Source organism: Sander lucioperca, chromosome 3 (genome assembly GCF_008315115.2).
Source record: "Sander lucioperca isolate FBNREF2018 chromosome 3, SLUC_FBN_1.2, whole genome shotgun sequence".
Taxonomy (NCBI): Eukaryota; Metazoa; Chordata; class Actinopteri; order Perciformes; family Percidae; genus Sander; species Sander lucioperca.
Window position 1 is genome coordinate 5,966,134 of NC_050175.1, and position 70,031 is coordinate 6,036,164.

Consider the following 70,031-nt stretch of genomic DNA (forward strand, 5'->3'; position numbering starts at 1 on the left):
GGACTATTGCCGTCCCTTTAGCGCTTTAAGTAAATGCGCTTGGTCGGGACTATTGCCGTCCCTTTAGCGCTTTAAGTAAATGCGCTTGGTCGGGACTATTGCCGTCCCTTTTGACGCAGTTATGTTAAGGAAAAGGTCGTGGTACGGTTCCGTGACACGCGGGAACTACGGGACGGTTGGGTTTAGGAAAGGGTCGTGGGTGGGCGTACGGTTCTGTGACACGTGGGAAGAACAGGTCGGAAAGAAAAAAACGACTAAAGCAAGTGTGACAAGCAGGACGCGAAACCCGGTCTCCTGGGTGAAAGCCCTGTGTTTGACCCATCCACCACCCCAACCAACCAACCTCCTTACGCAGAAATTCACCCTTACATACTACTCGCTAAATCCTATCTAACTCTCCCCGGTGCGTTACACAAACACGCTGAAAGACGCCTTTTTCATCGCATCAGACGCTGACAGCCACTGTCCAAACGTCCGTATTTTACGAGTTCGGAATGAGAACGGGTTGACATCAATGGCAATGTTTTTTCTTCGCAAACAGAAGCATTTCTGCTTTGTCACTGGATAAGTCTGTTTCTTCTTTCATCTGCCACATGTCCAGCCAGGCTAAACAAGCGCTCACTGTTTTAACGTCAACAGTAACATTACCTGAAAACAGCGTGTAGTTCCTTTTTATTATAGCAAATATGCTTTATTTGTCATTGTGGATAAATATGAACAATACCCTTGCTGTCAACGGGCTTATCTGTTAACGTTAGCTACCGACGGTTACCTCGGAACAATCCAGCGAATAGACGGTACCTATAGGGTGCCGTTACCCGAAACAGATGATTTAACGTCACCACTCATTTTACACACAGTTTAGCAACAAAACTAAACGCTGAGGGAAGATTACTACGTTTTTAATTTGGTTTTGAGCGGTATGCACCCCCACTAAGCTGGAAAACGGTTTTAAAACAGTAACGTTAATACAGCGTGTCGGGGGAATACAGCGTCTACTGCAGCGGGGCGTCAGAGGCAGAGGGACCGCAGCGTTCGCTAACGTTAGCTTCTTGTCTCATCTGGGGTCTGATAAACAGTAAATTTATCAAATTCAGTGTGCCCAACGCTATTTTCCGATAAACTGTAGCTGTCATATTTCACGGGACCCGCATGAGTGCGGTTTTCATGTTCCAGTTGTTCAGCCTCAGAGGGGAGAGAGAGCGGCTGACCGTTCGCCTGAGATCAGTAGAGTAGACAGCTCTGCAGAGCCGTGTATAATTACGACTTCATGACATTTCATGAACGGCTGAAGGAGCGGCGGTGCACCGCTGCTTCATGCATATAGCGGAATCCCTGCATGTGCACGTGTGATGCTGATGTTGCGCAATGTTAATCATGTGGCGCCCGAATGCATTTGACCGGCATAAAATCAGCATATGTCAGACTGACCGGCATAAAATTGGCATATGTCAGATTGACCGGCATAAAATCGGCATATGTCAGACTGACCGGCATAAAATCGGCATATGTCAGACTGACCGGCCGGTCGCCGGTCATGGCCGATAACGTGAAAATCGGCCAATTCCGGTCACCAGCCAGTCAATCGGTGCATCTCTACTTAAAAATTAACAATAATTTGGAGGCCCCCCTGCAATGACTCTGAGGACCCCCTAGGGGTCCCGGACCCGCTGTTTAAGACCCCTGACCTAGGTGATTACATTTCAGGAGAACATAAATGTCTGAATCAACTTTCATGGCAATCCATCTCATAGTTGTTGAGACCTTTCACTTAAAACCACAAATGTCAACCCTGCTGGTGGCACTGGAGGATAAAATTCATCACCAGTCAGCAGGTTCATCGTCCGGAGATCATGGATTTCTGAACCATATTTTTGATAGTAACGACATATTTCAGTCTGGACCAAAAAATCAGTGGGACCAACAGAGTGACATTGTCATCTGAAGAGCTCTGTTGCTAGGATAGCTGAAAACAATTACACAGCTAATCAATAACTAAGTGGGAGTAGGAGACAATAGTATAGTTCTAATGAATGTGTTTGACACATCTGATATAGCATTATCTTGTCACACATGCAACACAAAGCTGATTCACTGCTCTTTTTACTTGACAAGAACTGTCACTTTTGCACTAATTAGATTTTTTATTGTATTTTACATATTTTTAATATATTTTGTACTTATTGGACTTGTTTTTAATTATATATACAATGTGTCAAATGTAGCTGGAAATAATGAAGTACTCGGATCATTTACTTAAGTAAAAGTATAGCAACAGTGTAGAAATACTCTCAGCTGGTAAATGTGGGGCTTATTTCAACTACTCCATATACTGCTGGGTAGCTTAATCCATTATATCATAACTTATTAGTTGATTTGTATTTTGTTTAAATCTTATTCTGCAAAATAACTAATAATATAATGTGATGAAATAAATGAAGTGGAGTAAAAACTACAATGTTGGCTCCCAAATTGTAGTGGAGTAGAAATATAAAGTTCTAAAAATGGAAATAAGTAAGTACAAGTCCCTCAAAATTGTACTCGAGTAAATGTCATTAAGGCAGTCTCAGACAATGTTTGTCTTTTTAAATTACTTTTTTTTTTCAAATAGTCAATGTTCCTGTTTTTTGGAAGAACTTTGCAAGACTGTGTGTGAGGCAAACAAATGTTGCAACTGTGGCCACAATTTGGAGAAGTCATATAAACACAAAAAGGTTCTCACAACTCTGTACCTCTGATTCTAACCACACAGAGGGGTTGTGAAAACACCAATTAGAGAAAAGGTCTTCAACGTTTTAAGGGCCCACACATGCGCAGTAGCCTACAGCAGCGGGGGCAGGGAGTTGCTGAATCCCTACAAGGCTCATGGACCTTTTTCACAGCAGACATTTTGACTTATCATAGTAGGAAAAGCACAGCTGAAATTGATAACCTTGATGATAGCTCAATTCCATCAAGTGTCCCAGTAAGCTATTTCAGTGAGTCAACATGACAATACCAGGGCCTCTCCTAAGTGGAATGCAGCCATCATTAATGGTTTTGAATACACCTGTGTTTTTCCTATGACATGTCAACATGTCTGCCGTGAAAAAGGTCTGTTGATTGCGGTTCACTGGCTACAGGTGTCTTGCCAAAAACTGATCATCTGCCAAAAAGTAATTGCTATCTACCCTACATGCAAATGATGAAATAGGGGACATGCAGAATCTCTAGATGAGCCGCAGCCGAGCCACGACTGATTGAGCCGTGCTGCAACATGTGTTTGCAGGTTGGTGTTCTCGTAGTCTTGCTTTGCCAGTCCAGACCTTCTTCACACAGCGCTGCGGAGGAGGGTCTGGCTAGTCCACACAGCATACCGGGATGGGAGAAAAACGTGCTTTAGTTTACTGGCATTTCTTTAAAATGGCCTCAGGAAGGAACTTGTTTTGGTGGAATATGTGTACGTTCAAAAGTTATTTTAGTCGTGCAACAGAAAAGTCAGATTGGACAGATAGTCAAGCCCGACCCTACCCGAGCCCGTGCACGTTGTGTCCGGAGCCCGTCCCGGCCCGACACATTAACTGTAATTATGAGCCTGAGCCCGATTTAAACCCGACAATGTTTTAATAAGTGGGCTGTTATAACTGACGTTCTCAATTACAATTCCGGATTCAAAATGGAATGGATCGCAAATGGATCCGAATGAAGAAACGTAAAAAAAAAACTCAACGCATTTCTCTGTGAGGGCTTGCCTCGTCCTCAGGGGTATGCTTGGAGAAGTAACAAAAGAAGACATTGAAGGCTTACTATCATCTTATCTGCCATGGCGAGCCTGCTTCATGTGTCTGTTCATCGTCGAAGTCCCCGTTTTTTTGCTGTCATAGGCCAACTCTTAAGTCAAAGTTTATAGAAAGTTATAGAATGTTCATATACTACAGCAGCACTTAATGCACTCGACAAAGCCAACGCATATGTTGTCACTGCCCACGACTTGTTTAAAATGGTTCCATACCTCCGAGTTTCCTCCAAGCTCCATGTTGCACTTAAGCTACACAATACAGCACAGCAGGCCTGGTGTGATGCGTGCGAGTGGAGGACCCGCGGGTCGGGTTGAGTAAAGTTCGGGCTCGGGCTCGGGCAGAGAATCTAAACTCTCGAAGTGATGCTTTTAATATAACATGACATCATTGGGGCCTCCTTTCTGTCCAAGTACTTTAATTATCGAAATATGTGCTGATTTGGAAGGCATTGTGAGCTATTTATCAAGTTTGTTTTTTACTGAACTTGTACGGTCTTTTCAGTCCTGCCCGACCCGCCTAAATAAATGAAGTGGAGTAAAAAGTGCAATGTTGGCTCCCAAATTGTAGTGGAGTAGAAGTATAAAGTTCCAAAAATGGAAATAAGTAAGTACAAGTCCCTCAAAATTGTACAAATGTTTCTTCTTCAAATAGTCAATGTTCCTGTTTTTTGGAAGAACTTTGCAAGACTGTGTGAGGCAAACACATATTGCAACTGTGCCCACAATTTGGAGATGACACATAAACACAAAAAGGCTTTCACAACTCTGCACCTCTGATTCTAACCACACAGAGGGTTTGTGAAAACACCAATTAGAGAAGAGGTCTTTAATGTTTTAAGGACCCCTTAACTGAGAGAGACAGATCAGGGCCCCCCTACTACAGATTTCTATCTATAAATCAGGATATCTCTGTGTGTCCCCACACATGAGCAGTAGCCTACAGCAGCGGGGGCGGGGAGTTGCTGAATCCCTACAAGGCTCATTGATTGCGGTTCACTGGCTACAGGTGTCTTGCCAAAAACTGATCATCTGCCAAAAAGTCGAGCCACGACTGATTGAGCCGTGCTGCAACATGTGTTTGCAGGTTGGTGTTCCCATATTCTCACTTTGCTAGTCCAGACCTTCCTCCACAGCCCTGCGGAGGAGGGTCTGGCTAGTCCACACAGCATTCCGGGATGGGAGAAAAACCTGCTTTGGTTTATTGGCATTTCTTTAGGCCAATCACATTCGTCTTGGGTGGTGCTAAGCGCCGGACGGCGCAACGGTTCCGCTGCAAAATAGTCTCAGGAAGGAACTTGTTTAGGTGGAACGTGTACGTTCAAAAGTTTTTTTAGTCGTGCAACAGAAAACTCAGATTGGACAGATAGTCTAGCTAGCTGTCTGGATTTACCCAGGAACAGTTAACCGTAGTCCTCATAAATCCACCGGAGTTTAGAACGCCAACACAAAGAAAGAGTAAGGTGACGGACATCCGGCCGAAAAGAGTGAAATCCGGCGAAAATTTCGTTTTTTCTCACTACTTCCACAGTTCTGTTGCTTAGCTTTACAGGCCAGAACTGATCAATAACAACACCTTATTTATAAGTATCTAAAATAACCAAATGTGAAACAATAATACAGTGAATTGATGCATTTAATATAACATGACATCATTGGGGCCTCCTTTCTGTCCAAATACTTTTATTATCAAAATGTGTGTTGATTTGGAAGGCATTGTGAGCAATTTATCAAGTTTGTTTTTTATTGAACTTGTACGGTCATTTCAGTCCTGCCCGACCCGTCTATCACTGTTATACTTTCAAGAAGGGGTCTGTGATGCATGTGTAGCTTACTAGCGCTTCCTCAACAACACCTTAAACTTAACATTTTACTTAATAAAATCAACCAACCTAGTTCAAAGTCGAGACATCATGGCACAAGGAAAGATGGGAAGCCAGCGAGAAGGGGACTGCTTGTCACCATTAAAGAAAAAAACAATGATAAGCATGCCGAAGGAGGACCTGGACGACGCAATTGCCACAGCAGTGAATAAGGTGCTGAAAAAGAGTAAAACAGAGAAACAGAGTGCCCTCAACCTGATGATACAGACCGCTGTAAAGGAAGCCATTAATAGCATCTTAATCCCGCAATTAACAGAACTAAAAACTCAAATACAGCATGCGGAGGATACCATGGGTGTATTGGCCAAAGATGTTCTCAAAAGGCTATTCAAAATAACACTGCTAAAGTTGGCTCGCTACAGGCTGCATTGGGGGCTAGCAAGCACCAGGCTAACGGTCTCCACCAACAAGTTAGCGATCTCACCTCTAAACTGACCCAGATGGAAGACCACAGCCTATTGTCTAACCTCAGACTGGTGGGGCTGAAGAAGGGTGAGGAAGGATCCGATCCCGCCAGCTTTATGACTACAAATCTACCTAATGGCGCTTTTCCATTACATGGTACCTGCTCGACTCGCCTCGGCTCTACTCGCCTTTTTTGGTTTTCCATTACAAAAAAAAGTACCTGGTACCTGCTAACAGGTACTTTTTTTAGTACCTCCTCAGTCGAGGTTCCAAGCGAGCTGAGGCGAGCCGAAAAGGTGACGTGAAAGCGAAAAGACGGGGGTGCAGGGGCGGATCTACCGGGGTGGCATAGGGTGGCAAATGCCACCCTAAAAGAAAGCCTTGCCACCCCTGCTGCCACCCCAGTTGGAAGCAACGAATTAAAAGTTACGGCCAATTTGACAATTTACGAGCGCGAATCTCCAATGTCCAACTGCAATCAAAAACTGTTTGCTTCCCCTCTCACCCATCTTCCACTCATCACCTGTGTCTTACCTTAATGCCTTTCCTGTGATAAGACTTCTATCATATTTCTATCTCCTATTAAGTGAGATCTCATCGTATGGTCACTTATTCCTAATATGAGCTGTTTCACATGAAACCTCAAATGCCAGACATTGATTGCATGAGATGAAGTTTGTCTGTCTGAGTTTGTAAATGGCAGCCTGTGCCCTTTTGTAGTGTGTACAGACTATTTCTCATAACGGTGATAACTGATTTAATTCAGTCTGCCAAATGTTGCCACCCCTCAAAAATTCTTGCCCCTCTCTCGCCACCCCATAAATATTTTTCTAGATCCGCCCCTGCGGGGGTGTCCTGAACAAACCCGCTATTTTTAAACAGTTTAGCCAGCTGTGTTTTTTTTTGCTGCCTCCAGCTTCTTCTGAAACTAAATGTGTCTTCTGGCTGTGGCAACAACAACACACCTTCGACGTTCTGTGTGTGTGTCGCGTTAGGTCACGGCAGTTTACTGCGGCGCCGCTTGTTTTACAGTTCTGCGGAGGCTCCAGGCAGAGCTTTCGCCGTAGCCTACGTACACACACACATGCTGGCTCGACGCACCACCAAGTATGAACATCAGGCCACATATTACATAGGCTACGGCGAAAGCTCTGCGTGGAGCCTCCACAGAACTGTAAAACAAGCTCAAGTGGCCTGATGTTTATACTTGTGCGCTGGTGTGTGCGTCGAGCCGGCAAGACGACCAGCCACGCTGAGGCGGTACTAAAATCTGCAATGGAAAACGGACGCACAGTGTATCGAGTCGAGTCGAGGTGAGTAGAGGCGAGTTGAGCAGCTACCATGTAATGGAAAAATGCCATAAGTGGATACCAGCGTTGCAAGGCCGACCTGTCTGCATAGAGCGAGCCCATAGACTTTACAGCGCAGAGAAGGATGCTAACCGTCTTTCCCGACTACAGCAAAGACACCCAAGATTGTCCCAATCTACAAGAAAATGACCTCGCTTGGATTACAGCCGTTTCTGTTACCCATCCCATCTTAAGGTTACTTTCCAGGGGAAAAGCCTCAACTTTGATACCCCATCCGACGCAGAGAACTTTCTTCGCAACACTTTTCAGACGACCTCCAGTCTACAACTCCGTGGAGTTTCACAGCTACAGGAACCAGATGAGATGGAGGCAGCCTCTTCGCAATAGCCTCTAAGCTAGCCTAGTGTCATGTAAGCTTGTACTTATTGGTATATTTTTTTGTTCATTTTATTAATCAGTACTACTTGAGCTGTAAATAACATTCCTTCAGCTTCCTTCCGTTATCTAATGTTAATTTACAGACTGCTCCACGTCTACGAGGGACTCACCAGCTTATTTTTCAGTCTATCTTCTTTTATCGGTTGATTTATGATCTCCCCGACTGCAACGTTATGCGTTTATTTGTATTTCTATACGGGGAGTATCAGTAACGTTATTAAGGGTTGATGGGGACTGCTTTGCATGTCCGCCTAACCGGAATGGTTATGGCGTGTGTGTTATTGCAATCCTTGGGCTCTACGAGAGTCTTGCGGTTTGCGTGTGTGTACATAGTTGTGTTGTGTAATTCACGATTTGTTTCTGATACAGTGTGATGAGATGCTCTTACTGCGTGCATTCCCCTTAATTTGTTTTTATTTCTTTTGTCTTTTTTTCTCCTACTCTGTATTTCAAGTGTTATGCTAATTAGATGGCCAACTTGAATATTATCAGCTTGTTAGTTTAAACTCGCCCATTAAGCGCACTCGCTGCCTAGAATTTCTCCGACGTAAAAAAGGGAATACCGAAGTATATCCCTTGAAAAAGCAGAGTTTATATTGCATAGAACAAAACAAAGATACTACTAAGCAGGCTACTAGCCCTCAGACTTTAACAATGTGAATCAAAAGCACTAATCAATGCATTTCATACAACAGAGGGCCAAGTTGTAACACAACCTGATACTATTAATGACGTGTTTAAAGTTTTTTACTGTAACCTCTATGGGTGTGGGAAAGGGAATTGAAAACACTGGGCCCAGTTCCATTACGTGAAAATATATGGGAAAACCTGAGTGCTTCAAAAAATCATGCGCATCAACACATACACAAGCTGATACATTGGGAATATGCTACCCCATTGAAATACTTCAAAATAAATTAGTCCCAAATCCTATTTGCACTCACTGCCCAGATCAGGCACTTGGCCCAACAATGCACGTTTTGGGAGTGCTCCCCAATCAGACGCTTCTGGACTGATGTATTTTCTATAGTGTCATCACTACTGGATGTCTGCCTTCTTAACGATGATTCACAGCTATCCCTCACTCTCAACCAACGTAGACTACTCCTGGCAGGGCTTACGGCAGCAAAAAAGACCATCTTAAGGCTTTGGTTCCAGCCTAATCTACCCTTGACACAATACTGGCTAACTGCCTACCAGTATATTACTTCTCTTGAGTGAACAACTGCACACCTCAACAAGGCCAAACAACCATCCAGGCATGGTCGCAGATTACACTGTCCATCCAAGACCACCTCAGGAAACAGAAAATTGTTTCTTTTTGTTTCTTTTATATTTCTTTTATTATTATATTTTTTTTTCCTGGGGAATGCTTTATACTTACTAGCTAATATTGACATTGTAACTGCTATCTTTCATCTCCTTCACCATCTCACTCTTGTCTCTCATGAGCTATGTATTGAGTGTCGTACTGTAGTTTGTGCTGTGTATGTTCAAAGTAAATGTGACTGTAAATGTAACATTTCAATCTTTTCTAATAAAAAATTGTTGATCACAAAAGATACTTTCAAGAAGGGTTCAACCTAAACAAGTCTCTTTATCATTTATAATTTGTCTGGCTGAATTTTTGGATAACTGTGTATAAAATGATGCACAGGACATGTGGAATATTTCTATTTGGTCTAGTGCTGCAACCATAAAAAAAACATTACATCTCTTTTTTGTGAATGCCCATTTTTCAGCTTTAAATGAGATCTGAGATATAAAAAGAAGTAAAAAAATTAAAGAAGAAATAAAAACATGCCTTTCTGCTTATTTATACCTTGAGATTACTAAATTAGGCTGTTTTTTTAATGTTGCAATCTCAAACGAAATGCATGTTTTGTCAGTTGATTAATTAATCAACTGACAAAACATGCATTTCGTTTAACCTTTTTATTATATATCATTGACTGCTAAAATGTGTAATCTGCTCCTGCCTGAGGACAGACAGCCAGAAACAAAGCTCACATCTTACACAAACTACTGTCTCTTCTAAGTAATAACTACCACTTCCAGTTCATCAGAATTTTTCAACATGTCTTTGGTGAGAAGTATGCCATATTAGGATGAAAGTTAGTTGGCTTTTCCACCTATATAAGTTGGAACACTTGTGTTTCCCCGGGTTCTTTCTGAGTCTGCTGCTGCTGTCCTATAACCATGATGCTCCAGGCGGCTGTGCTCAGTGTCCTCGTCTTCTCTGTCTACAGTTTTACTATACAGGTAAACCTCATCAGACACTTTACATGCATATGGACAGACAGACACTTAGTTTCTCAATAATGAGATAAATACAACAATTTTATGACTCATTTTGAAATGAAATGTAATACATTCAGAAATTTTACAGTGCATAATTCATTTTTTCTTCAATAATAATGTATACAGTGTTTAGCAGTATATTCACTGACTACTCAACGTACAGTATATAGGATCTTTTTTTATTTAATTGTGGGGAAAATGATATGGAAACTGTTTGTAAATAAATACTGTATATAATTAGGAAATTGTACGGAAGCCTTGAAAGGCAAGGTGGAAAAAAATTGCGGGCAATGTTGGCCATGATCTCCTACATAGGAGATACAATTTAAGATAATATCTCCTACAGAGGAGGGAGCTAAACTTAGGTTTTGGCCAACATTGCCTGCTATTTTATTTCACCTTCAGGGCTTCTGTAAACTTGCAAAAAGCAAAATGTGATTTTGTCTTTCTTTTTATACTTTGTAGTGCATTACATTCTAATGCAGTGGAAATTATAAATATATAGAGAGAGAAAGAAATAATCACATTTTGCTTTTGCAATTTTACGGAAGCCCTGAAAGGCAAGGTGAAAATAAAAAAACATGGGAATGTTGGCCAAAACCTAATTTTATCTCTCCTACATGGGAACTATCTCAAACTTTGTAGATACTAGAAACTTTAAGATAATACATCATACGTATAAGATTACATCTCATACGTAAGAGATAACATCTCGAATGTAGGAGATTGTCCAACATTGCCTGCAATTTATTTTTCACCTTGCCTTTCAGGGCTTCTGTAAACTTGCAAAAAGCAAAATGTGATTATTTCTTTCTTTAGTAATGGCGTTCAACCAATCTGGAAGAATCTCGTTTAGACTGGCAAGACTTGGAAGGCCCTCAGAAATGCCAGAGCAGCCTATTCCTCATCATTAATAGAAGAAAATAAGAACAACCCAAGGTTTCTTTTCAGCACTGTAGCCAGGCTGACAGAGATGATAAAATTATAACAGAAATAAAATTCATCACCTCCTGCCCTCAACTTCTAACGGTTTATCATTAAATGCAGGAACGCCAGACACAGCTTTAAGACCTGACATATATTTAGACTGCTTTTCTTCTATTGACCTTCACCAATTAACACAAAAGATTTAATCAGCTAATCCATCTACCTGTCTCTTAGATCCTATCCCAACTAGGCTACTTAAAGAAGCTTTACCCTTGGTTAACACTTTGTTACTAGATATGATCAATAAGTCTCTATTAACAGGTTATGTACCACAGTCATTTAAAGTAGCTGTGGTAAAACCTCTTCTTAAAAAACCGACTCTCGATCCTGAGGTCCAACTATAGACCGATATCTTATCTCCCCTTTCTCTCCAAGATCCTTGACAAGGTAGACACTAATCAGTTATGTGACTTTCTACATACCAATAGTTTATTTGAGGATTTTCAGTCAGGATTTAGAGTGCACCATAGCACAGAGACGGCACTGGTGAAAATTACAAATGTCCTTCTAACTGCTTCAGACAAAGGACTTCCGTAATTGTCTTATTAGATCTTAGTGCTGCATTCGACACTATTGACCATAGCATCATGTTACAGAGACTGGAACATGTAATTGCCATTAAAGGAACCACACTAAGCTGGTTTGAGTCCTATCTATCAGATCGATCACAGTTGGTTCATGTTAATGATTAATCCTCCAGACACTCTAAAGTTATCCATGCTGTTCCTCAAGACTTGGTGCTTGGACCAATTCTATTCACCTTATATATGCTTCCTCTAGGCAATATTATTAGGAAACACTCACTTAATTTTCACTGTTATGCGGATGATACCCAAGTATACCTTTCAATCAATCCAGATGAAACTAGTCAGTTAGTTAAACTTCAAGCATGCATTAAGGACATAAAATCGTCATCCATCGAAATCGATGGATGACCTACAATTTCCTGTTGTTTAACTCAGAAAAAACTGAAGTTATTGTGCTAGTAGATAGATAAATAGATAGATACTTTATTCATCCTGAGGGAAATTTTTGTCTCTCTAGTCATAGTTCCATTATCTTTATTGTTACTATACCTGCCACTGTTCATCATTCCAACTGCTATAATTATTATGAATCATATTTCTCTATATCTTTATTAGTGTCTGTGTCCAAACTGGCAGTGACATATGCCGCCCACAAGTTTTCACGAGTTTTCTGTCTAAAAGGAAGTTTTTCCTCACCACTGTTGCACCAAATACTCGTGGGAAATTGTTGGGTCTTAGTTAATTAGAGAGTGTGGACTAGACCTACTCTATCTGTAAAGTGTCTTGAGATACAGTAACTCTTGTTATGATTTGATACTATAAATAAAATTGTATTGAAATTCTTTCTTTTTATACTTTGTAGTTCGTGAATTGAGTGCAGAATTGCAATAAATATGCTTTCTCTGCCTTAAAAGAAGTCCATATGATTAAAAAATGGATTTTAAAGTTTTCACCATGCTTTCTATTATCTCCCTACATGCTATCTCTACAGAACCAACCACAGTAGTCTCAAATCAAAGTCAATTCACTAATGGAACTAAGATCTATCTGAACTTAGAAGCCAAATTTCACATCTAGATCCATTTAATTGTATTTAACCAATGTTTACTTTGTATCTTATTACAGGCTCCTTTTGCAAAGTGTAAGAAGAACTCTGGTAAGACTTGGCTACTTTTCAGACATTAAAATTCTGTAAAAATATAGCCGTGCATCGTGTAACTAATACATGACCAAATTGTTTGTACTCCACAGGCAACACCACTGAAAATGACGATTTCAGTGTGTCCACACTGTTGGAGAAAGCCAATGTTAATCTTGGTATGTTCGTTTCCACTGCAACTGCTTTATTCGGTGACATTATCCCTCCAGCGGCAAATGTACAATAATAATAATCTTACCCTAAATATATAAATAATAAATAATGCTGGTGTTACAGTACATACCTGAAAGTATACAGCAGAGATACTGCATTGTGGAAGAAGAGCTTATATCAGAATCAGATTTGACCGTTTTTTAACACAGCAGTTAAATCAAGAAAATGAAATGCAGTACAAAAAAAGAGATGAAAACATTTACTTGATCTTGTCATGTCATTTTGCAGGAAAGAACGTTGATGACCCTCTGGTGTTATTTGGAGACATAGCAGTGCCAACAGATCTACAGAACGCTGATCCCTGCACAGCACGAGGCTGCCTGTGGCGTAAAGCCACCGACGGCAACGTCTACATACCCTACCGCATCTCCAACGAGTACTGTGAGTACTGAAGGCTTGGCTTTTACTATGCATCTATATTAATATTCAGCAGTAAATAATAGCCCAGCAGTAGCAGTATAGTAGAAGTAGTAGCAGTAAAGGTAATAGTAGTAGCAATAGCAGTTCAGTTATTCAGTCAGTCAAAATTCTCTGATTCCAGCTTCCTAAATGTGAATATTTTCTAGTTTCTTCACTCCTCTGTGACAGTAAACTGAATATATTTGAGTTGTGGACAAAATGAGACATTGGAGGACATCATCTTGGGCTTTGGGAAACACTGATTGACATTTTTTTTCTGACATTTTATAGACCAAACAACTAACCATACGACGATATGGGTCCTTTGTTCTGACCCTCTAATACTGTGGGTCCACAGGAGCGTTTTCCGTGAACATAGTACCTTAAACAGAAAATGTTGGTCACGGTTTTGAACACGTCTTTAACGTTCTGAAACGGTCACAGTTTGGTTAGGTTTAGGCCCAAAAAGTAATTATTAAAACATGGTGGCTTGGGTTAAAATCATACGTTCAAAGTCACTTCCGTAAAAGTTAAAGTAAAAAAAAACCCTCACCTTCTACTTTTCAACGGGGACTCAAACCCTGCTTTCCTGGTTGAAAGTCCTCGGGTTTCTTTGACCCTTCCACCACCCCAACATGCCTCAAACTACCTCCTTTTTTATTAATATTTTATTGACGCTTAAAGACACAAATACACAAAACATCATACACTGTCATGGTATGACAATACAGTTTTCCATACAAAAACAAGACACATACAAAAAACAGAACACATACAAAACAAAACAAAGAGGAAAACTGTTCAGGATTTCCAGACTGTGTAGAGGAGACACAGAAGCCGATTTTTTTTTCACTTTTGGTTATTTTTAATTATATGAAGTGATTTAAGGAGCAAATCTATTTCTAACTTAAATACCTGGCTGTCCATTTTGCCATTTCTGTTTATGAATACAAAACTTAACAAACAAAAAAGTTCACTACATATTTCAAAGTGTTATTATCGGGATTATCATAATAAAAAAGAAAATCTTTGACGCTAAGAGAGTAAGGTGGATCAAAAAGGTGACTATTGAAGTCACTGAGAAATGTTTTAGTTTTCTCACATTAAAAAAACAGGTGTGATAGTGTTTCATCCATATCACCACAGAAGGAACAAGCACTACTTATGTCTGCATATTTGGCTACAGTAACATTCACGGGGTATATTTTATGAAGAATTTTGAAAGTTCCAGTTCAAGTTCATTTCCAGTTAATATCAGAAATTCAAGATTAAAGATCCCCAGTAGAATTTCCCTCTTTTTCTAAATTGAAAGATCTGACGAATATGTTTATTATCACATTTTTTGTCTACCACATCAATCCCATTCAAAATTAACTTATGTTGTGTTACATTGTCCAAAACAAAAGACAGGTGACTTTTCATGAGATGGATTAAAACCCCTTAGGGATAGCTTTAACTCAACCTACCTCCTTGTGTAAAGCTTTGCTCACATCATAACTACTGCGGCCACTAGAGGGCTCATTGCTATAAACATAAATATAAGCCTTAATTGCTGCTTGAACAAACAACCTTTGGGAGCATTTTTAGGGGCAGGACAGTCTCAGCAGTAGTAGTTATAGTACCAGAATAGTAATAGGAGTTGTAATAAAAGTAGTAGTATAGTAGTCTACTTCTAAAAGTGGTAAAAGTCCCCTTTTAATGTTATGGCAGAGTGAATAAGAAGACGACATTATAAAAACTCACCAAACTGTTAATTAATGTGTTTTTTTTTTTTTTTTTACGTCAAGCCACTAGAGAGAGAGAAACCATCATCCAAGGCCTGCGGTCATTTGCTCAGTGCACTTGCATCCGCTTCACCCCCTTGGCTAATGGACAAGAGGACTTTGTAGACATCCAGTCTCTCGGAGGGTATGGACCACACAATGCACATATCACATATGCCTGCATGAATACACAGTCAGTTAAAAGTTTGGTTTACTTCTATCTTTCAGGTGTTTTTCATATGTTGGGCGTCGTGGTAATGGCCAGGTAGTGTCTTTAAAACGCCAGGGCTGTGTTTATGAGCATATCATCCAACACGAGCTGCTCCACGCCCTGGGCTTCAACCATGAACAGAGTCGGTCAGACAGGGACCAGCATGTTCGCATCCAGCTGCAGAACGTCGAGCCTGGTGGGTCGAGTTACAGACTTTCTTATCTATAGATGGAGCTTTAGTAATGCTTTTACAAAATATACAACAACCAACAATGGGGTCTTACAATTAATACAATTGGCCTTTATGATGTTTAAGCTCTGAACTTTTAAGTGAAAAATGTTACGTACAAATAAACAAATTAAAATATGACTTCATCATATCATCGTAGCTGGAATACAGTAGCTAGGAATCTGAATTATGCGACGCATTCTCACGAACAGATTCATATGCTATCGTACGAAAACATATGCAAATTAGCTAATGCTGACCTGTCACGGGTTGACCAGTCGCATGACAGTCAAGTTTAGCAGTCTTTAAAGTTAAATTTAGCTGAGAAAAGCTTACTGTGAGCTACCGTGAGGTGCCGGTCCTTTCAGGAGCTTTTGCAGTTAGGTTTAGCCGACAAAATTCATCATGCGGCGATTTAGATTTAGGCACCAATATGACTAGAAAAGATTGTGGTTTGGATACTGGTCGCCTTAAGTACAAGGCCCCTTTAAGTACATGAACACCCATTTCAAGGGTGAAAGTCTTGTGTTTTCCCCTTAACTTCTTCAAGGACCTAAACTCCGCTCCCCTTCTTAAAAGCCCTGCGCTTTGTAACCCACCCGTCCTCCAACGACCTCCTCCCTATGCGGACCACATCAATCTTACACAGCAGCCGTCAATGTGGTTCATACAGTAACAAATGCGTGGAATACATACAAATTACAGTGCTTTACGTTTCGTAGCTGTCTACAAATTGGTTTGTGAGAACAGCTTAAAATATATGCTTATGAAGACCTCTAGAACAAGCAACCATGTGTACAGAAATAATTACATGTAGTTTCCTGCAGATATACTGTAACTATTCACACATTTCACTTACTGCACTTTTCAGCCATTTTGACTGGCAAGCTGTAATAAAAACATTTATTGTGCTCGCCTGCAGGAATGGAGCACAATTTCGATAAGGTCGAAACAAGGAACCTTGGCACTCCCTATGACTACGGCTCTGTCATGCACTACACAAGGTAGCATTCGCTCACTGAACCTAATTATAATATACAACAACAATGTAATTATGCAACTATGAAATCATGTTATACTGTATTTACATATATTAGGCTACAAAGCTCAGTTTGTTCTGTAAAGTTAAAAAAACTCACAGTTTACTTTTATTTTCAAATTGGTCTCCTGGGTGGAAGTCCTGTTTGTTTGACCCACCACCCCAACTTACCTCCTTATTTTGAAGTTTGGAGCTGTTATACTGCGTCCTCTTAATTCCAGTTTTGCTCCCTTCATAACTACTACAACCACTAGAGAGCGATGCCACTATACACCTATAAATATGAGTAGTAATTGCTGCTTGAAAAAAAGCAAACTGGGCGGGGGAGGACAGCCTCAAACACTGTCCATGAAAACATAGGGGGGGGATTATGTACCAAAAGGACTATCACTATCACTTGATTTTTCGAGAACTCAGACTGTCATATTGCAATATTAGCTTTAGATTAAAGCTTTAATGCGTAACTTTTTGATATTAATGAATGTCTGTTACATTCAAGCCATTGCCAAATGAGTTGCTACAAAGCTAATTAAGACTATCAGCTCCACACAACTCTCTCTGTATGTCTCAGTATGGCTATGTTCAGAAGATTGTGGCGTCCTGTGACTTACCCATGCAGAAACTTGACTGAAGATAATTACCTAAAGTTTTTTTAATCCTCCGTGTCCTCCTTGGCTACTAGCAACTGCGTGGGGGTGGGGGGGGTGCGCGATCAGGTAGGCTTGTATGATGTGGATGTGCTAGTCAACAGTGTTGTTGTCATTACTTAAAATTCCTCATGGGGGCGGCAGAAACTACGCATTATAGCTTTACTTTTATTTTTAGAATGCCTTTTTCACAAAGGATAGGATTTTGTCCCTAAATCACTTACACTCTCTTCATGCCCAGTATGGATCCATACATCAGGTTTTCGTGGTTATTCAACAGTACAGGTGTACAGTTTAAACCTCTCATCACTACTGTGTATTTGCACCATAGGTATGCCTTCTCTCGCAATTGTCAGCCAACCATCGTTCCCATCCCCGACAACAATGTAGCCATTGGCAGAGCCACCCAGATGAGTCCTACTGACATCCTTCGGGTGAACCGCCTGTATAACTGCAGTACGTACCTTTTTACCCATATAGCCTACCATCTCCCTAACTAAATAACTTCCTACTTGTTTCTGTATCTGCAGTGTATTTTCTCTGAGTTACATACATTCTCACTGCATTCTCACCTGTCTTCTTCCTGGCTTTTCACCTACCAACTGTACTCTCTCATGCAGTCTTTCTACTGATAAAATTGACAGACTAGGTCAGACTGAACAGATACCTAGGAAGATCAAAACATACTTATGTTCATGTGCATTGTAGCAGTACTATATAGGAATCAAGCAGCTTTTACAGATTTTGCTTTCTTTCTGAATTCAGAACGTTACCTGAAACCTGTGCAAAAAAGCTACTTCCTCTAGAAATGAAGGTAAGTTGTGGGTTCTGAACATGCTACACGCTATCCTCAATGTGATCTAACTTAAGTATAATAATACAGATGGAAGTTTCCCTCTTTTTATGTGTTTAGTAGCTTTTATTTATTGATTCATCATACATTTTGTTGTTTTTCTGGCATTTTGCCATTATAGGTCAGATAAAGACAGGAAACATGAATGTAAGAACCTAAAGGAACCTAGGACCTAAAGGAAAGGAGAGGGGAAAAGAAACAGGGAGGGAGGGGCACAGAATATGAGATCGAATGACAAGAGAGGGTTAGGTGGGTATTCATAGAATACTGGAAGAGGCGTGTTTGAGGTGCAGCCCTGCTCCTGAAATTATGCTAGGTAGCTTCAATTATGTGCATCCATGTTTCCTGTTAGTCTGGATCGACGACAATTCATTTCCAGGATAATCGCCGGAACATCTGGTGGTGCCGGATGTTCTGGCGATGCATGTTGCCGCTGTCAAACTCCGTTCTCTCCAAGAAACAACAAAAAACTTGGAGCTAGCAAGCTACACGCTGAAAAAAAAAGAACATTTGGATTGTGCAATAAGGCAGGCCTGCTTGATTCTTTTGGGAAATTATTGTAGAGATTGACAAAGAATATGTTTACTGCATTTACTCAAGAGCAAATTACGTTTAACCATGTATCCAGCTAATTTATATAGCTCACGTCACTGTGTTGTGTAAACAGTTCATTCATTCATTCATTCAACACTAATATTGTACGTGGCGTTTTCTTTTGCGGGGGTGCAAATGTTTCAACAAAACGAGTTCCTTCCTGAGACTATTTTGCAGAGCTACTGTCTTTGCGACCGGAGCTTAGCGCCGCCCAAGACGATGGTGGATTGGTTTAAAGAAATACAAACAACCCAGAGCGTCTTTTTCTCTTAGCCAGAAATGCATGTGTGGAGGGGCCAGACCTTACTCTGCAGTGCTTTGGAGATTAGCGCATTATGAAATTGCTTCCTTAAGTTAGTAAGAGTTTGTTTGCAAAACCCTACAGTGGAAGGCATAGAAATTACTCAAAACAATTGTAGGAAAAGAAAAGAAAAAAGAAAAGGGCTTAAGATTGTCGTCTTAACCACAAGACCATCAAGACAGAATTCAGTTTTTTTAACTCACATAACTTCAAGTGTTTTACGGTATGTGCATGCCCATTAGTTTATGTGTTTGTGTGTTTGCACATGTACACATATTCATTCAATATTTTTGAACAAATTCCCTCTTTTTTTACAGGAAATCCAGAGCAAATGAGGCAAACTGATGCAATGTTGCACATGCAACACCAGAAATGCATCTTGTGCTTAACGAATGCGCTTTTATTCAGAATTTGTTCAAATTAGCTTGCATGCTGTCCTAATGAGAAATGAGGTGTCCAATGACATCATCACAAATTTACACTTACACAAATAACTGCTTGTGAGCTTGATTATATACTGATAAATAAACCATGCTTATTCACATCATAACCTCAGCCTGTGTCTGTTTCTTTTATTGTGACCTGAGAAGATACCAAAACAGCTAACAAGTTTTTATTTTTTAGAGTTTTTGTTTTAGTTTTTCACATTATTCACATATAATACACAAATACAGAACAATAAATTCCAACAAGAAAGTTCAGGTACAGCTATCACTCAGAGGAAAGATACAGTGGTTGAACCAAAATACAGACAGCTGAGTGTTCACACACTGAAACAAAGTGCACACTTCTCCACTGCATTCTGCTGCAGACAATTGAACTCACCTCGGATCCGCTGTGTGGACTTGTGCAGCTGAGGTTTCACTCCAGGTTTTCATACATGTTCAGCTGGGTCACTGAGCCCAAATATGGATTATCTGGGTACTGGAGAAAGCCCAAGAATCAGCTAAACTCACAGGCTTATCAGTCACATATGGTTCAGACACATACATGTGAATATGTTAACAACCAGGGTTGTTGGAATGTATTCTGAAAGTCGAATATAATTCGAATAGTAAAATAATCAATATTCAAATGCTGAAATTACTATTCAAATGTCTATTTCTTAATAAATGTGTTGGCTAACTTTAGCGAATCTCGCTCTTCTCGTGTAAAAACGAAATGCTTTTGTCGTGTCACGTCTGATGAACAATAAAGTTAGCAGGAGTGGGCAACACAAGGCATTGTGTGATCTCAGGGCACAGAGCTAACGTTACAGTAGAAACCGAGTAACATTAGCAAAGGGGGAATGAGTGAGAGGCTGGGGCTGGGAATAGAAAGAAGGATGGGAAATACTGTTTTAACATGAATTTAAAATTGACTTCCAAGGAAGAAGGGATGGGGGTAGTGTAAGAGATAAGGGTAGAGGGATAGGATGAATCAAAATATTTGTCTATGTTATCATTAAAGGAGCAATATGTAATATCTTTAATCAAATCAATTTCCAAGTACAGTCAACCGCAGCATAATCTGCAGTGACAAGCTCCACCTGGGACAGATGAGGAGAGACCAACCCCTGCTGAGTGACGTAAAAAGGGTCACTAACTGTGCCCTCCATTTAAATGTTTGGCGGGAATGTCGCCCCCGACAGTCAGATTGTATTACTTGACAAAGCAGCAAATACAAGCGATTTCATCAGTGGGTCATATGCTGAATCACCATTGTTTTAACTTACTCTTTGATAGATAGGAACTTAACAGACAATAAACTAGATATAAACGTTAAGGACTAGGTAGGTACTAAGTTACATTCCATCACTCGTTTTAATGTTATGGGCCTGATTGCAAGTCAAGTTTCCCACCTGAGACAATACCGTGACTGAACTGAACTGAATTGAATGATATTTGCACCCGAGCGTTAATAGGCACTTAAACTAATCACCCAATCCTGTTTCTGCATCCATCTAAATTTACTTAGGCTATTACATGGTAACACACTTTGATTTGGTAAGGTGAATACTTCATCAAGTTTCAGCTTTAATTGAGATCTGATATAAAACCTTTCCTTAAAAAGTAACAGAAACATGCCTTTCTGCCATTTATACCTTAATATTACTAAATTTAGACGTGTTTTTTAAAGTTGGATTCTCAAACAAGAAAAATGTTTTGGTCAGTCGACTGATGAATTTGACCTTTTTTTATATCATTGACTGCTAAAATGTGTTATCTGCTCCTGCCTGGGGACAGACAGCAGGAAACAGCCTGCATCTTACACAAACAACCGTCTCTTTTAAGTAATAACTGCCACTTCCAGTAGAGCAGTATTTGTCAACTTCTTTGGTGAGCAGTATGCCATATTAGGATGAAAGTTAGTTGGCTTTCACACCCATATAAGTGGGAACACTTGTGTTTCCCCGGGTTCTTTCTGAGTCTGCTGCTGCTGTCCTATAACCATGATGCTCCAGGCGGCTGTGCTCAGTGTCCTCTTCTTCTCTGTCTACAGTTTTACTATACAGGTAAACCTCATCAGACACTTTGCATGCATATGCACAGACAGACACTTACTTTCTCAAAAATTAGATAAATACATACACTTTTCTATGACAGAATTTCAAATGAAATGTAATACATTCTGAAAATTGCCTGTACAATATACAATGATCAGCAGTATATTCATTCAATGCTCAACGTAAAGTATCGGGGAACTTTTTAAATTTAATTGTGGGGAAATTGATATGGAAACTTTTCTAACTTTCCGTTTTTAAACAGAAATTGGTAAATTTTAAAATTGGAAGGTAAAAAAAGAAATTTTAGAAGTTTATCTCCTAGGAGATTGACATGTAATATACATTTTTTACCTTGCATTTCCATGAATTTGCAAATAGCAAAAATTTGATTATGTCTTTCTTTTAGTACTTTGTAGTTTGTGGATTGCATTATATTTGACTAGACTGAAAGAAAATGCAGGCAAAGTTGGCCAAAACCTAATTTGATCTCTCCTACAGTACGCAGGAAATATCTCCTACGTTGTAGATAAACTTTAAAATAATATCTCATACATACAAGATAAACTTATATAATTATATACTATAATTACAATTTTGTTCACCTTGCCTTTCAGGGCTTCCGTAAAATTGCAAAAAGCTAAATGTGATTTTGTCATTCTTTTTATTCCTTGTGGATTATATTACATTTTAAGACAGTACATATTTTCTTTTCAATAATATACAATGATCAATACAATGCTCAATGAACAGTATTGTGGTATTGTTTTTTCATTTAATTGTAAGGGAAACTGACATGGAAACTGTTTCTAATTTTGGTAAATTGAATGGAAGCCCTGAAACGCAAGGTAAAAAAAATGTATATAAACTTTAAGAGAACATCTCCTACGTAGGAGATAAACTTCGCCAACATTGCCTGCAATTTTGATTTCACCTTGCCTTTCAGGACTTTCGTAAACTTGCAAAAAGCAAAATGTGATTTGTCTTTCTTTTTATACTTTGAAGTTTTGTGGATTGCATTACATTCTATTACAGTTATGATTGCAAGAAATGTGCTTTCTCTGCCTTGAAAGATGTCAATACAATATTGAAATCGAAATAATAGTTTTCACCATGCTTTTTATTTTCCCATACATGCTACTGTATTTTCATAGGACCACCTACCACAGTAGCCTCAAATCAAAGTCAAATCTCTAACACTGATTAAACTCTATTTGGGGGTGGCAGTAGCTCAGTCAGTAGAGAATTGGGTTGGGAACTGGTCGCTGGTTCAAGTCTCCATACGGACCAAAGTATGGTGGCACCTCTCCAGCTACCAGTCCACCTCCTGGGCACTGCCAAGGTGCTCTTGAGCAAGGCACCAAACCCCCAACTGCTCGGGGCGCCTTTCCATGGGCAGCTCCCTCACTCTGACATCTCTCCATTAGTGCATGTATAGGTACTGAGCATGTGTGTGTAATTCAGACCTGTGTGTAATGTGTGTAATAACAACAGAGTGAAAACATTGTAATTTCGCCTTGCAGGATTAATAAAGTAGACATTGTCATTACATTATTATTATTATCTGAACTTAGAAGCCACTTTTCACATTTGAATTCAGTGGCTCCAGATCCATTCAACTGTATTTAACCAATGTTTACACTGTGTTTTTCTTTTTTTCTTACAGGCTTCCTTTGAAAAGCGTGACGAGACCTCTGGTAAAGACTTGGCTACATTTCAGACAATTCTGTAAAAATAGAGTTGTGCATTGTGTAACTAATACATGACCAAATTGTTTCTACTCCACAGGCAACACCATTGAAGATGACGATTTCAGTGTGTCCACGCTGTTGGAGAAGGCCAATGTTAATCTTGGTACGTTTGTCTCCACTGCAACTGCTTTATTCATTCCCTTTGGTGACATTATCCCTCCAGCGGCAAATGTACAATAATAATAATCTTACCCTAAATATATAAATAATAAATAATGCTGGTGTTACAGTACATACCTGAAAGTATACAGCAGAGATACTGCACTGTGGAAGAAGAGCTTATATCAGACCCAGATTTGACCAGTTTTTAACACAGCAGTTAAATCAAGAAAACGAAATGCAGTACAATAAAAAAAAAAAAAAAAGATGAAAGCATTTACTCGATCTTGTCATGTCATTTTGCAGGAAAGAACTTTGATGACCCTCTGGTGTTATTTGGAGACATAGCAGTGCCAACAGATCTACAGAACGCTGATCCCTGCACAGCACGAGGCTGCCTGTGGCCTAAAGCCACCGACGGCAATGTCAATGTACCCTACCGCATCTCCAACCAGTACTGTGAGTACTGAAGGCTTGGCTTTGCATCTATATCAGTATTCAGCAGTAAATAATAGCCTAGTAGTAGCAGCAGAATAATAGAAGTAGCAGCAGTTAAGGTAATAGTAGTAGCAATAGCAGTTTTAAATCTAGTGGTAGTAGTAGTAGCAGTATAGTCTCGCATTGCGATACCTTCCTACACAGCGCCGCAGAGGAGGGTCTGGCTAGTCCACACAGCATCCCCGGATGGGAGAAAAATGTGCTCTGGTTTATGGCATTTTTTTTAAACCAAACACAATCGTCTTGGGTGGTGCTAAGCGTCAGACGGAGCAACGACGCCTCTGCAAAATAGACTCGGGAAGGAACTTGTTTTGGTGGAACGTGCTCGTTCAAAAGTTGTTTTAGTCGTGCGAGAGAAAACTCAGATTGGACAGATAGTCTATCTAGCTGTCTGGATTTACCCTGCAGAGATCTGAGGAGCAGTTAACGATAGTCCTCATAAATCCACCGCAGTTTAGAACGCCAACACAAAAGAAGAGGAAGGTGACGGACATCCGATCTAAATGAGGGACATCTGGTGGATCTTCCGGCGGCACCGGCGCAATCCCCTAAATGAATCGTCATCGATATAGACTATAGCAGTATAGTATTAGTAGAATTGCAAAGATTAATCGATTAGTTGTCAACTATTAAATGAATCCCAAACTATTTTGATAATCAATTAATTGGTTTGAATCATTCAGCCAGTCTAAATTCTCTGTTTCCAACTTCCTAAATGTGAATATTTTCTAGTTTCTTCTCTCCTCTGTGACAGTAAACTGAATATCTTTGAGTTGTGGACAAAACGAGACATTGGAGGACGTCATCTTGGGCTTTGGGAAACACTGATGGACATGTTTCACCATTTTTTTGACATTTTATAGACCAAACAACTAACCATACGACGATATAGGTTGTTTGTTCCAACCCTCTAATATGACCCACAGCAGCGTTTTCCGTGCACAATACTAAAACAGAAAATGTCGGTCAAGGTTTAGACCATGAAGGTGTAGGTTTTCAACATGTTTTTTTTAACTTAGTGAAATGGTCAGTTTGGTAAGGTTCAGAAAGTATGTATTAAAACGTGGTTTGGGTTCAAATTGTTCAAAGCCAAATTCATAAAAGTAAAAAAACAACAACCTCACTTTCTCCTCAAACCCAGCTTTCCTGGGTGAAAGTCCTTGGGTTTGTTTGATTCTTCCACCACCCCATCCTGCCTCAACCTACCTTGTTGTGGAAATTTGACACTCTTACTTTGTCACCTTACATTCTGCTTTGCTCACACCATAGTTATTACGGACACTGGAGAGCTGGTTGCTATAAACGTAAATATAGCTCTTAATTGCTGCTTGAACAAACAACCTTTGGGAATTTTTTGGGGGAGGACAGTCTCAGCAGTAGTAGTTGTAGTACTAGAATAGCAGTAGTAATATAGTAGTCTACTTGTGTCATAAAAGGGGTTAAAGTCCCCTTTCAATGTAATGGCACAGTGAATTAGAAGATGACATTATAAAAACCCACCAAACTGTTAATTAATGTTTTTTTAATGTCAAGCCACGCGAGAGAGAGAAACCATCGTCGAAGGCCTGCGGTCATTTGCTGAGTCCACTTGCATCCGCTTCACTCCCTTGGCTAACGGACAGAGGGACTTTGTTGACATCCAGTCTCGCGGAGGGTATGGACCACACAATGTACATATCACATATGCCTGCACGAATACACAGTCAGTCAAAAGTTTGGTTTACTTCTATCTTTCAGGTGTTTCTCATTTGTTGGGCGTCGTGGTAATGGCCAGGTAGTGTCTTTGAGTCGCCAGGGCTGTGTTTTCCGGCAGATCATCCAACACGAGCTGCTTCATGCCCTGGGCTTCAACCATGAACAGACTCGGTCAGACAGGGACCAGCATGTTCGCATTCAGCTGCAGAACGTCATTCGTGGTGGGTCGAGTTACAGACTTTCTTTATGTCAAATATAGATGGAGCTTTAGTAATGCTTTACAATTATGACAACTGACCTTTATGACATTTAAGCTCTGAACTTTTAAGTGAAAAATGTTACGTACAAATAAATGAATATAAATATAACTTTATCATATCATCGTAGCTGGAATACAGTAGCTAGGAATGTGAATTATGTGACGCATTCTCATGAACGGGTTCATATGATATCGTACGAAACTTATGCGCAATTCATATGATATCCTACAAAATTAACTAACATTGGCCGGTCACATGTTGACTAGTCACATGACAGTTATGTTCCTATGCGGACCATATCAGTCTTACACAGCAGCCGTCAATGTGGTGCATACAGTATTAAATACGTGGAATACATACAAATTACAGTGGTTTACTTTTCATAGCTATGTCTAGAAATTGTTTGTGAGAACAGCTTGAAATATATGCTTATGAAGACCTCTAGAATGAGCAACCTTGTGTACAGAAATAATGACATGTAGTTTCCTGCAGATATAACTATTCACTTATTTCACTTACTGCACTTTTCAGCCATTTTGACTGGCAAGCTGTAATAAAAACATTTAATCAAGCTGTGTGATTTTCTGCAGGAATGGAGCACAATTTCAGGAAGATCAATACAAGGAACCTTGGCACTCCCTATGACTACGGCTCTGTCATGCACTACGGAAGGTAGCATTCACTCACTGAACTTAATTATAATATACAACAACAATGTAATTATGCAACTATGAAATCATGTGATATATCTATGCATATATTACGTTACGAAGCTCAGTTTGTTAGTAAATAGTAAAAAAAACTCACCGTTTGCTTTTATTTTCGAATGCATGTTTGACCCACCACCCCAACTTACCTCCTTATGTGTGTCACTATAAACCTGTAAATATGAGTTGTAATTGCTGCTTGAAAAAACAAACTGGCCGTTTTTCGAGGACAGTCTCAAACACTGTCCATGAAAACATATCAAACAAACAAATCAAGTTATAGTCCTTCTAGTACATAATCCGGGGGGGATTATGTACTAGAAGGACTATAACTTGATTTGTCTGGAACTCAGACTGTTAAAGTCCAATAGTAGCTTTAGATTAACTTTAGAATGCATTTTTACAAAGAACAAGCACTGTGGATTTTGTCCCTAAATCACTTACAATCTCTTCACGCCCAGTATGGATCCATACATCAGGTTTTCATGGTTATTCAACAGTACAGGTGTACAGTTTAAACCTCTCATCACGACTGTGTATTTGCACCACAGGTTTGCCTTCTCTAGAAACAGGCAGCCGACCATCGTTCCCATCCCCGACAACAATGTAGACATTGGCAGAGCCACCCAGATGAGTCCTACTGACATCCTTCGGGTGAACCTCCTGTATAACTGCAGTACGTACCTTTTTACCCATATAGCCTACCATCTCCCTAACTAAATAACTTCCTACTTATTTCTGTATCTGTAGTGTATTTCCTCTGAGTTACTTACATTCTCACTGCATTCTCACCTGTCTTCCTTCCTGGCTTTTCACCTACCAACTGTACTCTCTCATGCAGTCTTTCTACTGATAAAATTGACAGACTAGGTCAGACTGAACAGATACCTAGGAAGATCAAAACATACTTATGTTCATGTGCATTGTAGCAGTACTATATAGTAATCAAGCAGCTTTTACAGATTTTGCTTTCTTTCTGAATTCATAGGTTTGCCTGCTTCCAGACGTCACCTGAAACCTGTGCAAAGAAAGCACTTCCTCTAGAAATGAAAGTAAGTTGTGGGTTCTGAACATGCTACACGCTATCCTCTATGTGATCTAACTTAAGTATAATAATACCATTTAGTTGAACCTAGCTGTGAATCATATACTGTTCTATATCTATGCTGTGAATTCTGTCTTCAGATGGAAGTTTCCCTCTTTTTATGTGTTTAGTAGCTTTTATTTATTAATTCATTTTCTTAATCATACATTTTTGTTGTTTTTCTGGCATTTTGCCGTTATAGGTCAGATAAAGACAGGAAACATGAATGTACATTTCACTAGCACTAGACCACACCATTGACCTGATATGCTTAAACAATTTATTGATGAAAGATGATTAGCGTGCGAGGCAGTTGCTTGTAGTAAGCTGTCTGTTGACTGTTGTAGGGAAGTTTGGACAGTGTAACAAGGCAGGCATGCTTGGTTCCTTTCAGGAAATGATTGTAAAGATTGACAAAGAATATGTTTACGGTATTTACTTTCTAACTGGGACATTTTGGGACCAATTGGTGGGATTGCTAGGAATAAAATACACGCGACGATACACTGGTAAGAGCAAATGAGGTTTAACCATGTATCCAGCTAATTTATAAAACTCACGTTACTGTATTGTGTAAACAGTTCATTAATCCATTCAACCAACACTAATATTGTATGTGGCATTTTCTTTTGTGGGGTGCAAATGTTCCACTATAATCAGCCTGTTCTCATGAACCATACGTCCGAAAAGCTACAAAAAGTTAAGCACTGTAATTCGTATGATTTCCACGTTTCTGTTTTGGTGTAACAGAATTAAAAGTCAAACTACCGCTGATACGACAGAGCACCATGTGGCGCACCGTAGCCGGTGTCCCAGAGCTCTCTGTTTTGGGTAAACAACTAGCAACTGCCGCTCGGCGTCATGGAGCTCTGTAGCCGAAGTTACGTGACCAGCCGGCTCCTAGTTTTCACATGATATCATATGTTTTAGTGTGCGTAACTGTGCATAGGATATCATACAAACCCGTTCATGAGAATGCGTTGACTAAAACAAGTTCCTTCCTGAGACTATTTTGCCGAGCCACCGTCTTCGCGACCGGAGCTTAGCTCCGCCCGAGACGATGGTGATTGGTTTAAAGAAATGCAAACAACCCAGAGTGTGTTTTCTCCTATCCAGGAATTTGTGTGGAGGGGCCAGACCTTACTCTGCAGCGCTTTGGAGATAGGTCTAGCAATGCGAGACTACCAGACATTAACCAATGATATACAGTGCATGTTTATTTGTAAATTAGCGCATTATGAAATTGCTTCCTTAAGTTAGTAAGAGTTTGTTCGCAAAACCCTGCGGTGGAAGGCATAAAAATCAATGAAAGAATTATACAAAAAAAAAGAAAAAAAGAAAATGGCTTAAGATGGTCTCCTTGACAAAGCTGAGAAAAAAAAAAATTCAGCTTTTTTTTACTCAACTTCAAGTGTCTTACTGTACCTGTATGTGCATGCCCTTGTGTGTGTGTTTGTGTGTTTGCACCTGTACACATATTCATTCAATATTTTTGAACAAATTCCCTCTTTTTTTCCAACAGGAAATCCAGAGCAAATGAGGCAAACTGATGCAACGTTGTACAAGCAAAACCAGAAATGCATCTTGTACTTAATGAATGTGCTTTTATTCAGAATGTGTTCAAATTAGCTTGCATGCTGTCCTAATGAGAAATGAAGTGTCCAATGACATTATCACAAATGTACAATTACACGAATAACTGCTTGTGAGCTTGATTATATACTAATAAATAAACCATGCTTATTCACATCATAACCTCAGCCTGTGTCTGTTTCTTTTATTGTGACCTGAGAAGATACCATAACAGCTAACAAGTTTTTATTTTTCAGAGTTTTTGTTTTAGTTTGTCACATTATTCACATATAACATATATAATATATATAATACACAAATACAGAACAATAAATTCCAACAAGAAAGTTCAGGTACAGCTATCACTCAGAGGAAAGATACAGTGGTTGAACCAAAATACAGACAGCTGAGGGTTCACACACTGAAACAAAGTGCACACTTCTCCACTGCATTCTGCTGCAGACAATTGAACTCACCTCGGATCCGCTGTGTGGACTTGTGCAGCTGAGGTTTCACTCCAGGTTTTTATACATGTTCAGCTGGGTCACTGAGCCCAAATATGGATTATCTGGGTACTGGAGAAAGCCCAAGAATCAGCTAAACTCACAGGCTTATCAGTCACATATGGTTCAGACACATACATGTGAATATGTTAACAACCAGGGCTGTTGGAATGTATTCCGAAAGTCGAATATAATTCGAATAGTAAAAAGAAAAACAATAGTGAAATGCTGAAATTACTATTCAAATGTCTATTTTTTAATAAATGTGTTGGTTAACATTAGCAACGCTCACTCTTCTCATGTAAAAATGAAATGTTTTTGTCGTGTCACATCTGATGAACAATAAAGTTAGCAGGAGTGGGCAACACAAGGCATTGTGAGATCTTAGGGCACAGAGCTAACGTTACGGTAGAAACCGAGTAACATTAGTAAAGGGGGAATGAGTGACAGGCTGGGGCTGGGAATGGAAAGAAGGATGGGAAATACTGTTTTAACATGAATTTAAAATTGACTTCCAAGGAAGAAGGGATGGGGGTAGTGTAAGAGATAAGGGTAGTGGGATAGGATGAATCATAATATTTGTCTATGTTATCATTAAAGGAGCAATATGTAATATCTTTACTGTATTAAATAAAAAAAATACCACAATATGTCATCAGATATTAAGGAAACATGCTAAGTTGAAATACTATCTTCTCTGACAGGAATGTTAAAGCCAGTTTATTTCTCCTTTGAAATTTCCATTCAGGGAATGTCTGTTTTTGTTTCGGCCAGTGTGTTGTTGTCAACTGCCCATTTTGACACATGGGTCATTCTACCTGACCTAAAAAAAAACTTGTCCTCAATCACACCAAGTTCATTTAATAAAACACAATGGAAGGCAGATTGAAAAGACAGGAAACATGAATGTAAGAAAGGGAATTCACCGTAGCACCCGGGCACGACGACGGCATGCGCCTGCCTGAAGCCCGAGGTGGGAGTGGGTGAGCAGGTCCGAGATGGCAGGTGGCAGTCTGTCGGCACCGTGACGGCTTCTCAGCCTCGTTGAGTAGCTAGCTAGCTAGCGTCACAACAAACCCCGTCCGCCTGGTAAAATCCAAAAGGTGACACTGGAATGTGAAATATACTGTGATAGTGTGGTTTTAGCTGCTGGCTAATCATTAACCATTAATTAACCATTAATCATAAAACCTGCTAACGTTAGCCACTAATGTTAGCTTGCTGGCTCACTAGCTAACTGGTCAGCTAGCTGCCAATACAGACTGAATCAAGAAAAACGTAATTATGTTGGGGAAACTGCAGGTATTTTATTAGCATGACATGAATAAACGTTAGTAAACATAACGTGAATAAACTTGAAAGGGTAAACTCGTCCGTGAACAGATGCATTGTAATCGACGATAGTTTTTAGCAATAAAAACTCCCATAATTCCACGCAACTTCCCAACGTCATCAAACGTCTGTGTTTACCATCCATTGGTTTGGTTGTGAGACCCCTAGCGGCAGAAAGTTACATATTGTACGTCTAATATTACTAAATTTAGACTTGTTGGATTCTCAAACAAGAAAAATGTTTTCAGTCGGGCAGTTGATTGATCAAGTTCACCTTTTTATATCATTGACTGCTAAAATGTGTCATCTGCTCCTGCCTGGGGACAGACAGCAGGAAAAAGCCTGCATCTTACACAAACTACTGTCTCTTTTAAGTACTAACTGCCACTTCCAGTAGAGCAGTATTTGTCAACTTCTTTGGTGAGCAGTATGCCATATTAGGATGAAAGTTAGTTGGCTTTCACACCCATATATGTTGGAACACTTGTGTTTCCCCGGGTTCTTTCTGAGTCTGCTGCTGCTGTCCTATAACCATGATGCTCCAGGCGGCTATTCTCAGTGTCCTCTTCTTCTCTGTCTACAGTTTTACTATACAGGTAAACCTCATCAGACACTTTGCATGCATGTGCACAGACAGACACTTACTTTCTCAAAAATTAGATAAATACATACACTTTTCTATGACAGAATTTCAAATGAAATGTAATACATTCTGAAAATTGCCTGTACAATATACAATGATCAGCAGTATATTCATTCAATGCTCAACGTAAAGTATCGGGGAACTTTTTAAATTTAATTGTGGAAATTGATATGGAAACTGTTTTTAAACAAAAATTGGTAAATTGTAAAAATGGAAGGTAAAAAAAGAAATTGCGGGCAATGTTGGCCAAAACCTATATCTCCGTCTTACGAATTAAACATTATCTTGAAGTTTATCTCCTAGGAGATTGACATGTAACATGCATTTTTTTCACCTTGCATTTCAGGGCTTCCATGAATTTGCAAATAGCAAAATTTGATTATGTCTTTCTTTTAGTACTTTGTAGTTTGTGGATTGCATTATATTTGAATAGACTGAAAGAAAATGCAGGCAAAGTTGGCCAAAACCTAATTTTATCTCTCCTACAGTACACAGGAAATATCTCCTACATTGTAGATAAACTTTAAAATAATATCTCATGCATACAAGATAAACTTATATAATTATATACTATAATTACACTTTTTTTTTCACCTTGCCTTTCAGGGCTTCCGTAAAATTGCAAAAAGCTAAATGTGATTTTGCCATTCTTTTTATACCTTGTGGATTTTATTACATTCTAATACAGTACATGATTGCAAGAAATGTGCTTTCTTTGAAAAGATGTCAATACAATTTTGAAACAGAAATAATAGTTTTCACCATGCATTTTATTTTCCCATACATGCTATTTTCATAGGACCACCTACCACAGTAGTCTCAAATCAAAGTCAAATCTCTAACACTGATTAAACTCTATCTGAACTTAGAAGCCACTTTTCACATTTGAATTCAGTGGCTCCAGATCCATTCAACTGTTTTTAACCAATGTTTACACTGTGTTTTTCTTTTTTTCTTACAGGCTTCCTTTGAAAAGCGTGACGAGAACTCTGGTAAAGACTTGGCTACATTTCAGACCGTCAAAATTCTGTAAAAATAGAGTTGTGCATCGTGTAACTGATACATGACCAAATTGTTTCTACTCCACAGGTAACACCATTGAAGATGACGATTTCAGTGTGTCCACGCTGTTGGAGAAGGCCAATGTTAATCTTGGTATGTTCATCTGACATTATCGCTCGAGCAGCAAATGTACAGTAATACTTATCCAACCTTACATATATAAATAATAAATAATGCTGGTGTTACAGTACATACCTGAAAGTATACAGCAGAGATACTGCATTGTGGAAGAAGAGCTTATATCAGACCCAGATTTGACCAGTTTTTAACACAGCAGTTAAATCAAGAAAATGAAATGCAGTACAATAAAAAAAAAAAAAAAAGTTAAAAAAAAGATGAAAACATTTACTATATCTTGTCATGTGATTTTGCAGGGAAGAACTTTGATGACCCTCTGGTGTTATTTGGAGACATAGCAGTGCCAACAGATCTACAGAACGCTGATCCCTGCACAGCACGAGGCTGCCTGTGGCCTAAAGCCACCGACGGCAATGTCTATGTACCCTACCGCATCTCCAACCAGTACTGTGAGTACTGAAGGCTTGGCTTTGCATCTATATCAGTATTCAGCAGTAAATGATAGCCTAGTAGCAGAGGTGTATAAAGTACTAGAGACCCATACTTGAATAAAAGTACAAGTGCTCTATCAAAACATTTACTTGAGTAGAAGTAGAAGTGCTCTTTAAGCACAACACTTAAGTAGAAGTACTAAAGTATTCAAAAAATGTTGTACTTAAGTATTGCAAGTAGTTTATTTTAAAATGTACTACTCAAGTACTGAAAGTAAAAGTACAAGTATTGCGTTATTTAGTTATTCAAGAAAGCAGTCAAAAGTTTGAATATCATATTGTTTATATTATGTCAAATGTTTAGCCAAGGATGTAGCCAAAGGAATTAACAAATATTAATTATATTAAAAATAACAAATATTAACAAATACTGAAATAAAATGTACAATTATCACACTGTGCAAGTAAAATGAACATCCTCTCCAGCACAGTAACGATTAAAAGCCCCCCCAAAAAGTTATCACACACTAGCTAGTAACAGTGATAAAGAGGAAAGTTAGCAAGCTAGCAAAATACAGATAACTATAGTTTATCTGTACTTTGCTTCTTACATAACGTACTAACGTACACACACTGTACACAGTCTCCGTAGCGTGAGGAATTCACAACAGTAGCGAGTAATGATGCAGCACATAAAAAATCTATCGGAGTAAAAGTATTAAACTCATCGAAAATATGTACTCAAGTAAAAGTGGAAGTAGGAGAAAAAAATTATACTCCAGTAGAGTATAGATACAGCCTTTTAGTACTTAAGTAGAGTAGTGAAGTAGTTCTACTTCGTTACTATACAGCTCTACCTAGTAGTAGCAGAATAGTAGAAGTAGCAGCAGTTAAGGTAATAGTAGTAGCAATAGCAGTTTTAAATCTAGTGGTAGTAGTAGTAGCAGTATAGTCTCGCATTGCCAGACCTTCCTCCACAGTGCTGCAGAGGAGGGTCTGGCTAGTCTACACAGCATTCTGGGATGGGAGAAAAATGTGCTCTGGTTTATCGCATCACAATCGTCTTGGGTGGCGCTAACCGTGGATTTCCACAGGATGCGGAACGTCTGCGGACCGGCTCCACTGCGGAACGGCTGCGTGCTCCGCCGTCCGTCAATACCCACCAGGTCCGGATTTGTTGCGTAACGACATCTCGCGAATTCATGTATGTTCGCGCGATATAACAGGATGTAGTTTCTATAAACAGAACCACAAAACCAACAACAGTTTGTTTCAATCCAGAGGAGTAGAGGGGAAACAACTCTGTGCTGTGTTTTCAAGGTGTAGTGCAGGGAAATATGACCTGCCGTGAGCACGGTGGATTTTATTTTGAAAAGTAACCGGGTGTTTTATTTTGTTTCTGTGCTCGACTTCCTGTCCCGCACAATCTGAATTGTGCTGAATTCAGTCAAAAAAAGAAGCTCTGCGTATCTGCTCCGGAGGGCTGCGGACTGACGGAACTGGGACGGAGTAGGGATGCAGACGTTCTGCAGTCAGTGGAAATACACACATTGACTTTAATGGAAACCTTTTGACTCCGTCGACGTTCCGGAGACGTTGCGCAGACGTCCCGCATCCAGTGGAAATTGCCGGTAAGCGCATGATGGAGCAACGTTGCCTCTGCAAAATAGACTCTGGAAGGAACTTGTTTTGGTGGAACAAGTGCTTGTTCAAAAGTTGTTTTAGTCATGCGAGAGAAAACTCAGATTGGACAGATAGTCTAGCTAGCTGTCTGGATTGACCCTGCAGAGATCTGAGGAGCAGTTAACCATAGTCCTCACAAATCCAGGAGTTTAGAACGCAAACACAGACATCCAGCCTAAATGAGGGACATCTGGCGGATATTCTGGCGGCACCAGAGCAATCCCCTAAATTAATTGTCATCGATATACACTATAGCAGTATAGTAGTAGTAGAATTGCAAAGATTAAAGGTGCCGTAGGTAGGATTGCGAAGATCCAGGACTTAGCCAAAAAATTTGAACATCGACAACTTCTCAGTCCCTCCCCCCTTTCTGCTAAAGCCCAAAACGGTCTCCTAAGCCCCTCCCCCTACAATGGAGAATTAATGCGTGTGCATGAGCAGTGATTGACACGCAGTTAGACACCCCCCCTGGCCCTGATTGGTGTATCTGAACAGGGATCACTACAGGCTTACAGAGGAGCCAGATTTTTTTTTAAATTACCTGCTTCATGTAGATCTACTCAAACATAGGGTCATTTTCAACTTTCTGATTGACGCTCTGGTCGCTCAAAACGCCCAAAACGCGACGCCGACAGATTTGACGCTCCTTGCAGCTGAGAGAAGCCAGCTTCCATTGAAAATGAATGACTTCCGGTATCTTTAGAAGCTCAAGTCGGCATGTGGCAGGTGTGTACGTACAGTAAATGTGAATATTTTCTAGTTTTTTTTCTCTCCTCTGTGACAGTAAACTGAATATCTTTGAGTTGTGGACAAAATGAGACATTGCAGGACATCATCTTGGGCTTTGGGAAACACTGATGGACATTTTTCACCATTTTCTGACATTTTATAGACCAAACAACTAACCATACGACGATATAGGTTGTTTGTTCCAACCCTCTAATATGACCCACAGCAGCGTTTTCCGTGCACAATACTAAAACAGAAAATGTCGGTCAAGGTTTAGACCATGAAGGTGTAGGTTTTCAACACATTTTTTTTAACTTAGTGAAATTGTCAGTTTGGTAAGGTTCAGGAAGTACTTATTAAAACGTGGTTTGGGTTAAAATCGTTCAAAGCCAAATTCATAAAAGTAAAAAAACAACAACCTCACTTTCTCCTCAAACCCAGCTTTCCTGGGTGAAAGTCCTTGGGTTTGTTTGACTCTTCCACCACCCCATCCTGCCTCAACCTACCTAAGTGTCTATACTTTGTCACCTTACGTTCTGCTTTGCTCACGCCATAACTACTATGGATACTGGAGAGCTGGTTGCTATAAACGTAAATATAGCTCTTAATTGCTGCTTGAACAAACAACCTTTGGGAGAATTTTTGGGGGAGGACAGTCTCAGCAGTAGTAGTTGTAGTACTAGAATAGTAGTAGTAATATAGTAGTCTACTTGTGTAGTAAAAGGGGTTAAAGTCCCCTTTCAATGTAATGGCAGAGTGAATTAGAAGATGACATTATAAAAACCCACCAAACTGTTAATTAATGTTTTTTTAATGTCAAGCCACGCGAGAGAGAGAAACCATCGTCCAAGGCCTGCAGTCATTTGCTGAGTCCACTTGCATCCGCTTCACTCCCTTGGCTAACGGACAGAGGGACTTTGTTGACATCCAGTCTCGCGGAGGGTATGGACCACACAATGTACATATCACATATGCCTGCACGAATACATTCTTAGTTAGTCAAAAGTTTGGTTTACTTTATCTTTCAGGTGTTTCTCATATGTTGGGCGTCGTGGTAATGGCCAGGTATTGTCTTTGATGCGCCAGGGCTGTGTTTTCCTGGAGGTCATCCAACACGAGCTGCTCCACGCCCTGGGCTTCAACCATGAACAGTGTCGGTCCGACAGGGACCAGCATGTTCGCATCCTGCTGCAGAACGTCGAGCCTGGTGGGTCGAGTTACAGACTTTCTTTATGTCAAATATAGATGGAGCTTTAGTAATGCTTTTCCAATGATACAACAACCAACAATGGGGTCTTACAATTAACACAACTGGCCTTTATGACATTTAAGCGCTGAACTTTTAAGTGAAAAATGTTACGTACAAATGAATGAATAAAAATATGACTTTATCATATCATCGTAGCTGGAATACAGTAGCTAGGAATCTGAATTATGTGCCGCATTCTCATGAATGGGGTCAAATGATATTGTACGAAACATATGAACAATTCGTATGATAGCCTACAAAACGTGTCGACTAGTCACATGACAGTTATGTTCCTATGCGGACCATATCAGTCTTACACAGCAGCCGTTAATGTGGTGCATACAGTATTAAATACGTGGAATACAGACAAATTACAGTGCTTTACTTTTCATAGCTATGTCTAGAAATTGTTTGTGAGAACAGCTTGAAATATATGCTTATGAAGACCTCTGGAATGAGCAACCTTGTGTACAGAAATAATGACATGTAGTTTCCTGTAGATATAACTATTCACTTATTTCACTTACTGTACTTTTCAGCCATTTTGACTGGCAAGCTGTAATAAAAACATTTAATCAAGCTGTGTGATTGCCTGCAGGACTAGAGTTCGCTTTCAGGAAGATCGAAACAAGGAACCTTGGCACTCCCTATGACTATGGTTCTGTCATGCAATATGGAAGGTAGCATTCACTCACTGAACTTAATTATAATATACAACAACAATGTAATTATGCAACTATGAAATCATGATATATATCTATGCATATATTACGTTAAGAAGCTCAGTTTGTTCCGTATAGTAAAAGAAATTCACTGTTTGCTTTTATTTTCGAATGTGTCTCCTGAATGAAAGTCCTGCATTTGTTTGACCCACCACCCCAACTTATCTCCTTATGTGTGTCACTATAAACCTGTAAATATGAGTTGTAATTGCTGCTTGAAAAAAACAAACTGGCCGTTTTTCGAGGACAGTCTCAAACACTGTCCATGAAAAAATAGGGGGGGGATTATGTACTAGAAGGACTATAACTTCTGAACTCCAATAGTAGCTTTAGATTAACTTTAGAATGCATTTTTACAAAGAAAAAGCACTGTGGATTTTGTCCCTAAATCACTTACAATCTCTTCACGCCCAGTATGGATCCATACATCAGGTTTTCATGGTTATTCAACAGTACAGGTGTACAGTTTAAACCTCTCATCACGACTGTGTATTTGCACCACAGGTTTGCCTTTTCTAGTAACAGGCAGCCGACCATCGTTCCCATCCCCGACAACAATGTAGACATTGGCAGAGCCACCCAGATGAGTCCTACTGACATCCTTCGGGTGAACCTCCTGTATAACTGCAGTACGTACCTTTTTACCCATATAGCCTACCATCTCCCTAACTAAATAACTTCCTACTTATTTCTGTATCTGTAGTGTATTTCCTCTGAGTTACTTACATTCTCACTGCATTCTCACCTGTCTTCCTTCCTGGCTTTTCACCTACCAACTGTACTCTCTCATGCAGTCTTTCTACTGATAAAATTGACAGACTAGGTCAGACTGATCAGATACCTAGGAAGATCAAAACATACTTATGTTCATGTGCATTGTAGCAGTACTATATAGGAATCAAGCAGCTTTTACAGATTTTGCTTTCTTTCTGAATTCAGAGTCAGGTTCGACTGCTTCCAGACGTCACCTGAAACCTGTGCAAAGAAAGCACTTCCTCTAGAAATGAAAGTAAGTTGTGGGTTCTGAACATGCTACACGCTATCCTCTATGTGATCTAACTTAAGTATAATAATACCATTTAGTTGAACCTAGCTGTGAATCATATACTGTTCTATATCTATTCTGTGAATTCTGTCTTCAGATGGAAGTTTCCCTCTTTTTATGTGTTTAGTAGCTTTTATTTATTAATTCATTTTCTTAATCATACATTTTTGTTGTTTTTCTGGCATTTTGCCGTTATAGGTCAGATAAAGACAGGAAACATGAATGTACATTTCACTAGCAAAGACCACACCATTGACCTGATATGCTTAAGCTATTGATTGATGAACGATGATTGGTGTGGTTGTAGGGAAGTTTCAGTAGGGACTCCACCGTAGCACCCAGGCACGATAGACCCCCTCTAGAACCTAAAGGAAAGGAGAGGGAAAAAGAAACAGGGGAGGGAGGGGCACAGAATACGAGAGCGAATGACAAGAGAGGGTTAGGTGGGTATTCATAGAATACTGGAAGAGGCGTGTTTTGAGGTGCAGCCCTGCTCCTGAAATTATGCTAGGTAGCTTCAATTATGTGCATCCATGTTTCCTGTTAGTCTGGATCGATGACAATTCATTTCCAGGATAATTACCAGAACATTGGGTGGTGGATGTTCCGGCGATGTGTGTTGCCGCTGTCTGTTCCGCTGCACTTTGAGCTAGCAAGCTACACGCTAAAGATGGCAAGTTTTAAAGAAAATTTGGACCGTGCAACAAGGCAGGCATGCTTGGTTTCTTTCAGGAAATGATTGTAAAGATTGACAAAGAATATGTTTACGGTATTTACTTTCTAACTGGGATGTTTTGGGACCAATTGGTGGGATTGCTAGGAATAAAATACACGCGACGATACACTGGTAAGAGCAAATGAGGTTTAACCATGTATCCAGCTAATTTATAAAGCTCACGTTACTGTATTGTGTAAACAGTTCATTAATCCATTCAACCAACACTATTATTGTATGTGGCATTTTCTTTTGTGGGGTGCAAATGTTCCACTATAATCAGCCTGTTCTCATGAACCATACGTCCAAAAAGCTACAAAAAGTTAAGCACTGTAATTCGTATGATTTCCACGTTCCTGTTTTTGCTGTAACAGAATTAAAAGTCAAACTACCGCTGATATGACAGAGCACCATGCGGCGCACCGTAGCCGGTGTCCCAGTGCTCTCTGTTTTGGGTAAACAACTAGCAACTGCCGCTCGGCGTCATGGAGCTCTGTAGCCGAAGTTACGTGACCAGCCGGCTCCTAGTTTTCACATGATATCATATGTTTTAGTGTGCGTAACTGTGCATAGGATATCATACAAACCCGTTCATGAGAATGCGTTGACTAAAACAAGTTCCTTCCTGAGACTATTTTGCCGAGCCACTGTCTTCGCGACCGGAGCTTAGCGCCGCCCGAGACGATGGTGATTGGTTTAAAGAAATGCAAACAACCCAGAGTGTTTTTTCTCCTATCCAGGAATTTGTGTGGAGGGGCCAGACCTTACTCTGCAGCGCTTTGGAGATAGGTCTAGCAATGCGAGACTACCAGACATTAACCAATGATATACAGTGCATGTTTATTTGTAAATTAGCGCATTATGAAATTGCTTCCTTAAGTTAGTAAGTTGTTCGCAAAACCCTGCGGTGGAAGGCATAAAAATCAATGAAACAATTGTATAAAAAGAAAGAAAAAAAGAAAAGGGCTTAAGATGGTCTCCTTAACAAAGCTGAAAAAAAAATAATTCAGCTTTTTTTACTCAACTTCAAGTGTCTTACTGTACCTGTATGCGCATGCCCATGTGTGTGTGTTTGTGTGTTTGCACATATTCATTCAATATTTTTGAACAAATTCCCTCTTTTTTTCCAACAGGAAATCCAGAGCAAATGAGGCAAACTGATGCAACGTTGTACAAGCAAAACCAGAAATGCATCTTGTGCTTAACGAATGTGTTTTTAGTCAGAATTTGATCAAATTAGCTTGCATGCTGTCCTAATGAGAAATGAAATGTCCAATGACATCATCACAAATGTACACTTACACGAATAACTGCTTGTGAGCTTGATTATATACTAATAAATAAACCATGCTTATTCACATCATAACCTCAGCCTGTGTCTGTTTCTTTTATTGTGACCTGAGAAGATAGAAGTGTACCAGCACTCACCAAAACAGCTAACAAGTTTTTTATGTAGAGTTTTTATTTTAGTCTTTTACATTATTCACATATAATACACAAATACACAACAAGAAATTCCAACAAAAAAGTTCAGCTACAGCTTCCACTCAGAGGAAATATATACAGTGTTTGAACCAAAATACAGACAGCTGAGGGTTCACACACTGAAACAAAGTTCTCTCACACTTCTTCACTGCATTCTGCTGCAGACATTTGAACTCACCTTGGATCTTTTTTTGTTGACTTGTGCAGCTGAGGTTTCACTCCAGGTTTTTATACATGTTCAGCTGGGTCACTGAGCCCAAATATGGATTATCTGGGTACTGAGAAAGCTAAAGAATCAGCTAAACTCACAAGCTTATCAGTCACATATGGTTCGGACACATACATTTGAAAGATGTATGTGTTCGGCTGTTGGAATGTATTCCGAAAGTCGAATATAGTTTGAATAGTGAAAAAAAATCAATACTATTTGAATGCTGAAATTACTATTCAAATGTTTATTTCCTACAAATTTTTTGGCTAACGTTAGCGAATCTCGCTCCTCTTAAATTGGCCTACCTAATGCTTTTGTCGTGTTACGTCTGATGAGCAATAAAGTTAGCAGGAGTGAGCAATACAAGGCATTGTGAGATCTAAGGGCACAGAGCTAACGTTACGGTAGAAACCGAGTAATATTAGTAAAGGGGGAATGAGTGACAGGCTCAAGATCAAAATAAACTTTATTGGTCTGCAAGGTGGGAAAATTGTCTTGGGCACTTAACCCTCGCTGTAGCCATAATAATAATAATAATAATAATAATAAAAAAACACAAACATGTACAACATGATAAAATACAATACAACAAACTATAATATGACCTTTATGGTCACGCAGTGCATAGTTAAACATTACTCAAAAAAAAAAAAAAATAAAAACATAAATATCAGTGCAGTGATCACAAGCGCAACAATAAGAGTGCAAAAGCGCAAATCCGCAAATCCCCAAATCCCCAAATCCCCATCATCAACCCGGGCCTGTTCTGGCTTATATCTGCAGCTATTTAGGAGCTTAATAGACACAGGAATAAATGAGTTTTTGAATCGGTTTAGTCTGCAGCAACGAACTCTAAACCTCCTACCTGAGGGCAACAGCTCATATTCTGTGTGCACAACATGAGACGTCACTAACAATGACATTGTCTCGTCTCAAAGATGCCTGTTCATAAATACTCTGCATGGCACCTTTTTGCATCTCATTTGGGAATGCTCTATGGTCAAACCATTTTGGCACAACATACTGGAATTCTTAGGGACATGGGCAGGAGTAGCCATGCCAATATCTCCAAGACTATGCCTTTTGGGAGATGAAACAGAAACGCCAACCCTGATAAAAAGCACATATTCACTCCTGATGGTTGGGATAGCCTCTGCTGCCAGAAGTGTATTGAGACACTGGAAATAACCCATAAACCCAACAATGCAGGAGTGGAAACTGACTAGGCTCTTTAGAGGACTGCTTGATGAAATATCAACATACATTTTTTATCGACACCATGAACTCGCAAACGACGTAAGAAAGGCAACCGTCGTAGTCTGCAACAGAAGGTAAGAACAAACAAAGGGGAAAACACCATAGTATATATAGCCATGAGTAATTGGAACACCATGACATGCCTATGACTATCAGTGACTAATGTCATAATCTCATCTCTACATTCTGTGAATAATTTAAACTAGTTCCTGTGTTGTGTTGAGTTGAATGTTGTTATGTCTTGTTATTATTTTGGTTGTTTTTCTTTCTGTGATGTATTGAATGTTGTTTTGTTTGGTGGTTGTTTTTAAAGTAATTATGCACGCCGATGTATAGCTGCACAAGTCTTGGGTGGACTCCAGGAAGAATAGCTGTGGCTATGGCCCCAACTAATGGAGATCCCAATACATCAAAAACAGAGGCTATCGACATGTGTGCTCCAGGGTACTGACTTGTCATTATAAACACCAATATATTTATATGAGTGGGCATGAGTGATGGTTTGGTTGTAGATGACCACAGGCCTGTGGTTACCGACTCCCTGAGGGTCAAACACCATCTCTTCAGTCTCCGAAACGTTTACGACAAGGTGGTTATCATCGCACCAATTCACAAACTTTTGAATTTCCATAGTAATCAGACGGGTCGCAGTTTTTTTTCAACAGAGATGAAATTGCAGTGTCATCTGAGAATTTAATGACATGATTATTTGGATAAAAACTTCTACACTCATCTGTGTAGAAAGTGAAACAGACAGGTGAACTTACACGGCCCTGGGGGGCTCCTGTACTCAGAGTTTTAGATTCAGATAGAGTCCCATTAAAGGAGAAATCCGGCGCAAAATGAACCTAGGGGTTAATAACACATGTGTACCGAGTCGACCGTTCTCTGGGATTTGTTTTCATGCTAATCGAATGTGACCAGTTTTATTGCAAACCGCTAATTAGCTTATAACGCTATTCGTCGGGGCATGGTAAAGTAAAAAGAAATCGCTATTTTATAACACTAACAAGGCTCAAAATAGCATCACACTTCCACGGTAGCATAATGAGGGTCCCTACATGTAAACCGAAGCATTGAGAACTTTGTAAGTGTTTAGACAGTTTATTAAAAAGATAGTTTAGAAAGACTGTACCGGCGCCATCTTAGTGGAGTAGAAGTATAATGTTCCAAAAATGAAAATAAGTAAGTACAAATCCCTTAAAATTGTACTTAAGCACAGTACTCAAGTAAATGTAATGTTGTCATTAAGGTAGTCTCAGACAATGTTTGTCTTTTTTTAATTTAGGCTTCATTTCAAATAGTCATTGTTCCTGTTTTTTGCAAGACTGTGTGTAAAGCACACATATTGCAACTGTGCCCACAATTTGAAGAAGTCATATGAACACAAAAAGGCTTTCACAACTCTGCACCTCTGATTTTAACCACACAGATGGGTTGTGTAAAGATCAGTTAGAGGCCTTAGCCTCCTGGCAACCCAAAAGTAGATTTCCTCAATAACCTATAACTGATCCCTACAGTATCAGTAATTTCTAACCATGAATAAAAGATTTCCTTATGCTGTAATTACACGTCTCTGAAGATTCGTGAAAATGTCTCAGCACACATTTTACTTTTACTTACTTACATGTAGTTGGCAGTTGAAATGTATCTCATGTAATGTATCTTACACAAGACACAAAACAGACATGCGCAGGGTCAGCCATGGTACGGTGGCATGCACGGCATGCTCAAAGGAACCTCAGCAGTGCCCAGGAGGTAAACTGGCACCTCTCCAGACACTGCCAGTCAACAACCCATACTTGGTCCATACAGGGACTCGAACCACAACCCTCCGTTTCCCAAGCCAAGTCCGAAGAGACTGAGCTTCTCTCAGCGAACCCTAATGTTAGCTTTGCTGAGGTACAATAATGCTAACCATAACCGACACACAGATATACCATTCTCTGAGACCTGATGACCCTGAAAGCCTAGCTGCTGTTCATCATGCGTGGTCCTTCAAATAAAGATCTGACCTGGTTCATCTTTAACATTGATAAATAACATATGATTAATGGTGGCATAAGCAGCAATCATCTTTGTGACCTCTCAAATGAAAAACAAATTGTGACGAAATTTTCAGGTAGTCAGACAAAAGGTTAGCAAAAAGTAAAATTCATAAATATCTTACTTGGGTGAGCATTGTTCTCAGGCATTACTGTTTAAGTGCCTTATATTGTTGTGAATAAAGTAACTACAAAAATGCATCTGCAGTAAATTGTATTTTGTGTAAATGTAGTGACCTTAGTATCATTTTGCCAATCCACTACTTTAATTCTTAACAATGACAATAACAATGAAAAAGACATGAACATCATCAATAATCACATTCCAGCCAATCACCGACAGGATGGTTGGGGGAGGGGGTGGGCGTTAGTGTTCATGCCCCCCCCCATTATACACACTAACCCCCACCCCCTCCCCCAACCATCTTGTCGGTGATTGGCTGGAACGTGGTTTGTTGTGTTTTGGTGCACAGCCTGTGCCCCCAGTGTTTGTTTGACGTTTACGACAGCTGTGTTGTCTCCCGAGATCGGACTTTTTCACAGTGTATTCAGGGGCAGGCAGCTAGCGGATCAAGGAGAGATGCCTACGATGTGAGACAAAAATGAAATCGCGCTGAAACCATGCAGGAACTCATAGTGCACCTTTAATTAATGTATTGGTCCTGCATTAAGTCACGCAGAAGATACTATTAATCCTTGTACACTAATGATAGTTCATGAAGTACTACATGAATGAATTCATGTTTTTTCATGCATTAAGTCATGCGTGAGTTCATGTATCATTATAAAGTGTTACCAGTTTAGCTGACAAAAGGTGACCGTCATGCGGCAACATTATGCAGTTAAGTTTAGGAACCAAAACGACTAGTAAAGATCAGAAATAAAATTGTAGTTTGGATGAAAACACCAGTCCCCTTAAGCAGGGCTGTAGTGCTTGAGTCTGGACTCGGACCTGAGTCCAGACTGGAGATGCTTTTCTGTTGTCTCAGACTCGTCTTGGACTCGTTGGTATCATACCCATCAAGTATCCCGTTTTGGCCGGTAAAATCCCGTATTTTACTCTTCTTTCCCGCCGTCCTCCCGTATTAGTATTTTCCCGTAAATCTCCCGTATTTTAACCTGCGTTATTAAAAAATAATAATACCCCGGGCCTGGGCGGAGTAAAAAAAAACAAAACATTCCCAATCTGAATCTGTCACTAGCCTCGCGATAACTGCCACCTGCAGTAGCCTACTACAGGTACTGTAGGTGGCAGTTGTCGCGAGGTTAGTGTGTGAGGTCAGATGATGAGTTCAGAAAGGGTGTTTAACATGGTACGAAAGATTGTTACAGAGAATAGGATGACGTTAGACAACAGAACTGTTTGCGCTCTACTCTCATGTAAAATTAACCACTCTGTCCCAGCCCACAAATACACTCCTTCCAAAACAGTCTTAAAGAATGCAAAGTCTGCAACAAATTTGTACAATAACTCACTAAAAGAGTAAAGAAAAGTTATGTGAAATGAAAAGAAAAACTGTAAAAGAAAAGCAATATGAAATGAAAAGAAAAACTGTAAAAGAAAAGCAATATGAAAACTGTAAAAGAAAAACAATATGAAATGAAAAGAATGTGTGGAATGAAAATAAAATGTAAATGTAAAGACAAGCAATGTTATAAATTGTAAATGTTTTCAGCATTCTGCATCAAGTGGTGATTTTAGCTTTCTTGTACACCTGTCTTAAAATGTAAAGGATACTGGAGCTTGGTTGGGGTGGTGGGCCTGCTCGGGGTGGGTGCCGGAAAATTTCCCTTATTTTCAAATCCAAAACTTGAGGTATGGTTGGTATTTGGACTCGGACTTGTCTCGGACTTGGCCATTGGACTCGCCAAATATTCTAGTTGGTCTCGACTGAGTCCAGCACTATATGCTTTAATTGTAAAGTAACTTCACAAAACAGGTATTAGTTTAATTAAAAATCCATCTAGAACAGACATTGAGATTGGTCTCATGGTTTACGCCTGGCTGCATCATATGCCTCAGGTATCAGTCATCTTCATATTGGCCACAGACACAATGTCAGCGAGCTCTTTGTACTATGGATTCTTCAGGACAAGTAATAAGGGGAACATTTCCATTTTATATTTTAAGTAAATAATATGGCCTAATTTGACCCTTTCTTTCTACGATCCTGACTGTCTCATTCGGTCTTAGCCTTGACTTGGACTTTTTTGGACTCAGTCTTGACTTGGACTTGAACCTCTTTGGACTTGGTCTTGACTCTGTCTCGACTAGTCCTGGTCTTGGATTTGTCTTGGACTCGACAAAGGCGGACTTGGCTACAGCCCTGCCCTTAAGTAGTGAAAGTTTAGTGTTCTCCCCAGGACATGAACTCTGTTCCCCTGCTTGGAAGCCCTGTGTTTTACAAGTCAACCAGAGTGGCTGTATAAGACAGCATCTGTTACTGTGGTTCATACAGCAATAAATACAAGGAATACATACAAATTGCAATACTTTAGTTTTCGAAGATATATGTACAAATGGTTCATGAGAAGATCCCGAAAATATACAGTATATGTCTGGCGAAATTTTTGAGAAACTGTGAACGGGTTTTAGTTTTTCAGCTTTAGGTCTGGGATTTAAAACCTTTACTAAAAAATAAATAAAACATGCCTTTCTGCCGTTTATACCTTGGGACTAATGATTTAGGATTTGTTTTTCATGTTGGAGTCTAAAAAGAGATACACGTTTTTGTCAGTAAACTGATCAATTTGACCTTTTTTTATATCATTGACTGCTAAATGTGTTCCTGTCTGGGGACAGAGAGCTGGAAACAAAGCCCACATCTTACACAAACTACTGTCCCTTTTAGCAATAACTGCCACTTTCAGTTGATCAGAATTTGTCAACATGTCTTTGGTGAGCAGTATGCCATATTAGGATGAAAGTTAGTTGGCTTTCACACCCATATAAGTGGGAACACTTCTGTTTTCCCGGGTTCTTTCTGAGTCTGCTGCTGCTGTCCTATAACCATGATGCTCCAGGCAGCTGTGCTCAGTGTCCTCGTCTTCTCTGTCCACAGTTTTACTATACAGGTAAACCTCATCAGACACTTTGCATGCATATGGACAGACAAACACTTAGTTTCTCAATAATGAGATGAATACAACAATTTTTTGACACAATTTGAAATGAAATGTAATACATTCTGAAATTTTACATTGCATAATAAAATTTTTCTTCAATAATATACAAGGATCTGCAGTATAGTCTGACTGCTCAATGTACAGTATCAGGGAACTTTTTGTATTTAATTGTATGGTCATTTATATGGAAACTGTTTGTAAACAAAGATAATTTGGTAAATTGTGTGGAAGCCCTTTAAGGCAAAGATCAACTTTAAGATTATCTCTCGTAAATAAGAGATACGGAAGAAGATTAGGGCCTCATGGAAAAAAATTATTCGAGTTCTGAGTTTAATCTCATAATTCTGAGTGATAGTCAGAATTCTATTCTGACTTAAAACTCAGAATTATGACTTTAAACTCAGAACTCTTCCGTAGTGATAACATCTTCTACATAGGAGATAAGCCTTTCAGGGCTTCCGTAAAATTGCGAAAGTTAAAATGAGATTCTGTCTTTCTTTTTATACTTTGTAGTTTGAGGATTGCATTGCATTCTAATACAGTGCGTGATTGCAAGAAATTAGCTTTCTCTGCCTCGAAAGATGTACATTGCAATTTTGAAGAAAAAAATGCTAGTTTTCAAAGTGCAAGTCAAGTCAACTTTATTGTCAATTCTGCAATATGTGCCAGACATACAGAGCAATTGAAAATACGTTTCTCTCTGACCCACGGGGCAATAAGGACACGTACGACAAGTATAATATAAAAAAAGATAAGAAATATATACAAATAAGATAAAGAAAGATAAGTTTTATATACAATTAAAAAGATAATATGTACAATTCAGTAATACATTCTGAATAGTGCAAATGTAAGACAAAATCAAATAGTACAAAAACACTTAAGATAAAGATTGTGAAATGTGCAATATAAAAGGAAGAGTTCCTTAATGTCTTTACTATAAAGTGGCTGGTGCTGATCCTGATGGGGTGGGATGGGGGAGGGTTCAGAGTCCAGAGTTCTTGGGGGCAAAGGGGAGGGGGAGGGAGAGAGGGGAGGGTGTTGAGCTTCCTGACTGTCTGGGGAATGAAGCTGTTTGCCAGTCTGGTGGAACAGGCTCGGATGCTCCGGTACCTTCTCCCAGATGGCAGGAGGCTGAAGAGGCTGTTTGGGGGGTGGCTGAGGTCACCCACAATGCTGGTTGCTTTGCGGGTGAGGCGGGTTTGGTAAATGCCCAGGAGTGAGGGGAGTGTGACACCAATGACCCGCCCAGCAGCCTTCACTATGCGTTGCAGGGTCTTACGATTGGAGGCAGCGTAGGATGCTGGACAGGATGCTCTCAATGGTGCCCCTGTAGAAGGAACACATGATGGGTGGGGGGCTCTCACTCTGTTCAGTTTGCGGAGGAAGTAGAGGCGCCGCTGATGATTTTTATTTCTGCCTACATGCTATTGTTATAAGACCAACTACAGTAGTCTTGAATTAAAAGTCAAATCACTGACTGAACTAAACTCTTTCTGAACTTAGAAGCCAATTTTCACATCTTACATTCAGTGGCTCTGTATCGATTCAACTGTATTTAACCAACGATTACTTTGTGTCTTATTACAGGCTTCCTTTGAAAAGCGTGAGGAGAACTCCAGTAAGACATGGTTACTTTTCAGACAGTAAAATTCTGTAAAAATATAAATTTGTAAAAAAAAATTAAATTGTGTAACTGATACACTGATGAACAGATTTCTACTCCACAGACAACACCATTGAAGATGACAATTTCAGTGTGTCCACGCTCTTGGAGAAGGCCAATGTTAATCTTGGTACGTTCGTCTCCACTGCAACTGCTTTATTCATTCCCTTTGGTAACATTATCACTCAAGCAGCATATGTACAGTAATATTTATCTAACCTTACTTATAGAAATAATAAATAATGCTGGTGTTACAGTACATACCTGAAAGTATACAGCAGAGATACTGCATTGTGGAAGAAGAGCTTATATCAGACCCAGATTTGACGGGCTTTTAACACAGCAGTTAAATAAAAAAAATTTGAAATGCAGTTCAATAAGAATAGATGAAAACATTTACTCAATCTTGTCATGTGATTTTGCAGGAAAGAACCTTGATGACCCTCTGGTGTTATTTGGAGACATAGCAGTGCCAACAGATCTACAGAACGCTGATCCCTGCACAGCACGAGGCTGCCTGTGGCCTAAAGCCACCGACGGCAACGTCTACGTACCCTACCGCATCTCCAACCAGTACTGTGAGTACTGAAGGCTTGGCTTTTACTTTGCTTCTGTATTCAGCAGTAAATAATAGCCTAGTAGAAGCAGAATAGTAGAAGTAGCAGCAGTTAAGGTAATAGTAGTAGCAACAGCAGTTTTAAATCTAATGATAGTAGTAGTAGCAGCAGTGTAGTAGTAGATTAAAAAAGTAAAAATTCTCTGATTTCAGCTTGTTAACTGTGAATATTTTCTAGTTTTTTCTGTCCTAAACTAGTAAACTAAATATATTTGAAATATGCACAAAACAAGACATTTGAGGACATCATCTTGGGCTTTGGGAAACACTGATCCACATTTTTCACCATTTTCTGAGATTTTATAGACCAATCTATTAATTGAGAAAATAATCAACAGATTAATCAACAATGAAAATAATTGTAAGTTGCAGGCCTAAGTAGTAGATTTGTACAGTAGTAGTAAGAGCAACAGCACTAGTATTGCAATAGTAGCAGCAGTAGTAGTTGTAGTGGTAGTTATGGTACCAGAATAGTAGTAGGGGTAGTAGTAAAAGTAGTAGTATAGTAGTCTACTTGTATAGTAAAAGTGCTAAACGTCCCCTTTTAATATGAAGGCAGAGTGAATTAGAAGATGACAGCAATAAAACCCATTAAACTGATAATGTTGTTCTTTTAATGTCAAGCCACAAGAGAGAGAGAAACCATCGTCCAAAGCCTGCGTTCATTTGCTCAGTCCACTTGCATCCGCTTCACCCCCCTGGCTAATGGACAGAGGGACTTTGTGGACATCCAGTCACGCGAAGGGTATGGCCCACACAATGTACATATCACATATGCCTGCACAAATACACTCTTAGCCAGTCAAAGGTTTGGTTTACTTCTATCTTTCAGGTGTTTCTCATATATTGGGCGTCGTGGTAGAGGCCAGGTATTGTCTTTGATGCGCCGGGGCTGTGTTTTCCTGGAGGTCATCCAACATGAGCTGCTCCACGCCCTGGGCTTCCACCATGAACAGAACCGGTCTGACAGGGACCAGCATGTTCGCATTCTGTTGCAGAACGTCAAGCGTGGTGGGTCGAGTTACAGACTTTTATGTCAAATATAAATTTAGATGAAGCTTTAGAAATGCTTTGAGGAAAAGATACAACAACCAACTATGGTCTTACAATTAATACAACTGGCCTTTATTACTCTAAACTTTTAAGTGAAAAATCCATCTATCCATCGTCATCCGCTTATCCAGAATCGGGTCGCGGGGACGGCAGCTAGTCCTGGGTCTTCCCCGATGACTTCTCCCAGCTGGACATGCCAGGGGGCATCCTTACCAGATTGATTACCTGATTACCTTACCAAAACCAACTTAACTGGCTCCATTCCACGCAAAGGAGCAGCGGCTCTACTCCAAGTTCCTAACAGATGAGCTTCTCATCCTATCTCTAAGGGAGACGCCAGCCACCTTCTGGAAAACCCCCATTTCTGCTGCTTGTACCTGAGATCTGGTTCTTTTGGTCATGACCAAGCCTTCATGACCATAGTCCCACAGGTTGAGAGTTTACTTGTGGTGGTAGGTGCCGTAGGATGTGACAGTGCGTGATGGCTGGGTTCAGAAATAAGCTAGTCAAACGAAGGTTTATGAACTATTTGTTGAAAAAAAAAAATACTGAATAACATTAACAGATAATTTTAACAATTTACATATTAAACAAACTAGAAGACTAGAAGATGATACAGATCGATTCAGATCAAGTGCAGCCTTTGCTGTGCTTTGTCAATCAAATCTGGTTTGTTTGTTAAATAAATGTTATGGTCCGGCAGATAAAATACCTGATTATGTGGTGTTTAAATGTTATATAGGCCTATATTAACAACTTTATGAGGGGGAGGGGCTGGATGCCGCTGATCTGGGTGCGCTGTAAAAAATACATTGATTGTGGAAAAGATTTAATTCGGATTAATCTACCTGGGCGGGGCACCCAAGTAGTACATATATATAGGGAACACTGCCATAGGTGAGGGTAGGAACGAAAATTGACCAGTAGATTGAAAACTTTGCCTTCTGGCTCAGCTCTCTTCTCATCGCAACTGTGCGATAAAGCAAATGCAATGCTGACTCTGCTGCTCCGATTCTCCAGCTAATCCCCCACTCCATTGTCCCCTCACAAGCGAATAAGACCCAGAGGTACTTGAACTTCTTCACTTGGGGTAAAGACTCATTTCCTACCCGGAGTAGGCACTCCATCGGTTTCCTGCTGAGAACCATGGCCTCAGATGTAGAGGTGCCAATCCTCATCCCAGCTGCTTCAGATCCAGTGAGTGCTGAAGGTCCCAGACCGATGATGCCATCAGGACCACATAATCTGCAAAAAACAGCGATGAGATCCCCAGCTTATCGAACCGGAACCCCTCCCCACCACAACTATGCCTCAATATCCTGTCCATGAATATCACAAACAGGATTGGTGTCAAAGCGCAGCCCTGGCGGAGGCCAACACAGTTATCGCTTTGGACGTGCAGGGATTGGATAGCCCTAAGAAGGTGCTTATCCCCATACTCCTGCAGCACCTTCCCGCAGTATCTCCTGGAGGATCCGGTCATATGCCTTCTCCAGATCCACAAAACACATGTAAACCTAATGGGAATACTCTCCAGGATCCTTGTGAGAGTGAAAAGCTGGTCCGTTGATCCACGACCAGGACGAAATCTGCATTGTTTCTCTTTAATCTGAGGTTTGACTCTCGGCCAAACCCTCCTTTCTAGCACTTTGGATTAGCCTTTACCAGGGAGGCTGAGAAGTGTCATACCCCTGAAATTGGCACACACTCTGATCTCCCTTTTTGACCAGGGGAACCACCACCTTGATCTGCCACTCCTTAGACTTCCACACAATGTTAAAAAGGAGTGCCTAAGTGAAAAATGTTAAGTGTCATATCATTGTTGCAGCTATTCAGTAGCAAGGGATGTCAATAATGTAGTTATCAAGACCTCTAGAATGAGCAGCCATGTGTACAGAAAACGTGACATGTAGTTTACTGCAGATATAACTGTTAAGTTAACCCCTTTACTTATTGCACTTTTCAGCCATTTTGATTGACAAGCTGTTACAAAACATTTGATTAAGCTGTGTGATCGCCTGCAGGATTGGAGTCCCAATTCACCAAGGTCCAAACAAGGAACCTTGGCACTCCCTATGACTACGGCTCTGTCATGCAATATGACAGGTAAAATTCACTCACTGAACTTAATTAAAACATATAACATAACTATTCATTTTTAATGGAGGATTTCCCATTTTCAAGTATTTCTTGAAACAATACTCACATGCCCATATGTACGTTGAACAAGTTACTGGACACTTTAGACACTCTTCATACTGGCCGTGAAGAGATTGTCTCCTAATGGACATGGACCCCAGTCTCCTGGGTGAAAGTACTGTGTTTGTTTGACCCACGACCCCGATTTACGCTCTTACATGGAAGTGTGGCACTTATACTTTGTCACCTCACTTCCTGCTTTGCTGTCGTTATAACTACTACAGCCACTGGAGGTCGATAACACTATAAATGTAAATATGGGTCGTAATTGCTTCTTGAACATTTTTCTGGGGGAAGTCAGTCTCAAAGAAACACTGTCTATGAAAACATAAAGGGGGAATTTTCTACTAAAAGGACTATAACTTTGGAATATACTCCATTGATTTGTCTATAACTCAGACTGTTGAAGAATGCATTTTTACAAAGAACAAGCACTGTGGATTTTGTCCCTAAATCACTTACAATCTCTTCATGCCCAGTATGGATCCATACATCAGCTTTCCGTTGTCATTCAACAATATAGTTTAAACCTCTCATCACTACTGTGTATTTGCACCACAGGTTTGCCTTCTCTAGAAACAGGCAGCCAACCATCGTTCCTATCCCGGACAACAATGTAGACATTGGCAGAGCCACCCGGATGAGTCCTACTGACATCCTTCGTGTGAACCGCCTGTATGAATGCAGTACGTACCTTTTTACCCATGTAGCCTACCATCTTCCTAACTAAATAACTTCCTACTTGTTTCTGAATCCTTGTTTCTACCTGGCTACCCCCTACCAACAGTACTCTCTCATGCAGTCTTTCTACTGTTAAAATTCATGTGCATTGTAGCAGTACCATGAAGAAATCAAGCAGGTTTTACAGATTTAGCTTTCTTTCTGAATTCATGCCAGATTCGATTGCTTCCAGACGTCACCTGAAACCTGGGCAAAGAAAGCATTTCCTCTAGAAATGAAAGTAAGTTGTGTGTTTCGATATTTTTTTCGAACTTGCTATTGTGTCAATGTGATCTAACTTAAGTATAATAATAATAATAATAATAATAATAATAATAATAATAATAATAATAATAATACTATTTAGTTAACCTAGCTGTGAATTCTGTCTTCAGATGGAAGTTTTCCTCTCTTTTCGTGTTTCGTAGCTTTTCTTTATGATTCATTCCATTTATAATGCATTTTGTTGTTTCTCTGGCATTTTGCCCTTATAGGACAGATACAGACAGGAAACATGCATGCACCTTTATGTGCATGCATGTTTCCTGTTATTCAGACATTAACCTATGATATACAGTGTATTTTTATTATATATCTTGGAAAACAGTTATGACCAGTCGAATCACGAACGCAGTGTTTGAGCTATGTTACTGGTTACTGGTTGCACAGTGTTCGTCGTTCGACTGCTCATAACTGATTTCCAAGATGGCGCCCGCATGTAAACATGAACGCCACTGTCTTTATAATCTTTTTAATAACCTGTTTGTACACTTACAAAGTTCTCAATGCTTCGGTTTACATGTAGGGACCCTCATTATGCTACCGTTAAAATGTGGTGCTATTTTGAGCCTTGTTAGTGGTATAGAAATGGTGATTTACCCTGTGCCCCGAAAGCTAGCGTTAGCAGCTAATCACCAACAATTTGCGGTAGCTTGTTTCAAGTGAGAGACACATTCGATTAGCATGAAAACATATCCCAGAGAACGGTCGACTCGCTTAACATATGTTATTAACCCCTAGGTTAATTTTGCGCCGGAGGTTTTTTCACACACGCGTGTGACGTTATTCTCGCGATAGCACGGCACGTTCTCGCGAGGACACGTGGTGACGCGACGTGGTATGTATGTTTACATTCGCTGTATACAGCGTAGACATACACGCGGATAGCTCAAAATGCGTACAGATAACACGCCATTTGGCTTCAGGAAAGTGGCGTGTATGTTTATGCAAAGTCATGATGCCATGTTGATTTTTGAACAAATTCCCTCTTTTTTTCCAACAGGAAATCCAGAGCAAATGAGGCAAACTGATTTTACAAGCAAAACCAGAAATGCATCTTCTGCTTAACAAATGTGCTTTTATTCAGAATTTGATCAAATTAGCTTGCATGCTGTCCTAATGAGAAATGAAGTGTCCAATGACATCATCACAAATAACGCAAATATCCGCTTTGAGCTTGATTACTACTAATAAATAAAACATGCTTATTCGCATCATAACCTCAGCCTGTGTCTGTTTGTTTTATTGTGACCTGAGAAGATAGAAGTGTTGTACCAGCACTCACCATAAGAAAAGATTTAAGCCAGAAACAAGGTCAACATTCATCTAGAAGCAGAACTCAGTGAAAAGCCACGCAGGTTATCAGCAATATTCATATTTTCTGTCATTCTCACATTGATGGCCTTCATGAACAGAGCCCATGACGCTGCTAGACAAACACACAGGTGATCAAACGTAGCACATACTGTACTGTAGTTAAGGCTTTTTTCTTTACTCGGAACACCAGACGTACAGTCTCACACACACCTGTGTGCCAATAAGTCACTTTTTAATTCTGAAAAGATAACATACAACTCTGTAAAATATTGTACCATCCCATACAATACCTTTATAAAATATTGGATTTGTGAAAAAAGGACTTCATTCCACATTATGGCTATTTGTAATCATTTAGTAACAGACTTTCTTAGATTGTAAAGTGTTCCTTTAATTTTGTCCATGTCTTTTTTGATAAAATCTCAGAGCGTGCATTTCATTTGATTACACTGCATGGGTGTTCCTTTTATTTTGTCCACGTCTTTTTGGACAAAACGTCAGAGGCTGCATTTCAGTACACTGCACAGGTTTTATTTTTTTTATTTTTTTGTCCATGTCTTTTTGGAGAAAAACTGGTGTTCCTTTTATTTTGTCCTGTGTGATATTGTCTTATCGGACAAATTTTATTACACTGCACAGGTGTTGCTCTTATTTTGTCCATGTGTTTTTGGATAAAATTACAAAGGGTGCATTTCATTACACTGTATATGTGTTCCTTTTATTTTGTCCACCTCTGCATGTGTAAGGTGTCATGCTCCAGCTTCACCTTTGTAATCACAGCACATAAATATGGTTCCATTTATAAATTACAAAAACAGCTGAGGTCAACGAAACATTTCATGTGCTGTACCTAAACACTCATCACACTTTTTAGCAAAGCTGTGATAAATGAATACAGTCCACAGAAAATGAGCAAATAATAAGAACAAAACAAAAACAACAGTGACTTTTGTTTCTTCCTTATTTCCATGTGTTCGTACACAATGGTGATTGGTTTAAAGGAATGCAAACAACCCAGAGTGTTTTTTCTCCTATCCAGGAATTCATGTGTGGAGGGGCCAGACCTTACTCCGCAGCGCTTTGGAGATAGGTCTAGCCATGAGAGACTACCAGACATTAACCAATGATATGCATGTTTATTTCTAAATTAGCGCATTATGAAATTGCTTCCTTAAGTTAGCAAGAGTTTGTTCGTTCCTTGTGTGTCTTACGCAGTGGTGGCTTGTCAATAGAGGGCGGTGCCTCTCATCAAAATTCCAGAAATATAAATGTATACAAAAATGAAATAAAAATAAAAAATAAAACAAAATAGTTTACTCATACGATGTGCTGGCTGGTAGTAAGAGCTTCAGCATTTAATAAAAACTTTAATCGGTTAACTATGTTCTATGTTTCAATATGTTTCCTGCGGTTTCATGGGCAGGGACGCCGGACAAATGGGTGTCTATTAAGGGCCTTTTTTCAGTAGCCTCAGCCGAGCTTGCGCACGCAAATGTGACGTTATGAGAGCACCGTAACTGTTTATACTCGTGCATGGTGGTCGCGACACTAGTTGCAGTCTTCTCCTGAACAGACGTGGCGCTAATGAGGAAAGGCTACCGACTTTGCTATTTCTACGGACTAGAAGAAGAAGAAAAAGGTAAACAACGGTAGAACTGGTCAACGCTTTGATTTGATTCGATGACCTCCTTCGTCGGATCAAGCCTTTCATTCACCATAAAAGAACTCATCTTAACCCAGTAAGTTTACAAGAGAGACCTGCAGTCGCTCTGAGAGTCCTGGCATTCGGTTACCCTCGAGCTCATTCAGGCTTCCTGTTTCCGCTTTATCGTGCGTCGCTGAAAAAAAGTGGTGTGCGACCTCTGGCTATTAGATTTATTTATTTGGGTACCTAGTGATTCATTTTTTTGGGTAACACATTATCTTTACAAAAGTTAATGTAATCAGTGATAGTATTTGTGGCCTCTTCTAACTCCCAGCTATGAAAGAGTTCCCAGTTGGTAAAAGAGAAGCAGCCTTTTAAAGTTTCAATACCATCATTATCCCTATATATATATATTAGGGCTGTCAATTGATTAAAAAATGTAATCTAATTAATTACATACTCTGTGATTAATTAATCGAAATTAATCGCATACATAATTAACGGTGCCGGAACCGATACTTTTTAAGAAAGTAAAAAAAGAAAAGAAAAAAAAAAGGGTACTAAACAACAGTCGGTGACATTAAAGAACGGCTTGTTTATTGCTAAGGCCATATGGTCAAAATTAAATGATTTAATAATAATGTATAACAATAACAATAACTTATTTCACTAGTAAATTGCTGTTGAACGACAAAAACAACCACCAGATGGGAAATGGACATTTACAATAACTTCAAATGCACCACGACGCTGTAGTTTACCAGTTTCATTGAACGCACCGTCTGTGTTGACGGCAGCTGCAGATTGTTACATACCGGTGTTGAATCCTCTACAGTAAAACACAGTCAAACTTTACACCATTTAGCGTTAGCTGTCAGCATTTTAACTGTGTTTAATCCAGCTACTAGCTAGCGGTAGGCTAATGTTAGCTGCTGTCGAGTATAGTGTTAACTAGCGTCCCATGCAGCGGTGTTTGTGTTGCCTGTATCGTCTGTTTCAGAGCATCAGAGAGAAGCGCAGACATATCAGTGGCACCAGATTTCGGTAGCCAGGTTTTGGCAGGAAGAAGATTTTTACAAGTAAATGTTCCAATTAATGATCCAGGCAGCACATTCTCGTCTCCCTCCTTCATTTTACAGTCCAATGGTGGCTAGAACGGCTCCGGGTCAAACGTCAATATGGAATAGATTAATCTGCGTTATTTTTTTTAACGCGTTTTTTCTCAGATTAATTAATTTTGACAGCCCTAATATATATATATATATATATATATATGTAGTTTGCTGCTTTTAAGCAGGGACTTATACATGGGAATTAAGTGGACAGCATTGTGATCAGAAGACCCTAAAGGCGGTTTAACCTTGGCTGTGTACACATTCTTATTATTCCCATAACATTTGTCCAGAATATTTTTATCTCTTAAACTCTTGCTAGCTGCCCTGAACAGTTCGGTCAGGCACTGAGCTGTCATTGTAAAGCAGTCAAAAACTCATTAGCCAATGGGGACGCACCCCTGAAAGTCCTTCCCATGCGCCCAGGTTTGTGTCAGAAATGCAAATGTAACCCTACTTAGCGTGTTTGTGGCTAAGTTTTAGCAGGTAGATCTAAGTGTCTAGGTTCTAAGAGGAGACTGGCATATGTTGAAGCAGTGAAGTACACAATAGAATTTCTTAAACTTTCCCTTAATAACTCACACCAACAACAGAGTAACTTTGCATTTAACAGTAGTGTATTATTGGTTCTTTTTCCTGCCTTTCCTCTCAGAACAATAAGCTTGCATATGCATTTTAATTTACAGCACTGCGCTTTCCATTTTGCTCACAGAAATCATTTATCTCGTACCTTGGGCATGAAAAAAATTGCACCAACAACCAGTAGGCTACTACTTTCAATTTGACATTATGCAAAATAATCTTTTACCAGAAGTCTAGCATGGCTAAACTAAATGATTCAGTATGGTAATCAAATTTAGATAGGCCAATTAAGTTCAAACCCAATGTACTCAAACCACAACTTTAATATCAAAAACCCGACAAAGAAAATAAAAAATATAAAACCAAATTAACCAAAACTGAGATCTCAGAATGAAACAGGTTTTCGTAGAGATAACCTGGGTAATACTAAATCAGTCTTTGTTTGTTCAACCCTGTTTCATTAGTTTGAGTGCACTCAAGTTCCTACCACCACACTTAGCAAGTAAAACTGTCCATCCTGGCTCCTCAGAGAATGGAGTAGATGATGGGAAAATCCTGTGAGTGGAGATGATGATGGCAAAGATCCAGTGAGCGGTAAGAATTTGGTGATGATGAAGATGAAACCCAGGAGGCAGTATGACGACACTGACTTGAGCAGCACAGTTTTGTCTCTAGTAGAGTCTCAACAAAGAAACCAGCCTGAACAAAATGTTCAGAAATTTCACTCAGTATATCCATAGTAACAGTTCACTTGTGTTTCTCCTCGGGATACAAAATACTCTTACATACTACACATTTTAACCACATTTCACTTAACCATGTTAGCTTAAACTCAATCTTATTTGTCCATCTTAATTGACTAGCTTACAGAAAACATAGCAGTCACAACAAAAGGACGGAAAATTACACGTGTCTGTAGCTGAATTAATCAACAGTTAAGTTAACATTTTCCTAAATGTACAATGACAACAATTCCAATATTAACCATACCCTTTGTAGCTTCATCAGGTTAGTAGCTAATTCCAACTGGTTTTAAAACACAAATCAAACAAGAATTCTCAAGGTTAACAACACCGATAGTGCTAATTTGCTGTTAGCTAGCAGCTAAGCTAACTCACCGGAATAGTCAATTCACACTGTTTGGATGGGGTCGGCAGCTCCACAGCGTTGTATAACTTCTCTTTCACACTTTCAAGAATCTCTCCTTGTTTATCGTTGCTAGTTTTCTACTTTAATCAAAGTGGTTAGACCATTTCAACTACACAAGAGCAGTGCTCGAAGTGGGCCGGTACTCACCGGTAAGCAGTAACGGCACTTCTACATTTTACTCTTATGCGTACATGCATTTTTTCTTGTGTACCGCTACTTCTCGCATGTAGCCGATACTCTACCACTGACAGAGAAAGCGTCAGTGTCAGAGAGATTGGCCCTCATTTATGAAACGTGCGTACGACCAAAAACAGGCGTAGGACGGGCATACGCCGATTCCTACGCAAAGCAAGGGATTTATCAATTTGAACGTGAGCATAGGCTGCGCTAAAATCTCACGTCTGGTCTGAACTCGTGTACGCAAGTTTTCGAGTCAGTGTGGACTTGCGGTGCAGCATATAAAACGTTTATCAGGAGAAGGAGAAGTCATCAGTTGATCACTTATCAGCAATGGCAGATCTGGCTCTTTTAAAAGACCTTTATTCGCCGGTACAACAGTGCACACATACGCGCATGGGCCACGGTGGAGCGCCCCATCGGATTGATTAAGGGCAGATGGCTCATGGTCTTGCATCAGCGGGGGGGGGGACCCTACACGGCAGAAAAATTCTGCAACATTGTTTTAGCCTGTGGGGTTCTGGAGCCAGATGACCCAATGCCCAGAGAGCAGTGTCCAGCACAGCCCCAACTGGGGCTATACGAAGGAGACAGGATATTATTGGTGGGGGTCCAGCATGGGGGGCGGAGGACACGCGCTCTCCCTCACAGTTCTGACTCATGAAAAAAACACGAGTAAAATAAAAGACACTGCATAAACTCCGCTACTGTGTGTTTATTTAAATATACGTAAACCATGTAGGCCTAAGAGATTGCAATATAAGCCTGTATATTACTATGGGGACTATAGCATACATATGTCAAGGATGTATAAATTAAATAAACTTCAGCTGGAGTCCGATTTACCACGGCAACACTGTTGACTGCATCAGTGATCTCTTTCCATTCCGCATTCTTTCTACAGCCTTTAATAACAGTTTTCAGGCTGACAAATCTACAAACGTTAGTGCAAATGAAACTGAGATATCAGGGTTTCAATCTCCACCTCTGAAAAGTGCCACTTCTTAGCCGGATTACGTCTCGCCATGTCGTAAATTGTAGGGGCGAGGCCTCAAAACCCAGAATATATAGGGGCGTGATATTTAAATTACGATCGTTTCCAGCTGCTGCATTTATCAATGTACGACCATTCTTACGCTCTGATTGGTGTGACACGAACATTTCATGAATCACACGTGAAGCCTGTCGTAAGAGGATTTCTGCGCTCATATCTGCGCTGGTTTCTACGTTAGGTTGATAAATGAGGGCCACTGACCCTGACTTTACATAAACTACACTACCCAGAGGGCACTATGTGATTTACCTCGGATCTTGACAAATCACGAAAAAGCAAGCAGTCGGCCCACCCTATCAGAAGTTCGCTACGGACACGGCCACGAACGCTAGTTCGGAAAAGCTGTGTGATGCCTGCAGCCTGACCTTAACAGATTTATCACTGCTGGAAACCTAGAAACTAAAAAGAAGTGTGTCGAGTTTGTTTCAGACACCACATTACTACCCTCTCTCAATTCCACACTAGGGGGAGCCAATGGACCACAATAACTGAGGGAGTAATTATTCTAAAACTGTCACAACTGTCTGATGAGATGTGGGTAGTTTAATAATAATACAATTTTAATAAAATAATAAATATCATCACTGTAAGATGACTTTACTCTTAAAATGAATGCTCAGACTACCTGGCTACACAAACAAGAGAGCTGGGAGCGTGGCTGCAAAGCTGACAGAGAGAGCAAAAGTCTTATTAGTGAGAAAGAAGCAGAGCAAAAAGCAAAATAATAGTTTAAGATCACACAAATAATTTGTTTGCACGTTTTTACTTTTGAGATGACACTTTTTTTGCTTCAGATAGTGATTTTTGTTTGAAGTTTTGTGTGAATATTTTGGCACAGATCTAATTTCACAGTTAAAGAGTAAAAGGCCAATAGTTTACGATCACACAAATAATTTGTTTGCAAGTTATGCCGACCTTACATCAAAATCCATTCAAGCAATTCCACTGTCGCAGACTAATTTCCAATATCGGAATGAAATCCTGAGAGTCTTGCTAGAGTCGGGGCGCTCCCATCGTTTCAATCGCTTGGGGTATGGTGGTCATAAAACTCAGTCCGAGTTAGTCTTTTTCCCGTCTTGACATTCCGACAAAATCAAACGTGTTTGATATTATCGTAAGTTTGAACGCTTGGTAGTGAAGTTAAATCATGTGAACATTGTCAACAACCCATGGGTGCGCTCCCTCCAGCACCAAACAGGAAGCAGCAAACGGCTAGAGCCAGTGTTGTTTTTTGTTGCTATGGCACCGCGCTAAGCTAAACGCTAATGAGGCAAAGTTGCAGATTTTCAACCCTTCTGAAGCGCGTCATCCAGCGGGATGAATGCAGACCTCCGGGTACTGCTGCCATTCATCTGCATGTACGACAGAACAGATAATCAGCAAACTTTACCTTAAGTTACCAGCTAACGCTAGCGGTAGCTATCTAGCTTGGTGAATGTTTTCAAAACGAATCTAGTTGTAATCTTGCAATGTGTGACCCTGCAAGATCCCCAGTCTTTACATATTATGACAGTCTTTAAAGTTAGATGTGAGATGATTGTCTTTGGATTTAAAAGATGGTGTCAGACTTTAGTCTCTTCAAAATCTGTTCAAAGTCTTCCAGTAGATGGTAGGCATTGTACGTTTTATTTTTGAGATGACACTTTTTTGCTTCAGTTAGAGAGTTTTGTTTGACGTTTTGTTTGAATTAGGGCTGTCAAACGATATATATTTTTTTAATCACGATTAATCCCTGAAGTTCTATAGTTAATCGCGATTAATCGCATATTTTATCACATGATTAAAATTCTATTATTTTGCATTTCAGAACAGTTTTTAAGTACATATTAACAATCAAAAGCAATTTTTACCAGTGTATCTTGATTGGGAATCAAATGAATGCAAAGAAAGTTACTTTATGAACTTGATTTTAAGATTTGTAATTATTTATTTACTGTAAACAAAAGAAAAATGTGTGAATCTGTCATTATTGCACAATTCCTCCAAGTACCTAACTAAAAAACTAAAAATCCCTATCCTTACTAGAGTCAATATAGTGTTTAGTAACTCATAAATAATGTTGATTACTCACTGACGTTCAGTGATCACTGGTTAATGAGCAGCTCATTTCTGCACAAGTCCGTGTTAACACAGCCCATCTCCACTCTTACCCGGCGACAGAGAAACAGGCTGGATAGTCCGGTACACTGTTGTTTCCACAACAACAAAAACACAGCAGTCTCTGAACTCACGTTGGGAGTTTCGTTGAAGTTGGATATAGTCCAGTTTTTGTCTAATGAGCAGACACTTGCAAGCAGGATTGATGGAACAGGTGGCTGGCTAGCGTTAGCTTTCCACCTAGCTAGGTTATACTCCAGCCCGTGTCAGCGTTCACCGCTGAGGATGTCCCCCCGTGATCGCCCGCTCCGGCCGGGAGCTGCTGCTGCTCGCTCCGGCCACCGCTGCTGCCACCGCTGCTGCCCGCTCCGGCCACCGCTGCTGCTCGCTGGTCAAACTAACCTGTACGGCAGTCCACAGCAACCTCTTATTTCCGAACATTCATCTCTCCCCCGCCCCCCGAGGGCCGGTGGTCTAGCATCACGTTAACTGCACTACTATGCTTAGCTCCGTAGGTGGTAGCTCAAGCTTGACGTGCTTCGGTGATATTTTAATTCGGCTTTACAAAATGTGCATATGGCTTTCGACTTGTCTACGAGCCGTCCCGGAGTTTTGGGTTTTTGAGGACAAAAGGAGAATTTCTGCCCTCTTCCACACTTCTTAAATCCATCAAAAAAAAGAAAAAAAGCGGTGGATGGATAAGAATGGCAAATACACAAGGCTTCTGTCAGCATTAGTGCCATACATTCCCGCTCATCACGTTGATTATGCCCAAGAAACAGGCCTATTGTTTAAGTGAAGGATGGTGAGTGGTGTGTACGGGATTTAAACTCTGAACCTGTTGCGCTGAAAACCAGCATTAGCCTTGTTAAGCTACAGCTTCTCTAAGAAGCCTATGTGTCTCCCATCCCCACAGCATGAAGCCAGAGTACACAATGGCATGTTAACCTAGGACACAAACTATTGAGCTGATCGCACTCACACTACCTATTGAAACTGAAGGAATTATTATTATTCTTTTTCCCGGCAAATGAATTGGCTTTTTGAGGGGCTTAACATATTCACAAACTCACCAAATTTGGCGGTCGCATCAAGTCTGGTGAAAATGTACGTATTTTAAGGGTTTCGGGAATAGGCGCCCAAAAATGGCTCGCTAGCGCCCCCTACAAAGTTAAAAAAATTGAGCCCCTGCAGACTCACGAAATTTGGTCCACATGTGTATCAAGTCAGGACGCACACAAAACGTCATTGGAGCCATATCCTAAACCCAACAGGAAGTCCGCCATTTCGAATTGAAAGTTCGAAATTAGTGCGATTTTGGCCATTTCCACATGTCGTACTTTAACGAACTCCTCCTAGAGATTTCATCCGATCAACTTCAAATTCGGTCTGTGCCATCTTAAGACATTAAAGATGAAAAGTTGTTAAAAGAAAAACTTTTCGTCATAGGGCGTGGCTGTGGCGGGGCGGCCATTTTGTGTGTTTCGCCGCCGAAACAGGAAGTGGGTGTATATAGTGTCCGATTGGCTCGAAACTTTTCAGGATTCATAAGAGTCCAACCCTGAGGATGAATAAAGGCCGATATTTACTTAAAGTCATAGCGCCCCCTAGTGGCAACAGGAAGTAGGCCTTAAAGTCAAGGTGCTATACTTTAACGAACTCCTCCTAGAGATTTCATCCGATGGACTTCAAACTTGGTCTGAATCATCCCAACACCTTAAAGATGAAAGGTTATTAAAAGAAAAACTTTTCGTCAGACGGTGTGGGCGTGGCGTGGTGGCCATTTTGAGTGTTTAGCGATGAACGAAGAAGTTGTTGTAACTTGAGTGTACGTTGTCGTATCTGCCCGAAATTTCTCACGATTGACAAGGGTCCAGGCCTGAGGACACCTACAGGCCATATTTGACTTTTGGTCATAGCGCCCCCCGCTGGCAACAGGAAATGCGCCTTATATGACAAACATCATCTGATTTACATGAAACTTAGAATGTGTGGTCTACATGTGATAATGAGCCGGCCCCTATAATATAACCACACCCACTTACTCAGGCCACGCCCCCTTTCATAACATTTGAACCGTTTAAGGTAGACCCTTGTGTGAGGTGTCATTGAACTCAGCAGAGAGTTGCTTCTTCATTGGTGATGGTTTGGCCCGCCCCCTATGCGTAAGCCACGCCCTCTTTCACAGCTAATGAACTGTATGGCGTAGAGTCTTGTGTGAGGTGTCATTGAACTCAGCAGAGAGTTCGTTCTTCATTGGTGATGGTTTTGCCCGCCCCCTATGTTTAAGCCACGCCCCCTTTCATAAATGCTGACCCATCTAAGGTAGAGTCTTGTGTGAGGTATCATTGAACTCAGCAGGGAGTTCCCTTTTCATTGGTGACGATTTGCGGTGTCTGAGTGCCGCGCAAATGACGGTCGCAAGGAGCGCACAGAGGAGCAAGGGCCCGTCCATCGCTGCTTGCAGCTTTAATTCGATTTGAGTTTATTTTACTACTTTGCAGTTAAATAGAAAAAAAATAGTTTAGATTCTGTAACTGTTTCATGAATTCTCCTTCATATAACGTTATTGTATAATGTTGATGAGCCAAGCAAACCCTTTAGTAATCAAAGCTTTTAGTAAAATTAGGGATGTCCAGATCCGATCACATGATCGGAAATCTGGCCCGATCACGTGGTTTCAGACTCGATCGGAATCGGACGTTACCTCCCGATCATATATATACATATATATCTTCTCATTATTTTTTAACACATCTATAGTTATGCGGTGGCACAGAGTTAGACCCTTTTGACTCCACACAGAAACAGCAACGCGTGCGGCATGACATCACTTTGTTGCAGAGACACTATTGGTTAAATGCCGGCAAAGTAGAACACGGAAGCAGCTTGAAGCGGAAAGCTCAAGTATGTCTGCGGTCTGGAGGTATTATAAAGTTGATGACAACAACATTGCCATAGCAAACTGTGAGATATGTAACAGAAGTGCTCTGTTTTTTAACAGAGTTGTTGAATGTTAAAATAAGGTGAATTAAATAAAAAATAAGGAACATCTTGGATCTGTTTTTTTCGCTCTTCTTTATTCTTTTTTTTATATATTATAGAAGTATCGGATTGGGACTCGGTATCGGTAGATACTCAAAATCAAATGACTCGGACTCAAGGGCAAAAAAACCTGATCGGGACATCCCTAATTAAAATGTTTGTGATATTCTATGTACTCCTGACAGTAGAATAAGCCATTATAAACCTATATAAAGGCCCATTATTGTTATTTATTTAAATTTATTTTAAGAAGTTTGATCACATTATATTTTCGATTTGAATGCACAATTGTTTTTTAAATAACAAATAAATAAGAATTCAATACATTACATCTATGTTATTTTGTCTTAGTTAGGAAAGTAATGTTTAGTTAGGAAAGTCTGGTGCCTTTAGTCTCTTCCACATGGTGGAAGGAAGGTATAAGGTGGAAAAGGTATACAGTTTATTATTAATTCAACAACAGTATCGGATCGGTATCGGATATCGACAGATACACAAAGCCCTGGCATCGGTATCGGTATCGGAACTGAAAAAGTTGGATCGGTGCATCCCTACCTTTAATTCAGTCCCTCCAGAAAAACGCAATTATGCGATCGCATAATTCAATGCATAATCAGCCAAAGTCCGCATATTTATGCGGGGGCCGCATTTCTTCAAATACACCGCACTTTCGCCGCTTAAATTGCCAATTTCTGCGCAAAATATGCGGGGCTTACATGATTTCATAATCCCCTCATTTCTTTTGCAAAAAAGTCACATATACGGTATCTTAGCAGAAATTTGAAAAATGTTGCGTTTACTTCACGCAAGAGCAGCCATTTTCCCCTGTTGCCATGGGAACGTTACGAAGTGCAAGTTCCTGCAATTTTTGCAAGTTCCCGCAATTTCATCGCATAAAATTGCATGAATATCCCGCATATTCCATTGCATTTTTTAAGAAAACGTGCCACATAATCAAGGATTTTTGCCCGCAACAATCACAAAAAAACTCTGCATTTTTCTGGAAGGACTGTTATTTGATAGGACAGCTGAAGACAGGAAAGGTGAGAGAGAGTTGGATGACATACAGCAAAGGGCCGCAGGTCTGAATCAAACCCACCCACTGTGGTTATGACCGAGCCGTAGTACATGGGGTGCACACTCAACAGGTGAGCTACCAGGGTGCCCCAGTACTCAGATCTTTTACTAAAGTAAAAGTAGCAATACAACAGTGTAAAAATATTAGTAAGCGTCCTGTATTGAAATGCTAACTTAAGTAAAAGTACATATGTATTGGCATCAAGTTATACTTAAAGTACCAAAAGTAAAAGTACTCATCTTGCAGAATGGCCCTTCAAATAACATATATTATTGGATTATAATTATTGATGCATTGATATGTAAGCATCATTCATATTATAGCTAGTATATTTGGGGCTAATTTCAGCTTCTTTAGATACGGCTGGGTAGCTTAAACCATAATATCATAATGTATTAGTTTTATTAGTATTTTGTTTTCATCTGAATCTGCAAAATAACTAATAACTAACATGATCAAATAAATGTAGTGGAGCAAAAAGTACAAAATTGGCTTCCAAATTGTAGTGGAGTAGAAGTATAATGTTCCAAAAATGAAAATAAGTAAGTACAAATCCCTTAAAATTGTACTTAAGCACAGTACTCAAGTAAATGTAATGTTGTCATTAAGGTAGTCTCAGACAATGTTTGTCTTTTTTTAATTTAGGCTTCATTTCAAATAGTCATTGTTCCTATTTTTTGCAAGACTGTGTGTAAAGCAAACACATATTGTAACTGTGCCCACAATTTGAAGAAGTCATATGAACACAAAAGGGCTTTCACAACTCTGCACCTCTGATTTTAACCACACAGATGGGTTGTGTAAAGATCAGTTGACCGAAAGTAGACCAAAAGTAAATTTCATCAATGGCCTATAACTGATCCCTACAGTATCAGTAATTTCTAACCATGAATAAAAGATTTCCTTATGTTACACGTCTCTGAAGATTCGTGAAAATGTCTCAGCACACTTTTTACTTTTACTTACTTACATGTAGTTGGCAGTTGAAATGTATCTCATGTAATGTATCTTACACAAGACACAAAACAGACATGCGCAGGGTCAGCCATGGTACGGTGGCATGCACGGCATGCTCAAAGGAACCTCAGCAGTGCCCAGGAGGTAAACTGGCACCTCTCCAGACACTGCCAGTCAACAACCCATACTTGGTCCATACAGGGACTCGAACCACAACCCTCCGTTTCCCAAGCCAAGTCTGAAGAGACTGAGCTTCTCTCAGCGAACCCTAATGTTAGCTTTGCTGAGGTACAATAATGCCAACCATAACCGACACACAGATAGACCTTTCTCTGAGACCTGATGACCCTGAAAGCCTAGCTGCTGTTCATCGTGCGTGGTCCTTCAAATAAAGATCTGACCTGGTTCATCTTTAACATTGATAAATAACATATGATTAATGGTGGCATAAGCAGCAATCATCGTTGTAACCTCTCAAATGAAAAACAAATTGTGAAGAAATTTTCAGGTAGTCAGACAAAAGGTTAGCAAAAAGTAAAATTCATAAATATCTTACTTGGGTGAGCATTGTTCTCAGGCATTACTGTTTAAGTGCCTTATATTGTTGTGAATAAAGTAACTACAAAAATGCATCTGCAGTAAATTGTATTTTGTGTAAATGTAGTGACCTTGGTATCATTTTGCCAATCCACTACTTAATTCTTAATACATTTAATTTTATGCCACCAATTATTAATTTTAAAGATGGACCAGCTCAGCACTTTATTTGAAGGGCCACAAACATGATGAACTAATGAAGAAGTAATGTTTAGTTAATCATGATTATAACACTACAATTCAATATTCTTTAGTCTGTCACTTGAACTACAGACTTACCAATGAAAAAGACATGAACATCATCAATAATCACATTCCAGCCAATCACCGACAGGATGGTTGGGGGAGGGGGTGGGCGTTAGTGTTCATGCCCCCCCCATTATACACACTAACCCCCATCCCCTCCCCCAACCATCTTGTCGGTGATTGGCTGGAACGTGGTTTGTTGTGTTTTGGTGCACAGCCTGTGCCCCCAGTGTTTGTGTGACGTTTATGACCCCTGTGTTGTCTCCCGAGACCGGACTTTTTCACAGTGTATTCAGGGGCAGGCAGCTAGCGGATCAAGGAGAGATGCCTACGATGTGAGACAAAAATGAAATCGCACTGAAACCATGCAGGAACACATAGTGCACCTTTAATTAATGTATTGGTCCTGCATTAAGTCACGCAGAAGATACTATTAATCCTTGTACACTAATGATAGTTCATGATAGTTCATTCACTACATGAATGAATTCATGCTTTTTCATGCATTAAGTCATGCATGAGTTCATGATAAATCATGTACCCTTATTATAAAGTGTTACCAGTTTAGCTGACAAAAAAGGACCATCATGCGGCAGTGGCAACATTAAGTTTAGGAACCAAAACGACTAGTAAAGATCAGAAATAAAATTGTAGTTTGGATGAAAACACTGGTCCCCTTAAGCAGGGCTGTAGTACTTGAGTCTGGACTCGGACTCGAGTCCGGACTGGAAATGCTTTTCTGTTGTCTCGGACTCGTCTTGGACTCGTTGGTATTTGGACTCGTTGGTATTTGGACTCGGACTTGTCTCGGACTCGGCCATTGGACTCGCCAAATATTCTAGTTGGTCTCGACTGAGTCCAGCACTATATGCTTTAATTGTAAAGTAACTTCACAAAACAGGTATTAGTTTAATTAAAAATCCATCTAGAACAGACATTGAGAT

General features: G+C 39.9%; 4 protein-coding genes across 4 annotated transcripts; all 4 read left to right on the forward strand.

The window, feature by feature from the left end:
• Nucleotides 1–9,944: 9,944 nt before the first annotated feature.
• On the forward strand, nt 9,945–19,589 carry LOC116045231 (high choriolytic enzyme 1-like). Its single transcript, XM_035999193.1, has 10 exons — nt 9,945–10,073; nt 12,752–12,767; nt 12,878–12,943; nt 13,227–13,379; nt 15,185–15,305; nt 15,389–15,567; nt 16,523–16,604; nt 17,618–17,742; nt 18,052–18,100; nt 19,352–19,589. The coding sequence occupies exons 1-9, from the start codon at nt 10,011–10,013 to the stop codon at nt 18,090–18,092; spliced, it is 846 nt and encodes a 281-aa protein (XP_035855086.1). The 5' UTR covers nt 9,945–10,010; the 3' UTR covers nt 18,093–18,100; nt 19,352–19,589.
• Nucleotides 19,590–21,360: 1,771 nt separating this feature from the next.
• Nucleotides 21,361–29,291, forward strand: LOC116045228 (low choriolytic enzyme-like). Its single transcript, XM_031292752.2, has 10 exons — nt 21,361–21,528; nt 23,183–23,213; nt 23,305–23,370; nt 23,673–23,825; nt 25,398–25,518; nt 25,602–25,780; nt 26,410–26,491; nt 27,078–27,202; nt 27,515–27,578; nt 29,133–29,291. Exons 1-9 carry the CDS (start codon nt 21,466–21,468, stop codon nt 27,568–27,570), a joined length of 876 nt encoding a protein of 291 aa, XP_031148612.2. The 5' UTR covers nt 21,361–21,465; the 3' UTR covers nt 27,571–27,578; nt 29,133–29,291.
• Nucleotides 29,292–31,432: 2,141 nt separating this feature from the next.
• Nucleotides 31,433–40,745, forward strand: LOC116045230 (low choriolytic enzyme-like). The gene is made up of 10 exons (XM_031292754.2): nt 31,433–31,613; nt 32,622–32,652; nt 32,750–32,815; nt 33,097–33,249; nt 36,465–36,585; nt 36,672–36,850; nt 37,491–37,572; nt 38,119–38,243; nt 38,560–38,623; nt 40,508–40,745. Exons 1-9 carry the CDS (start codon nt 31,551–31,553, stop codon nt 38,613–38,615), a joined length of 876 nt encoding a protein of 291 aa, XP_031148614.1. The 5' UTR covers nt 31,433–31,550; the 3' UTR covers nt 38,616–38,623; nt 40,508–40,745.
• A 6,624-nt stretch (nt 40,746–47,369) lies between these two features.
• LOC116045229 (low choriolytic enzyme-like) lies at nt 47,370–55,256 on the forward strand. Its single transcript, XM_031292753.1, has 10 exons — nt 47,370–47,447; nt 49,089–49,119; nt 49,229–49,294; nt 49,590–49,742; nt 50,405–50,525; nt 50,613–50,791; nt 52,858–52,939; nt 53,594–53,718; nt 53,930–53,993; nt 55,035–55,256. The coding sequence occupies exons 1-9, from the start codon at nt 47,385–47,387 to the stop codon at nt 53,983–53,985; spliced, it is 876 nt and encodes a 291-aa protein (XP_031148613.1). The 5' UTR covers nt 47,370–47,384; the 3' UTR covers nt 53,986–53,993; nt 55,035–55,256.
• The last annotated feature ends 14,775 nt before the right edge of the window (nt 55,257–70,031 follow it).

What these genes read in the sequence shown, in the direction of transcription:
- LOC116045229 (XM_031292753.1), top strand. Translation starts at nt 47,385, where the DNA reads ATGATGCTCCAGGCAGCTGTGCTCAGTGTCCTCGTCTTCTCTGTCCAC. An exon ending in TCCACAGTTTTACTATACAG is followed by an intron (nt 47,448 to 49,088) that starts GTAAACCTCATC and finishes GTCTTATTACAG; the next exon opens with GCTTCCTTTGAAAAGCGTGA. An exon ending in TCTGTCATGCAATATGACAG is followed by an intron (nt 52,940 to 53,593) that starts GTAAAATTCACT and finishes TTTGCACCACAG; the next exon opens with GTTTGCCTTCTCTAGAAACA.
- LOC116045230 (XM_031292754.2), top strand. Translation starts at nt 31,551, where the DNA reads ATGATGCTCCAGGCGGCTATTCTCAGTGTCCTCTTCTTCTCTGTCTAC. An exon ending in AAAGCGTGACGAGAACTCTG is followed by an intron (nt 32,653 to 32,749) that starts GTAAAGACTTGG and finishes TCTACTCCACAG; the next exon opens with GTAACACCATTGAAGATGAC. An exon ending in GCTGCAGAACGTCGAGCCTG is followed by an intron (nt 36,851 to 37,490) that starts GTGGGTCGAGTT and finishes GATTGCCTGCAG; the next exon opens with GACTAGAGTTCGCTTTCAGG.
- LOC116045228 (XM_031292752.2), top strand. Translation starts at nt 21,466, where the DNA reads ATGATGCTCCAGGCGGCTGTGCTCAGTGTCCTCTTCTTCTCTGTCTAC. An exon ending in CCGCATCTCCAACCAGTACT is followed by an intron (nt 23,826 to 25,397) that starts GTGAGTACTGAA and finishes TTTAATGTCAAG; the next exon opens with CCACGCGAGAGAGAGAAACC. An exon ending in GCTGCAGAACGTCATTCGTG is followed by an intron (nt 25,781 to 26,409) that starts GTGGGTCGAGTT and finishes GATTTTCTGCAG; the next exon opens with GAATGGAGCACAATTTCAGG.
- LOC116045231 (XM_035999193.1), top strand. Translation starts at nt 10,011, where the DNA reads ATGATGCTCCAGGCGGCTGTGCTCAGTGTCCTCGTCTTCTCTGTCTAC. An exon ending in GAAAGCCAATGTTAATCTTG is followed by an intron (nt 12,944 to 13,226) that starts GTATGTTCGTTT and finishes GTCATTTTGCAG; the next exon opens with GAAAGAACGTTGATGACCCT. An exon ending in GCTGCAGAACGTCGAGCCTG is followed by an intron (nt 15,568 to 16,522) that starts GTGGGTCGAGTT and finishes GCTCGCCTGCAG; the next exon opens with GAATGGAGCACAATTTCGAT.